This window comes from Lolium perenne, chromosome 1, assembly GCF_019359855.2.
Source record: "Lolium perenne isolate Kyuss_39 chromosome 1, Kyuss_2.0, whole genome shotgun sequence".
Taxonomy (NCBI): Eukaryota; Viridiplantae; Streptophyta; class Magnoliopsida; order Poales; family Poaceae; genus Lolium; species Lolium perenne.
Genome location: NC_067244.2, coordinates 186,553,915 through 186,626,003, shown reverse-complemented (window position 1 = coordinate 186,626,003; position 72,089 = coordinate 186,553,915). Strand labels below are relative to the sequence as shown.

General features: G+C 41.5%; 4 protein-coding genes and 1 long non-coding RNA gene across 5 annotated transcripts; all 5 read left to right on the top strand.

Moving 5' to 3' along the window:
- The first annotated feature begins 30,743 nt into the window (after positions 1–30,743).
- Positions 30,744–40,304, top strand: LOC127335632 (probable transmembrane GTPase FZO-like, chloroplastic). Its single transcript, XM_051362355.2, has 11 exons — positions 30,744–31,330; positions 31,770–32,332; positions 32,453–32,521; positions 33,168–33,365; positions 33,850–33,981; positions 34,527–34,613; positions 34,716–35,159; positions 35,696–35,863; positions 36,527–36,757; positions 39,532–39,647; positions 39,749–40,304. Exons 1-11 carry the CDS (start codon positions 30,877–30,879, stop codon positions 40,029–40,031), a joined length of 2,745 nt encoding a protein of 914 aa, XP_051218315.2. The 5' UTR covers positions 30,744–30,876; the 3' UTR covers positions 40,032–40,304.
- A 139-nt stretch (positions 40,305–40,443) lies between these two features.
- On the top strand, positions 40,444–42,400 carry LOC139831122 (uncharacterized). Its single transcript, XR_011745723.1, has 3 exons — positions 40,444–40,686; positions 41,459–41,647; positions 42,032–42,400. It is a non-coding gene; the product is annotated as an uncharacterized lncRNA (long non-coding RNA).
- Positions 42,401–54,980: 12,580 nt separating this feature from the next.
- LOC139833456 (uncharacterized) lies at positions 54,981–56,388 on the top strand. The gene is made up of 3 exons (XM_071823749.1): positions 54,981–55,098; positions 55,526–55,621; positions 55,748–56,388. The coding sequence occupies exons 1-3, from the start codon at positions 55,068–55,070 to the stop codon at positions 56,386–56,388; spliced, it is 768 nt and encodes a 255-aa protein (XP_071679850.1). The 5' UTR covers positions 54,981–55,067.
- A 10,201-nt stretch (positions 56,389–66,589) lies between these two features.
- Positions 66,590–67,207, top strand: LOC139833453 (uncharacterized). The gene has a single exon (XM_071823747.1). The coding sequence runs from the start codon at positions 66,590–66,592 to the stop codon at positions 67,205–67,207; it is 618 nt and encodes a 205-aa protein (XP_071679848.1).
- A 755-nt stretch (positions 67,208–67,962) lies between these two features.
- On the top strand, positions 67,963–68,580 carry LOC139833451 (uncharacterized). The gene has a single exon (XM_071823746.1). It carries the CDS (start codon positions 67,963–67,965, stop codon positions 68,578–68,580), a length of 618 nt encoding a protein of 205 aa, XP_071679847.1.
- Positions 68,581–72,089: the final 3,509 nt, after the last annotated feature.

The following is a 72,089-nucleotide window of genomic DNA, read 5'->3' as shown; positions in this document are numbered from 1 at the left end:
CTCTGTTATAAATAGTGCGGTTCATAAAAGTGAAAAGAAACCTATAGAACCTGAAGAGCAAATAAAAGTTGAACCTGCTATTGCAATTGTTAAAGATCTTGTGACTAAAAATGTGGAAGATGGTCATATTATTTTCTGTGAATATGCTTCTAATATTGTTTCACATCCTAATAAGTCTAGGAAAGCTAGTGTTCCTATGCTATCTGTTAGAATTGGTGATCATTGTTATTATGGTTTATGCGATATTGGTGCAAGTATTAGTGCTATTCCTTATGAGCTTTACACGGAGATTATGCACGAAATTGGTTCTTGTGAACTTGAAGATATTGATGTGGTTATTCGGCTGGCTAATAGAGAAACTATCTCTCCAATTGGTATTGTTCGAGATGTGGAAGTTCTATGTGGTAAGATTAAATATCCTGCTGACTTTTTGGTACTTGGTTCTGCTGCTAGTAAATATTGTCCTATCATTTTTGGTAGACCTTTTCTAAATACTTGTGGAGCTGTTATAGATTGCAAGAAAGAGAAAATTTTGACTAAATTTGCTGGTGAATCTTATGAGTTTAATTTCTCTAAATTTGCCAAAACTCCTTATAAAGCTGATTCGCCTAATAATGATTTTAGAGTTGAACAGTGTGCATCTATTGCTCTTGCTCCTAATAATCCTTTGCAGCAACATTTGGAGAATAGTGAGAGTGAAGTTTTTAGGGAAGAAAGAAATGAGCTTGATGAAATTTTCCTTCGTCAACCTATTCTTAAGCATGATTTACCGGTAGAAGATCTGGGTACGACACCACCACCAAAGGAAGATCCTGTCTTTGATTTAAAACCATTGCCTGGTAATCTTAAATATGCTCATATTGATGATAAGAAAATATATCATGTTATTATTAGTTCTAAGCTTTCAGAGTTTGAAGAAGAAAGGTTATTGGAAATACTGAAGAAACACCGAGGAGCTATTGGCTATACTCTTGATGACTTGAAGGGGATTTCTCCCTCTATTTGCCAACATGCCATTAATATGGAAGATGATGCAAAACCTGTTGTTGAACATCAACGTCGTCTAATTCCTAAGATGAAGGATGTGGTAAGGAACGAGGTATTAAAACTTCTTGAAGCTGGTATTATATATCCTATTGCTGATAGTAGATGGGTTAGTCCTGTGCATTGTGTTCCTAAGAAAGGAGAATGACTGTTGTGCCTAATGATAATGATGAGCTCATACCTCAAAGAGTAGTTGTAGGGTATAGAATGTGCATTGATTATCGAAAAGTTAATAAGGTTACTAAGAAAGATCATTACCCTTTGCCTTTTATTGATCAAATGTTAGAAAGGTTATCTAAAAATACTCATTTTTGCTTTCTTGATGGTTATTCTGGGTTTTCACAAATTGCCGTTAAAACTAAGGATCAAGAGAAAACCACTTTCACTTGACCCTATGGAACTTATGCTTATAGACGTATGCCTTTTAGTTTATGTAATGCCCCTGCTACTTTTCAAAGATGCATGTCTGCTATTTTTCATGGCTTTTGCGAGAATATTGTAGAGGTATTCATGGATGATTTTTCTGTCTATGGGAATTCTTTTGATAATTGCTTGCGGAACCTTGATAAAGTTTTGCAGAGATGTGAAGAAACTAACCTTGTTCTTAATTGGGAGAAATGCCACTTTATGGTTAATGAAGGAATTGTATTGGGACATAAAATTTCCGAGAGAGGTATTGAAGTTGATAGAGCTAAAGTTGAAGCAATTGAAAAGATGCCCTATCCTAGGGATGTTAAAGGTATTCGTAGTGTTCTTGGTCACGCTGGGTTTTATAGGAGGTTTATTAAAGATTTCTCCAAGATATCAAAACCTCTTACTAATCTTCTTCAAAAAGATGTACCTTTTGTTTTTGATGATGATTGTAAGGAAGCTTTTGAAACTCTAAAGAAAGCCTTAACAACTGCTCCTATAGTTAAACCTCCTGATTGGAACTTACCTTTTGAAATTATGTGTGATGCTAGTGATTTTGCTGTAGGCGTTGTTCTTGGACAGCGAGTAGATAAAAAATTGAATGTTATTCATTATGCTAGTAAAACTCTTGATGCTGCTCAAAGAAATTATGCTACAACTGAAAAAGAATTGTTAGCTGTAGTCTTTGCTTGTGATAAGTTAGATCTTATATTGTTGATTCAAAAGTTACAATTCATACTGATCATGCTGCAATTAGATACCTAATGCAAAAGAAAGATGCTAAGGCAAGGCTTATTAGATGGGTGCTTCTGTTGCAAAATTTGATTTGCATATTGTAGATAGGAAAGGTGCTGATAATCCTGTTGCTGATAATTTGTCTAGATTGGAAAATATTGCTTATGATCCTGTTCCTGTTAATGATAGTTTTCCAAATGAACAATTGGCTGTAATAAAGGTGAGCTCGCGAGATAGCCCTTGGTATGCTGATTATGCTAACTTTATTGTTTCCAAGTACTTGCCTCCAACCTTTTCAGCCCAGCAAAGGAGGAAATTCTTTTATGACTTGAGGCATTATTTCTAGGATGACCCACACTTATACAAAGAAGGAGTGGATGGTATTCTGCGAAGATGTGTTCCCGAGTATGAACAACAGGAGATATTGAGTAAATGTCATGGTAGTGCTTATGGAGGACATCACGCCGGAGATAGAACCGCGCAAAAGGTTCTACAATCAGGTTTTTATTGGCCGACTCTCTTCAAAGATGCAAGGAAGTTTATTTTATCTTGCGATGAATGTCAAAGGGTTGGTAATATCTCCAGACGCAATGAAATGCCTATGAATTATACTCTTGTTATTGAACCATTTGATTGTTGGGGATTTGACTTCATGGGACCTTTTCCCTCTTCAGAAGGTAACACTCATATACTTGTTGCTGTTGATTATGTTACTAAATGGGTGGAAGCCATACCCACAAAAAGTGCTGATGGTGAGACCTCTTTAAGAATGCTTTTAGATATTATTTTTCCTAGATTTGGAGTTCCTAGATATATTATGACTGATGGAGGTTCTCATTTTATTCATGGTGGTTTTAGAAAAACTCTTGCTAAACATGGTATTAATCATAGAATTGCTTCCGCTTATCATCCTCAAACTAAAGGGCAAGTAGAACTATCAAATAGAGAGACTAAATCTATCTTGGAAAAGACTGTTAATAAATCTAGAAAGAATTGGGCTAGTAAATTGAAGGAAGCACTATGGGCTTATAGAACTGCTTATAAAAATCCCATGAGAATGTCACCTTATAAAATGTTTTATGGAAAAGCTTGTCATTTACCTTTAGAACTAGAGCACAAAGCTTATTGGGCTGTAAGAGAACTAAATAAAGATCCTAAACTAGCCGGTAAGAAGAGATTGCTACAATTGAGTTCTCTAGATGAATGGAGAAGTGAAGCTTATGAAAATGCTAAACTCTTTAAAGAGAAAGTTTAGAAATGGCATGATAGAAGAATTATCAAAAGAGAATTTAATATTGGGGATAAAGTCCTATTGTATCGGTCTCGTCTCAGATTCTTTGCAGGGAAATTACTCTCGAAATGGGAAGGACCATATGTCGTTGAGGAGGTGTATCGTTCAGGAGCAATTAAAATTAGCTCTCTCCAAGGCGATGCCACACAAGTGGTGAATGGACAAAGACTCAAGCATTATATTTCAGGTGATTCTTATAATGAAGATGTTGATGTTATTCGAGTGGAAACACCGGAGGCTTTCATCAAAGGTCAAATTGACAGTCCGCCAGAACTCGACTTTGAATAGGTAACAGTACTGGTAATAAAAAGTTCGCGATTTACTTTCCGAACAATGTTTTTGCTGTTTTTGGAAAATATGAAAAATTACGAGATCGAAACGGAGTGGAGGAGACGCACGAGGGCGTGCCCCCATAGGCCGGCACGGGCCCCAGCCTGGCCGCGCCGCCCTATGAGGTAGCCACCTCGTCGCCCCTCTCCGATTCTGGTTCGATCTGGTACTTTCCTTATGTCGTAAAAATTTCTGCTATATAATCCCCCGGACCCCTGGAGGTCCGTATATTGTTTTCTCGACGTGTTTTGTTTCGAGCTGTTTTCTGCCAGGTTCTGTTTCGGATCTAGAGCCATCATGTCTTCGTCGGAAACTCCGAAGGACAGCGTCTGCGAGGACGTCGTCAACCTGTACATGAATGAGCTGAAGATGCACCCCAAGGAGTTGCTACTCGTTGATGGAGAGTTGCAGATCAAAGATGTCCAGGGTCCTAAAGGAGAAGGAAGCTTGGAAGACAGGATGGAGAAGCTAGAACAAGATGTCTTCAACTACAAGAAGATGGCTGAGCGTGAAGTGGACATCTTCCACAAGATTGTGTCTGAACTTATCGATGCACACAAGAAGGAGACTGCAAGGTTGTGGGACGACATCCTCTCGCTTCACGACACCACCAACAAACTCCAAGCACAACTCTATGACGTTTAGAATCAGAACTGTGAGTATGAAAACAGGTTTAAACACATAAGCTACGCTGCTAGTTTCAGGATTCCCGAGACCAAGATGTCATTTGTTGATGGAGAGCCTCTTCCTTGAAAGTCTGATGATGAGAATTCATCACCACCACCGCCGAAGGAGTAATTCATCATCGGTATTGGCATCCCCTTGGTTTGTTCCAAGCTTGGGGGAGTGCCGCGGTATCACATCATCACTATCTTTTACTTTTTACTATCAAGTAGTGTCATATCATGAGTAGGGAAGTTATCATATAAGATGAGTTGCAGTGTGGAAGTATCTCTCCCTTAGTTGGTTGTCTATGTATCCCTTGGTGTGAGTCATCGTTATGGAATATTAATGAGAAGTCTTATCATTTACATATTGCACATCTTATTTTAGTTTGTGATGGCGTGTATTTCACACGTTCGTTGGGCAACCCCAAGAGGAAGGTATGATGCGCACAGCAGCAAGTTTTCCCTCAGAAAGAAACCAAGGTTTATCGAACCAGGAGGAGCCAAGAAGCACGTTGAAGGTTGATGGCGGCGGGATGTAGTGCGGCGCAACACCAGGGATTCCGGCGCCAACGTGGAACCTGCACAACACAACCAAAGTACTTTGCCCCAACGAAACAGTGAGGTTGTCAATCTCACCGGCTTGCTGTAACAAAGAGTTAACCGTATTGTGTGGAAGATGATTGTTTGCAGAAAACAGTAGAACAAGTATTGTAGTAGATTGTATTTCAGTAAAGAGAATTGGACCGGGGTCCACAGTTCACTAGAGGTGTCTCTCCCATAAGACGAACAGCATGTTGGGTGAACAAATTACAGTTGGGCAATTGACAAATAAAGAGAGCATGACAATGCACATACATATCATGATGAGTATAGTGAGATTTAATTGGGCATTACGACAAAGTACATAGACCGTCATCCAACTGCATCTATGCCTAAAAAGTCCACCTTCAGGTTATCATCCGAACCCCTTCCAGTATTAAGTTGCAAACAACAGACAATTGCATTAAGTATGGTGCGTAATGTAACTAGTGACTACATCCTTGAACATAGCACTAATGTTTTATCCCTAGTGGCAACAGCACAACACAACCTTAGAACTTTCATCACTTGTCCAGGTGTCAATGCAGGCATGAACCCACTATCGAGCATAAGTACTCCCTCTTGGAGTTACAAGCATCTACTTGGCCAGAGCATCTACTAGTAACGGAGAGCATGCAAGATCATAAACAACACATAAGTATAACTTTGATAATCAACATAACAAGTATTCTCTATTCATCGGATCCCAACAAACGCAACATATAGAATTACAGATAGATGATCTTGATCATGTTAGGCAGCTCACAAGATCCGACAATGATAGCACAATGGGGAGAAGACAACCATCTAGCTACTGCTATGGACCCATAGTCCAGGGGTAGACTACTCACACATCACACCGGAGGCGACCATGGCGGCGTAGAGTCCTCCGGGAGATGATTCCCCTCTCCGGCAGGGTGCCGGAGGCGATCTCCTGGATCCCCCGAGATGGGATCGGCGGCGGCGGCGTCTCTGGAAGGTTTTCCGTATCGTGGCTCTCGGTGCGGGGGTTTCGTCACGGAGACTTTTTATAGGCGGAAGGGCAGGTCAAGAGGCGGCACGGGGCCCCACACTACAGACGGCGTGGCCAAGGGGGCCGCGCCGCCTATGGTGTGGCCCCTCCGTGGCCCCTCTTCGTCTCTCCTTCGGACTTGGAAGCTTCGTGAGAAAATAGGCCCCCGGGCTTTGATTTCGTCCAATTCCGAGAATATTTCCTTACTAGGATTTCTGAAACCAAAAACAAAGCAGAAACAAAGAATCGGCACTTCGGTATCTTGTTAATAGGTTAGTTCCGAGAAAATGCACGAATATGACATAAAGTGTGCATAAAACATGTAGATAACATCAATAATGTGGCATGGAACATAAGAAATTATCGATACGTCGGAGACGTATCAGCATCCCCAAGCTTAGTTACGCTCGTCCGAAGCGAGTAAAACGATAACACGTATAATTTCTGGAGTGACATGCCATCATAATCTTGATCATACTATTTGTAAAGCATATGTAGTGAATGCAGCGATCGAAACAATGTATATGACATGAGTAAACAAGTGAATCATATAGCAAAGACTTTTCATGAATAGCACTTCAAAACAAGCATCAATAAGTCTTGCATAAGAGTTAACTCATAAAGCAATAATTCAAAGTAGAGATATTGAAGCAACACAAAAGAAGATTAAGTTTCAGCGGTTGCTTTCAACTTGTAACATGTATATCTCATGGATATTGTCAACATAGAGTAATATAATAAGTGCAATAAGCAAGTATGTAGGAATCAATGCACAGTTCACACAAGTGTTTGCTTCTTGAGGTGGAGAGAAATAGCTGAACCGACTCAACATTGAAAGTAAAAGAATGGTCCTCCATAGAGGAAAAGCATCGATTGCTATATTTGTGCTAGAGCTTTGATTTTGAAAACATGAAACAATTTTGTCAACGGTAGTAATAAAGCATATGCATCATGTAAATTATATCTTATAAGTTGCAAGCCTCATGCATAGCGTACTAATAGTGCCCGCACCTTGTCCTAATTAGCTTGGACTACCGGGTCATCACAATGCATTGTTTTTACCAAGTGTCACAAAGGGGTACCTCTATGCCGCCTGTACAAAGGTCTAAGGAGAAAGCTCGCATTGGATTTCTCGCTATTGATTATTCTTCAACTTAGACATCCATACCGGGACAACATAGACAACAGATAATGGACTCCTCTTTTATGCATAAGCATATACCAACAATTAATAATTTTCTCATTTGAGATTTGAGGATTGTTGTCCAAAACTGAAACTTCCACCATGGAGCATGGCTTTAGTTAGCGGCCCGATGTTCTTCTCTAACATATGCATGCTTAACCATATGGTGGTAGATCTCTCTTGCTTCAGACAAGACGAACATGCATAGCAACTCACATGAAATTCAACAATGAAAAGTTGATGGCGTCCCCAGTGAACATGGTTATCGCACAACAAGCAACTTAATAAGAGATAAAGTGCATAATTACATATTCAATACCACAATAGTTTTTAAGCTATTTGTCCCATGAGCTATATATTGCAAAGGTGAATGATGGAATTTTAAAGGTAGCACTCAAGCAATTTACTTTGGAATGGCGGAAAATACCATGTAGTATAGGTAGGTATGGTGGACACAAATGCCATAGTGGTTGGCTCAAGTATTTTGGATGCATGAGAAGTATTCCCTCTCGATACAAGGTTTAGGCTAGCAAGGATTATTTGAAACAAACACAAGGATGAACCGGTGCAGCAAAACTCACATAAAAGACATATTGAAAACATTATAAGACTCTACACCGTCTTCCTTGTTGTTCAAACTCAAAACTAGAAATTATCTAGACCTTAGAGAAACCAAATATGCAAACCAAATTTTAGCATGCTCTATGTATTTCTTCATTAATGGGTGCAAAGCATATGATGCAAGAGCTTAATCATGAGCACAACAATTGCCAAGTATCACATTACCCAAGACATTTATAGCAATTACTACATGTATCATTTTCCAATTCCAACCATATAACAATTTAACGAAGGAGAAACTTCGCCATGAATACTATGAGTAGAAACCAAGGACATACTTGTCCATATGCTACAGCGGAGCGTGTCTCTCTCCCATAAAGTGAATGCTAGGATCCATTTTATTCAAACAAAACAAAAAACAAAAACAAACCGACGCTCCAAGAAAAAGCACATAAGATGTGATGGAATAAAAATATAGTTTCAGGGGAGGAACCTGATAATGTTGTCGATGAAGAAGGGGATGCCTTGGGCATCCCCAAGCTTAGACGCTTGAGTCTTCTTGATATATGCAGGGGTGAACCACCGGGTGCATCCCCAAGCTTAGAGCTTTCACTCTCCTTGATCATGTTGCATCATACTCCTCTCTTGATCCTTGAAAACTTCCTCCACACCAAACTCGAAACAACTCATTAGAAGGTTAGTGCACAATATAAATTGACATATTCAGAGGTGACACAATCATTCTTAACACTTCTGGACATTGCATAATGCTACTGGACATTAATGGATCAAAGAAATTCATCCAACATAGCGAAAGAGGCAATGCGAAATAAAAGGCAGAATCTGTCAAAACAGAACAGTTCGTATTGACGAATTTTAAAATGGCACCAGACTTGCTCAAATGAAAATGCTCAAATTGAATGAAAGTTGCGTACATATCTGAGGATCATGCACGTAAATTGGCTTAATTTTCTGAGCTACCTACAGGGAGGTGGACCCAGATTCGTGACAGCAAAGAAATCTGGAACTGTGCAGTAATCCAAATCTAGTACTTACTTTTCTATCAACGGCTTAACTTGGCACAACAAAACACAAAACTAAGATAAGGAGAGGTTGCTACAGTAGTAAACAACTTCCAAGACACAAAATAAAAACAAAGTACTGTAGGTAAAAACATGGGTTGTCTCCCATAAGCGCTTTTCTTTAACGCCTTTCAGCTAGGCGCGAAAGTGTGTATCAAGTATTATCAAGAGACGAAGTGTCAACATCATAATTTGTTCTCATAATAGAATCAAAAGGTACCTTCATTCTCTTTCTAGGGAAGTGTTCCATACCTTTCTTGAGAGGAAATTGATATTTTATATTACCTTCCTTCATATCAATGATAGCACCAACAGTTCGAAGAAAAGGTCTTCCCAATATAATGGGACAAGATGCATTGCATTCAATATCCAAGACAACAAAATCAACGGGGACAAGGTTATTGTTAACGGTAATGCGAACATTATCAACTTTCCCCAAAGGTTTCTTTGTAGAATGATCAGCAAGATTAACATCCAAATAACAATTTTTCGGTGGTGGCAAGTCAAGCATATTATAAATTTTCTTAGGCATAACGAGAATACTTGCACCAAGATCACATAAAGCATTACAATCAAAATCTTTAACCCTCATCTTAATGATGGGCTCCCAACCATCCTCTAGCTTTTTAGGAATAGAGGCTTCACGCTCTAGTTTCTCTTCTCTAGCTTTTATGAGAGCATTTGTAATATGTTGCGTGAAAGCCAAATTTATAGCACTAGCATTAGGACTTTTAGCAAGTTTTTGCAAGAACTTTATAACTTCAGAGATGTGGCAATCATCAAAATTCAAACCATTATAATCTAAAGCAATGGGATCATCATCCCCAATGTTGGAAAAAATTTCAGCAGCTTTATCACAGGCGGTTTCAGCTTTAGCAGTTTCAGTGCGCTTTTTCGCGCTTTGCATTAGAAGTGGAAACATTGCTAACACCAATTCTTTTATTAGTATGAGTAGGAGGTGCAGCAACATGTGTAGCATTAGCATTACTAGTGGTGGTAATAGTCCAAACTTTAGCTATATTCTTTTCTTTAGCTAGTTTTTCATTTTCTTCTCTATCCCACCTAGCACGCAGTTCAGCCATTAATCTTATATTCTCATTAATTCTAACTTGAATGGCATTTGCTGTAGTAGTAATTTTATTATGATGATTCTCATTAGGCAAAACTTTTGATTTCAAAAGATCAACATCAGCAGCAAGACTATCGACTTTAGAAGCAAGTATATCAATTTTCCCAAGCTTTTCTTCAACAGATTTGTTAAAAGCAGTTTGTGTACTAATAAATTCTTTAAGCATGGCTTCAAGTCCAGGGGTGAACTCCTATTATTGTTGTAAGAATTCCCATAAGAATTACCATAGCCGTTGCCATTATTATAAGGATATGGCCTATAGTTGTTACAAGAATTATTACGGTAAGCATTGTTGTTGAAATTATTATTTTTAATGAAGTTTACATCAACATGTTCTTCTTGTGCAACCAATGAAGCTAATGGAACATTATTAGGATCAATATTAGTCCTATCATTCACAAGCATAGACATAATAGCATCAATCTTATCACTCAAGGAAGAGGTTTCTTCGACAGAATTTACCTTCTTACCTTGTGGAGCTCTTTCCGTGTGCCATTCAGAGTAGTTGATCATCATATTATCAAGAAGCTTTGTTGCTTCACCAAGAGTGATGGACATAAAGGTACCTCCAGCAGCTGAATCCAATAAATTCCGTGAAGAAAAATTTAGTCCTGCATAGAAGGTTTGGATGATCATCCAAGTAGTCAGTCCATGGGTTGGGCAATTTTTAACCAGAGATTTCATTCTTTCCCAAGCTTGAGAAACATGTTCAGTATCTAATTGTTTAAAATTCATTATTCTACTCCTCAAAGATATAATTTTAGCAGGGGGATAATATCTACCAATAAAAGCATCCTTGCATTTAGTCCATGAATCAATACTATTCTTAGGCAGAGATAGCAACCAATCTTTAGCTCTTCCTCTTAATGAGAAAGGGAACAATTTTAATTTAATAATATCACCATCTACATCTTTATATTTTTGCATTTCACATAGTTCAACAAAATTATTAAGATGGGCAGCAGCATCATCGTAACTAACACGAGAAAATTGCTCTCGCATAACAAGATTCAAGAAAGCAGGTTTAATTTCAAAGAATTCTGCTGTAGTAGCAGGTGGAGCAATAGGTGTGCATAAGAAATCATTATTATTTGTGGTTGTGAAGTCACACAACTTAGTGTTTTCAGCGTTGGCCATTTTAGCAACAGTAAATAAAACAAACTAGATAAAGTAAATGCAAGTAAACTAATTTTTTTGTGTTTTTGATATAGCAAACAAGATAGCAAGTAAAGTAAAACTAGCAACTAATTTTTTTTGTATTTTGATTTAGTGCAGCAAACAAAGTAGTAAATAAAACTAAGCAAGACAAAAACAAAGTAAAGAGATTGAGAAGTGGAGACTCCCCTTGCAGCGTGTCTTGATCTCCCCGGCAACGGCGCCAGAAATTTAGCTTGATGGCGTGTATTTCACACGTTCGTTGGGCAACCCCAAGAGGAAGGTATGATGCGCACAGTAGCAAGTTTTCCCTCAGAAAGAAACCAAGGTTTATCGAACCAGGAGGAGCCAAGAAGCACGTTGAAGGTTGATGGCGGCGGGATGTAGTGCAGCGCAACACCAGGGACTCCGGCGCCAACGTGGAACCTGCACAACACAACCAAAGTACTTTGCCCCAACGAAACAGTGAGGTTGTCAATCTCACCGGCTTGCTGTAACAAAGAGTTAACCGTATTGTGTGGAAGATGATTGTTTGCGAGAAAACGATTAGAACAAGTATTGCAAAGTAGATTGTATTTCAAGAAAGAGAATTGGACCGGGGTCCACAGGTTCACTAGAGGTGTCTCTCCCATAAGACGAACAGCATGTTGGGTGAACAAATTACAGTTGGGCAATTGACAAATAAAGAGAGCATGACAATGCACATACATATCATGATGAGTATAGTGAGATTTAATTGGGCATTACGACAAAGTACATAGACCGTCATCCAACTGCATCTATGCCTAAAAAGTCCACCTTCAGGTTATCATCCGAACCCCTTCCAAGTATTAAGTTGCAAACAACAGACAATTGCATTAAGTATGGTGCGTAATGTAACTAGTGACTACATCCTTGAACATAGCACTAATGTTTTATCCCTAGTGGCAACAACACAACACAACCTTAGAACTTTCTCACACTGTCCCGGTGTCAATGCAGGCATGAACCCACTATCGAGCATAAGTACTCCCTCTTGGAGTTACAAGCATCTACTTGGCCAGAGCATCTACTAGTAACGGAGAGCATGCAAGATCATAAACAACACATAAGTATAACTTTGATAATCAACATAACAAGTATTCTCTATTCATCGGATCCCAACAAACGCAACATATAGAATTACAGATAGATGATCTTGATCATGTTAGGCAGCTCACAAGATCCGACAATGATAGCACAATGGGGAGAAGACAACCATCTAGCTACTGCTATGGACCCATAGTCCAGGGGTAGACTACTCACACATCACACCGGAGGCGACCATGGCGGCGTAGAGTCCTCCGGGAGATGATTCCCCTCTCCGGCAGGGTGCCGGAGGCGATCTCCTGGATCCCCCGAGATGGGATCGGCGGCGGCGGCGTCTCCGGGAAGGTTTTCCGTATCGTGGCTCTCGGTGCGGGGGTTTCGTCACGGAGACTTTTTATAGGCGGAAGGGCAGGTCAAGAGGCGGCACGGGGGCCCCACACTACAGGCCGGCGCGGCCAAGGGGGGGGCCGCGCCGCCCTATGGTGTGGCCCCTCCGTGGCCCCTCTTCGTCTCTCCTTCGGACTTCTGGAAGCTTCGTGAGAAAATAGGCCCCTGGGCTTTGATTTCGTCCAATTCCGAGAATATTTCCTTACTAGGATTTCTGAAACCAAAAACAGCAGAAAACAGCAACTGGCACTTCGGCATCTTGTTAATAGGTTAGTTCCAGAAAATGCACGAATATGACATAAAGTGTGCATAAAACATGTAGATAACATCAATAATGTGGCATGGAACATAAGAAATTATCGATACGTCGGAGACGTATCAGTTTGCAACCTCTATTATATGATTGATCTTGTTATTAGTATGGGTATCACTTTGGGAGCATTGAATAAATCTATTTGGTTTTGGCAAACTTAGCATTGTCAATAGCAACAACACTTTGAGGTTTAAGTAGAAAAGAGAAATACATGTAGATATGTTGTTTCATTGTCTTTCTTTCTTGTTAGCTCCTTAGCTTACTATTCTTAAGTTAAAATTGTTGTGCTTACAAGGAAGATGCATGATTGTTTCTATCACATGTATATTTGTTTGTTTCCCTCAACTCTTGTGCTTGCTAATTAACCTTGCTAGCCAAAGACCTGTACCGAGAGGGAATGCTTCTCGTGCATCCAAACCTTAACCCAAACCTATGCCATTTGTGTCCACCATACCTACCCACTACATGGTATTTCCTGCCATTCCAAGTAAATACTTCGTGTGCTACCTTTAAAAAATTCAAAATTTACTATCTCTTATTTGTGTCAATGTTTTATAGCTCATGAGGAAGTATGTGGTGTTTTATCTTTCAATCTTGTTGGGCAACTTTCACCAATGGACTAGTGGCTTCATCCGCTTATCCAATAATTTTGCAAAAAGAGCTGGCAATGGGGTTCCCAGCCCCGATTAATTAACCATCATAATTTTACAAATAGACACTCCTCCACGGTATGTGATTGTTGGACGGCACCCGAGGATTCGGTTAGCCATGGCTTGAGAAAGCAAAGGAGGGGAGGAGCGTCATCTAAATAAAACTAAATAAAAAGGGCACTCCTTCATGGTATGAGATTGTTGGCAGGCACCCGAGGATTCGGTTAGCCATGGTTTGTGAAAGCAAAGGTTGGAAGGAGTGTCAACTAAAAATAAAACTTTATGGGAGCCGCTCTTCGAGAGTTTGTCTGGCAAAGGGGTTAGAGTACCCGCTACCATTCGTTGACAACAACAAACACCTCTCAAAATGTTACTTTTACTCTCTTTATATGATTTCAAAACTGAAAAAGCTCTAGCACATGATTTAATCCCTGCTTCCCTCTGCGAAGGGCCTGTCTTTTACTTTATGTTGAGTCAGTAAACCTATTTCTCTCCATCTTAAGCAAGCATTTGAGTTGTTGTGATCAAACCATCTATATTGTGATTAACTTCATCATGTCTTTTACTCCTCCTTGTTTAGTACAAGTTTTATCCGAATGGATATAGCTTTGAAAGTTATCAATGATTATGAGGAGATTATTATGATTGAGTATTCAAGTTGTGCCATATAAGTTTTAACATAATCTGTTAACTGTTCTCTGACCAAGAACGAAGTTTGCCATTACCAATTATGATTTCTTATGCACCTTTATTTGTGATTACCTTCTACTTGTTTCAAGTTGAATTATATGAGGAAGTTGTTTACTAGAATGTCTTGTGTGAATGAATATGATGCTTCTTGTCCGTATTTTGTTTATCGACTCTTCACTCCATAAACATGTGGTCCTGTTTACCAAGTTCAGTTTCGCTTGGGGTCAAGCGAAGTCTAAGCTTGGGGGGAGTTGATACGTCCAATTTGCATCACTATTTTATATCATAATTTGATGTTATTCATTGATATATTTCATATTTGGAGATGATACTTATGTTATTTCATCTATTTTGCATGTTTCATGATTATTGGAGGATCGCGCACCGGAGTCAGGATTCTGCTGGAAAAAGCGCCGTCAGAATGCAATATTTCGGAAGATCAACAATTGACGGAATTTATATGAAAAATCCTATTTTTCCAGAAGACGAAGGGAGCCAGAAGGAGGAGCCGAGGAGGGCCGCCATGGGCCCACCTCACAGGCCGGCGTGGGCCAAGGCCTGGCCGCGCCGCCTTGTGGGGAGGGGGCCCACAGCCCCCTCTGGCCTCCTCTCCTTTGCGTATTTCTTCGTCCCGAAAACCTAAGCTCCAGGGGGGCAGTCGCGAAGAGTCACAGCCGCCTCTGCGGGGCGGAGAACACCAGAGAGAAAAGAGCTCTCCGGCAGGCTGAGATCCGCCGGGGAAATTCCCTCCCGGAGGGGGAAATCGACGCCATCTTCACCGTCATCGAGCTGGACATCATCTCCATCACCATCGTCATCATCTCCATCATCATCACCGCCGTCTCCACCGCTGCACCTCGTCACCGCTGTAACAATTTGGGTTGGATCTTGATTGTTTGATAGGGGAAACTCTCCTGGTATTGATTTCTACTTGTTATTGATGCTATTGAGTGAAACCATTGAACCAAGGTTTATGTTCAGATTGTTATTCATCATCATATCACCTCTGGTCATGTTCCATATGATGTCTCGTGAGTAGTTCGTTTAGTTCTTGAGGACATGGGTGAAGTCTAAATGTTAGTAGTGAAGTATGGTTGAGTAATATTCAATGTTATGATATTTAAGTTGTGGTGTTATTCTTCTAGTGGTGTCATGTGAACGTCGACTACATGATACTTCACCTTTATGGGCCTATGGGAATACATCTTGTACTCGTTTGCTAATTGCGGGGTTGCCGGAGTGACAGAAACCTAAACCCCCGTTGGTATATCGATGCAGGAGGGATAGCAGGATCTCAGAGTTTAAGGCTGTGGTTAGATTTATCTTAATTACTTTCTTGTAGTTGCGGATGCTTGCAAGGGGTATAATCACAAGTATGTATTAGTCCTAGGAAGGGCGGTGCATTAGCATAGGTTCACCCACACAACACTTATCAAAACAATGAAGATTAATTAGCCATATGTAGCGAAAGCACTAGACTAAAATCCCGTGTGTCCTCAAGAACATTTGGTCATTATAAGTAAACAAACCGGCTTGTCCTTTGTGCTAAAAAGGATTGGGCCACTCGCTGCAATTGTTACTCTCGCACTTTACTTACTCGTACTTTGTTCAACTGCTCCATCAAAACCCCCTGAATACTTGTCTGTGAGCATTTACAGTGAATCCTTCATCGAAACTGCTTGTCAACACCTTCTGCTCCTCGTTGGGATCGACATTCTTACTTATCGAAAATACTACGATACACCCCCTATACTTGTGGGTCATCAATGGTCCCGATGAAGATATTGATGAGGATGGGTTGACGTCTAAGGAAGCCGAAAGAGCCGATATCTTCAAGAAGGTAACTAGACAGGATATTCGGATACCATTGTTCTGTGATGTTAGTCTTGCGGATGGGGCCTTGGTTGACGGTTGCAATAGTTTACTTCTTGGAGCTAGGCCAATTTCACACCGGGATGTGGATCACAAGACGTGGGCTAACGGTCGGGACCTTGTTGGAATTTAAGGTACGGATCAAAGAGTTCTCGATTAAGCATCATCGCCCTTACACCATTGTTCAATCGGACATGACGAAACGCTACACGGTTAAATGTGAAGGGGGTCGGTGCCCATGGGTTGTCCGTGCAAGACCTTTGAAGGGAGGGCCCGCTTGGGACATAACAAGTTGATACGGGGACTTGGCCCGATCTTTCACGGTGCACCTCCTTGATCCATAGGATCCGATAAGTCTCCCAACCACGTGAGCGATACACGCAGCCTGAAGATGGGGAACGCCAATCCGGCGAGCAACTCGACGAAGAACGCCGAACCTCAAGCAGAATAGACATGCCAAGAAGCTCGACTACCCTTGACAGATTCAAGGACCTCCGAGAACACACGATCACTCTTGACAACTCAAGAACTCTCTTGTCTTTATTGGATAACCGGACGAACGTCCAAGACATCGTCACGCACGCCGATCCCATAGGAACGGTGATAGTATGAACTCGAGGTTCTACATATTCTGATTTCAATCTAGTCTGCCTAAACCCTAGCCGTCCCACCTCCTTATATGAGGGGGAGGGTGTCCGGCCAACCCCTATTTGGTTGGGGTGCCCACTTATGGGCCTAACCCTAATTCGACTTGGACAGGCCCAAGTCAAATAGACTCTACTAAAACCCTAATTTGGCCCACCACATGACCTAGCTACATTATTCCTTAATAACAATGCTACGATACAAGACTGGTACAACCTTAGACTAATCATCATATCAACGGATGTCCTAGTGTACCAGGCTGGCTGGATATCCTCATCATTCTCCCCTTCTTCAAGAAGCGTTGTCCTCAACGCGTGTGGGCCTGCTAGAAAAAGGGTGACGTCAGATAAGAACATCGCCGATCTTCATCCTCAAGCCTCGCCAGTCTTCCACACCTCATCCTCCCTCTCGAATAGCTTGTCTTGATCTTGGCGCCCCTTTGGTCTTCGATGCTAGCAACCTGATTGAAGACACAAGCATCCTCCCAAATGGAACTGAAGCGCGCCATACATATCACCCAAAACAAACAGAACAAACTCATGTCTGCCCTGGATCCAAATAAGCTGAACACACCCGAGTACGCACTCTCTTGGATCACCAATGTCTTCCTCCTTTAAAGAAATTTTTCCATACACTCCACGACGCACAAGCAGCAGCAGCAATAACAAAAGCAGCAGCAGCCGCCTGCCTGGACGCCGCCGCTGCTGATCGATCGGCCAGGGGCCCGGTCCAACCGGCCTAGGCGCCGGTGCATCCGGCCTACAACCCGGTTGACCGGTCGAGACACCGGCCGACCCGTCCCGACGCGCAGTAGTCGCCCCGGTTGGCGTCAGACCCGCCCGGCCTTGCAGCCGGTCTAGCCGGCCTGGGCGCCGGACCCGCCGGTCTGCTGGCCGGTCGGCCGGCCGCGTAACCGGTCCGGCCGGTTGGCCGGGTCGTGGTGCCGGCCGTCGGACGAATCTGTCCGTCCTCCTCGCGATTTTTCCTGCCGCGACAGAGAATTTCGGTGAAATCCTGTCGTGGCAGAGCTCTGATAGCGCTCCTCCTTCCTCTCCCTTGCTTCCGCCTCCTCCTCCGCATGAACGAAGGTTCCTCGATCTTCACCAACAGTATGGCGGCGACGTACCCAATGGTATGCACTCCAAATCGAGAAAAAGATGACGAACAACAAACAAACCGCACCGTGATCAACCTAGCGCTCTGATACCAAAATGATACGGGGACTTGGCCCGATCTTTCATGGTGCACCTCCTTGATCCATAGGATCTGATAAGTCTCCCAACCACGTAAGCGAGACACGCAGCCTGAAGATGTGGAACGCCAATCCGGTGAGCAACTCGACGAAGAACGCCGAACCTCAAGCAGAATAGACACGCCAAGAAGCTCGACTACCCTTGACATATTCAAGGACCTCCAAGAACACACGATCACTCTTGACAACTCAAGAACTCTCTTGTCTTTATTGGATAACCGGACGAACGTCCAAGACGCCGTCACGCATGCCGATCCCATAGGAACGGTGATAGTATGAACTCGAGGTTCTACATATTCTGATTTCAATCTAGTCTGCTTAACCCTAGCCGCCCCACCTCCTTATATGAGGGGGAGGGTGGCCAGCCAACCCCTATTGGGTTGGGGCGCCCACTTATGGGCCTAACCCTAATTCGACTTGGGCAGGCCCAAGTCAAATAGACTCTACTAAAATCCTAATTTGGCCCACCACATGACCTGGCTACATTATTCCCTAATAACAATGCTACGATACAAGACTGGTTTCTTGCCGCCCTTCTTGAATTTGCCCTTAGACTTGCCCTGTTTCTTGAAACTGGTGGTCTTGTTGACCATCAACACTTGGTGCTCTTTCTTTATCTCAATCTCAGTAGATTTCAGCATGGAGAAGAGTTCAGGTAACTCTTTGTTCATGTTCTGCATATTGTAGTTCATCACAAAGTTCTTGTAACTAGGTGGCAGTGATTGAAGGACACGATTAATCCCCAGTCTGTTATGAATCACTATCCCCAAGTCACTGAGTTTCTTCGCATGCCCAGTCATGATGAGAATGTGCTCACTAACGGAGCTGCCCTCTTCCATCACGCAACTGAAGAAGTGTTTCGATGCTTCATAGCATTCCACAGCCGCATGAGTTTCAAAGATAGCTTTCAGCTCATTGACCAACTCATGCGGATCGTGGTGCTCAAAACGTTTTTGAAGATCGGCTTCCAGACTGCATAGGATGGCACACTGAACTTGAGAGTACCGAGTTTTTCGAGTCTCGTAAACATTCTTTACTTCATCGGATTCAGTTTCTGCAGGTGGGGCACCTAGCGGTGCATCGAGCACATATTGCAGGTTTCCACCAGCGAGGAAAATCCTCACATGACGGAACCAGTCGGTGAAGTTGCTACCATTGCTCTTAAGCTTTTCTTTATCTAGGAACTGGTTAAAATTGATTGATGGGGACGCCATAATCTACAACATATATTTGCAATAGTTTAGACTAAGTTTATGACAAATTGAGTTCAAATTTTAATTCAACAAAATTAAAAACTAGGTGAACTCCCACTCAAAACAATATCCCTCGCATTGTCTTAGCGATCACACGAACCAAATCCACCACACCAAGTCCGATCATCACGAGACAAGATGTAACTTCAATGGTGAACACTCAAAGTGTTCATCATATCAATCATATGATTCATGCTCTACCTTTCGGTATCCCGTGTTCCGAGACCATGTTTGTACATGCTAGGCTCGTCAAGGCAACCTTAGTATCCGCGTGTGCAAATCTCGCTTGCACCCGTTGTATGCACATGTTGAATCTATCACACCCGATCATCACGTGATGCTTCGAAACGACAAGTCTTGGCAACGGTGCTACTAAGGATGAACACTTTATTATCTTGATATTTAGTGAGAGGGATCATCTTATAATGCTACCATCGCGATCTAAGCAAAATAAGATGCATAAAAGGATTAACATCACATGCAATTCATATGTGATATGATATGACCCCTTTGTCTTTGCGCCTTTGATCTTCATCTCCAAAGCACGGACATGATCTCCATCATCGTCGGCGTAGCGTCAAGGTCAATGGCGCCGTCTTCATGATTGTTCTCCCATGTAGCAACTATTACAACTTCTTTGAAATACTACTCAACATGAAATTTAAAGACAACCATAAGGCTCCTGCTGGTTGCCACAATACAATAATGATCATCTCATACATATTCATCATCACATTATGGCCATATCACATCACCAAACCCTGCAAAAACAAGTTAGACGTCTCTAATTTGGTTTGCATATTTTACGTGGTTTAGGGTTTTCGAGTAAGATCCAATCTACCTACGAACATGAACCACAATGGTGATACTAGTGTTGTCAACAGAAGAGTAAATTGAATCTTCACTATAGTAGGAGACACAGACACCCGCAAAGCCACTTATGCAATACTAGTTGCATGTCGAGCGTGGAGCAAATCTCATGAACGCGGTCATGTAAAATTAGCCCGAGCCGCTTCATCCCACTATGCCACAAAGATGCAAAGTACTCAAACTAAAGACAACAAAGCATCAACGCCCACAAAACAATTGTGTTCTACTCGTGCAACCAATCTATGCATATATACGGCTCTGATACCACTGTAGGGATTCGTAGCATAGAAAAAAAATTCCTACCGCGAGAACGAAATCCAAGCCAAGATGCAATCTAGAAGATGGTAGCAACGAGGGGATCACGAGACTAAACCTTGAAGATTTCCATAGCCTACGAGATTAGATCTCGTTGTTGCAGAAGATGATCACTTGCCGCTTTCGAAAGCGCGTAGAAGATCTTGATGGTGCCACAATCGGGCAGCACCTCCATACTCGGTCACACGTTCGGTGTTGATGAAGACGACGTCCTTCTCCCTGTTCCAGCGGGCAGCGGAAGTAGTAGATCCTCCTCGGAATCCCGGCAGCACGACGGCGTGGTGGCGGTGGTGATGGAGATCTCCGGCAGAGCTTCGCTAAAGCGTATGCGGGAGAGGTGGTGGAGGAGGGCGGCTAGGGTTTGGGGAGAGGGGGGCGCCGGCCACTATGGGGTGCGGCCAACTAGGGCTTGGTGTGGCCGGCCCCCTCCCCTTGTCCCTCTTTTTATAGGTGGAACCCCCAAGAGTTGGTCTACAAGTCTTCGAATAAGACCCCAACCCAAAACCTTCCATGTGGTGGGAAACCTACCCAAGGTGGGATTCCCACTCAAGGTGGGATTCCCACGTTTCCTTGGAGGGGGGTGGCTGGCCACCAAGGTGGAGTTCACCTTGGACTCCTCCCCCTTAGGGTTGGCCGGCCATTCTAGGTGGAGTCCCTCCGGGACTCCGCCTTCCATAGTGATTTCTTCCGGACTTTTCTAGAACCTTCTAGAACCTTCCATAAATGCACCGGATCGTTTTCAAACTTATAAAATGACTTCCTATATATGAATCTTATTCTCCGGACCATTCCAGAACTCCTCGTGATGTCCTGGATCCCATCCGAGACTCCGAACAAAACTTCGAACTCCATTCCATATTCCATATCTACTAATACGACATCAAACCTTAAGTGTGTCACCCTACGGTTCGCGAACTATGTAGACATGGTTGAGACCTCTCTCCGACCAATAACCAATAGCGGGATCTGGAGATCCATAATGGCTCCCACATATTCAACGATGACTTAGTGATCGAATGAACCATTCACATACGATACCGATTCCCTTTGTCACGCGATATTTTACTTGTCCGAGGTTTGATCATCGGTATCTTTATACCTTCTTCAACCTCGTCTCCTGACAAGTACTCTTTACTCGTACCGTGGTATGTGGTCTCTTATGAACCATTCATATGCTTGCAAGCTAATTAGAGGACATTCCACCGAGAGGGCCCAGAGTATATCCGTCATTGGGATGGACAAATCCCACTGTTGATCCATATGCCTCAACTCATACTTTCCGGATACTTAATCCCACCTTTATAACCACCCATTTACACAGTGGCGTTTGATGTAATCAAAGTACCCTTCCGGTATAAGTGATTTACATGATCTCATGGTCGAAAGGACTAGGTAACTATGTATCGAAAGCTTATAGCAAATGAACTAAATGACGTGATCTTATGCTACGCTTAATTGGGTGTGTCCATTACATCATTCACATAATGATATAACCTTGTTATTAATAACATCCCAATGTTCATGATCATGAAACTATGATCATCTATTAATCAACAAGCTAGTTATACAAGAGGCTTACTAGGGACTCCTTGTTGTTTACATAACACACATGTATCAATGTTTCGGTTAATACAATTATAGCATGGTATATAAACATTTATCATAAACACAAAGATATATAATAACCACTTTATAATTGCCTCTTGGGCATATCTCCAACACTAAATCTCCCCCAAGCTTGAGGAATGTCTTCTTTTTTACCTTGAGCAAAGTGAATAATTTCTTTAACCATAGAATGCATGTATTTTACTAGCGGGAAAATATTTATTACAAAACAAATTGATGCATGCTTCCTTATTAGTAATAGATTGAGGTGCTAAATAATTATACCACACTTTTGCTTCACCTCCCAACGAGAAAGGAAAACAATTTCAAGAAGTAATAGTGCTTTTGGATCTAAGTATTCCAAACACATTTGCTAGCTCAGAAAGATTTATTAAATGTTCCCAAGGAAGTTCATACTCTCTACCATTAAACGTAATAGTTTCAGCTCTCTGTTTTCTCAAGCTTAACATTAAATTCGTAGTCTTTATATTTAATGTAAATCATAGGTTCTTCAGTTTTTCTGGCATAAGGAAATAAATCATCTAAGAAAGAACTCAAGCTAGCTTCAAATTCATCCAAATCATCTAGCTCGGCATTCGTAAAAGCTTCAGTAAAAATATCATCTTCTTTAGCATGATATTTTAGGACTCAAAAATTTATTTTTATTATAAAGTTCATCATGTTCAAATTCAGATTCCATATGTTCATCAGACATAGACTTAGATAAATCAGGCATACCTTCTTTATCCTTATCAACATCTAACAAATCTCTTTCATTACTAGTTGACATAATAGATAATGGTGAACCAGTTTGAGCAATAAATTTATTTTTACTAGCAGGAGTAGTAGCAGCATTAGGCGAAAAATGTGGTCTAGAAGGCAGATTCGTACCTCTCCTTGTAGTAGATGGCACAATGATCTTCTTAGCATCTTCCTTATCCTTTCTCATGATGAGAAATAAATAAGTGCAGCAAGTAAATGATAACAAGTTGTCTTACCAATAAATCTAGGTTCCCCGACAATGGCGCTAGAAAATATCTTGATGCCCACAAGTATAGAGTATCGCTAAAATCTTTGATGAGAAGTATTACCCAAATTTATAGTTCGACTAAAGGGAAACACAAAAATACCAATAAGACCTTAGCAATTGAGACATCACTCTCGATCACACATGTATATCAATAAACTTAAAAGCAAGTGGTGATTTTATAGCAGTTGATTCAAGGCAGTAAAACAAAATAGTAAATAAAAGCAACACATTTCTAGTTTTCACCAGAATAAGTAATGTGAAACTTTCAGTGGCTAAAAGCGTAGGTATGAGGCAACAATGGGGTAATGTATGGACGATATTGATCATGTAATGTAATCCAACTAACATAACATTCATCTCTAATTCAGTTGTGTGTAGATGTGTGATCCAAATATAGTTATGCGTACTAACTAAGAGAATTTACATAACATCTTTTGTCATGCTTGCCCATTTTACCGGGGACAACTTGAAACTACAAGCAATTAAGGCCTACCCTTTCGAATAGACCGGAACAAAGCATTAAGATTCATGAACACACATAATCATCGAACTATCACATCTTCCCCTTGTTTTTCCCTTGCGTCACCTTAGGGATTTGCAGGGTCAACATAATAACAAGTAATAGACCTTGTAGATAAATACCAACTTCATATACTACCTCCATCCCAAGGCTTAATGCCTATATTTTTTCAGAAAGTCAAACGAAGTAAACTTTGACAAAACTTAAGAATAATTTATGAACAAATATGATATTTTGTAGATACCATATGAAAATAGATTTGATTATCTATCTAATGATATTGATTTTGTACTTTTCATGTTAATGATTTTTGATAAAAACTTAGTCAAACTTATCATAGTTTGACTTTCAGAAAAATATAGGCCTTAAGACTTGGGATGGAGGTAGTATAGGATAAAGCAATATGAGTTCAGTACTGAAATCATGTCACTCGGGGCCCTAGTAACAAGCATTAAACATAGCAAAGGTGTACCAACACTCATACAAGAATATCTTCAAGACAAACACCTCAAATCCCGATACATATGGAGGATTACATGATCAATCTCATCCAAAACCCATCCACCTCTTAAGCCTACAGAGAACTACACACTCATGGTGATGGGGAGTGAGTCCATGATGGTTGATGGTTGATGATGATGTCGGTGGCGGTGATGATGAAGAAGCCCTCGAAATCCCTCTCTCTAGGTTGGAGAGCAGGATCAATCTGTCCTCCGAAATGAAGGTCGTTGTCTCGGCGGCGTTCTGTTTTGCCAAACGTCGTGTCCTTCCAGGGATAGGTTTTTAGGGTATATAAAGCAACACGTGAAGGGGGGGGCGTGACAGCGACCGAGGGCCAAACGGGCCTAGGTGACGCATCCAAAGAAGTAGGGCGCGCCATCTGGCCTCGTTTGGGCCTTGTGGCTCCTCTATCATGATCCAAAGCTCCAAGTCATTCCTTTTCATGAAAAACTTTCGTGGTATTTTCCCCCAATTTAATTTACTGCGAAAAGTTAATAAAAATGAGACTTTGCTAAAAAAAACAACATCAGATTCAACAATTTTTATCCAAATATGGTGAGATTCCGAAGCAAATCATTGAGCAAGATGCTTAGAAAAATAGATACATTTGAGATCTATCAGTCAGTAGTTCAACAACGGCCAAGCCACATGAACTTCATTGGCGCTCCGGCCGCCGCGCACGAGCCATTGCTAGTATACTAGAGAGCCAAACAAGCACCAAGAGAAGAAAAGTTAGTAGCAACTTGGGAGTAATGCATTTGTTCTTAGGTGTATATGCTCTTTATTTTAAAATGTATCTTTAGTATATTTTAAAATGTTAAAAAATTCAAACGAAAAATTTACGTGTACATCTTTACATCTTGCGTGCACACAAAGTCTTTTTCATGAAAAATTGACTTATTGCTTAGGCTGTGTAACATACAAATATGGTGCTAAAACATTCTTTTGTGAGATATTTATCAACACTAGCACAATACCCATGCGTTGCTATGGGTAGGGATGTAAATGGTACGGATAATTTTCGCTCCGAATTCGCATCCGTATCCGTTTTTGAGGATATGGTATGCATTTTTAGAAATCCGCCGGATATGGATACAGATGCGGATAGTGATCAAGAGGATATCCGGCGGATACGGTAGAGGATATGGTATTGATACTATCCGACGGATAAGGATTATCCGCCATTTTTTGCGGATTATCCGAGATCCACAAAGAGGATAATCCGAGAAAATTAGCCCAACCCTAAATATTTAGACAATATAGTTAGTTCATCAGCCAAAATATGTATGCTATTAGGACGCAATTTGCTTTGTTGTACGAATACGTGTGTACATTTAACTATAGTCTATAATTACAAACGTATTTTACATAAAAAAACATACTTTTATTTTTTATGTGTATATTTTCTTAATAATCCGCTTCCGATCCGAGTCCGGTCCGAATCCGCTCCATATCCGTAATCCGATATAATCCGCATCTGAATCCGCATCCGACCATTATCCGCTTCGATCCGAATCTGTTACAAAAATATGGTAAAGGATATGGTAAGAGCAATATCCGATCCGATCCGATCCGTTTACATCCCTAGCTATGGGTAGACTAAGTGTTGAAGTTAATGCATTTCAGTTTATTATTATTAAATTTAAATGATCAATAGAAAAATAACTCTCCTATATATATACTTTTAAACTAAAACATGTTCATGTTAAATTGCTTCATCGAGCTCTATTATCTCACATTTTACTTGATTTCCATCTTCTTTGTAATTAGTTGGTTTTTCTCCGTCATCAGAATTGTAGTACCAATACCTTGATGCATGATTGGGTTTATGTTCTTTGCAAACAAACGTGGCTTGTTGGAGAAAAGGCACCACCGGAATTTTACCGATAGGGATGCTTCACCATTTACGCCGGACCGACTTCATTTTCCCTATGATTAGATTTTCTTCGGTGAGGAGGTTGGAGTATCGGTCATAACTGAACACGAGTATTTACAAGTCTTTCTAAACGTGAAACAAACTAAAAGTAATACTCCGTCCGGTTCAAAAATATTGTAGTGTGTTTGGAGTAGCGCACCGAACAAATTGATTTGGCTAGCAAGCCAAGTTAAAATTGTAGTGGGACTTGGCCCGCGAACAAATACGTGGCTGGAATAGGCCCAGCCTGCATCCGGGCGTCCGACGCCCAAGTATCGTTAAGAATTTTATTTTATTCGATCGAGGCCCATCGTGCGTCCAGATTAACTTTTTTTTTTTTGCGAACGTCCAGATTAACCCGCGGATCGCTACCGTTTTTGTTTTTGATGGCAACGACGTACGACGTACCGGTCACATAGCAATTTAATAGTAAAGATATCCTGTGCATCCAGTGCCTTGGTGTATCCTGTGCATCCGCTCGTTGTCGGCCCTTTGATTGAAATCACACGCACCACATCAGAACTGTGACAAATTTACATTTAGACGCCCGCCTCAACAGTCAACACCCGAAGTCAAAAAATCTTGCGAGGCCCCCCGTGCTACCGTTCCTACTAGATGGAACAGATTTTTTTTTTTGAGAGCTAGATGGAACAGATTGATTCCATGCCCATGACCAGATCGCTAATTTAGGAGGACGCAGGCTCACTGATCGACGATCAAATCGCACAAACGTGGCGGCTGGTGGCCACCTACACAACATGGCGTGTATCGGAGGCGGCGGCGCCGGAAAACCGTAGACAACATAACCGGCCGGATCGGGCGGCAGCGACGCCGGAAAACCATAGACAGCATAACAGCAGCGGCCGACAGCGACGCCGAAAAACCGTAGACAGCATAACCGCAGCGGCCGACGGTGCCGCCATGGAACCGTAACACATAACGGCAGCGGCCGGCGGGAATCGGCAACCACGACGACCACACGACGCACGCATCACCGGTGTCGAACAAACATGGCTCCTGAAGGGCCCGTAACATGCATGAAACCTCACGTTTTATGTACAACTGATCAAAACTATAGTAATTAAGTGTGCATACGATCCAATCTTTTGGTATGTCGCCGGGGGTTCTTTGCTTCTTGCCGGCAACCACCGGGACGTGTGTTGTGTGGCAACCGCCGGCCGCCACAGGTCAGGCCAAGTTCTTCTTTTCCTCGAGCGATCTATTCTATGCAACGCCAGGAGGGGGTTATCGAAAGATTTTTTTGGCTTAAGTGTCCAGGCGGGCGTCTCATTGTAAATTAGTTATGGTTGTAACACGGTGCATGCGATTTTCATCTAAGGGTTCAGGACGGACGGATACACGGATACACAAAAACACCGGATGCATAAGATACGTTGCCTTTATTTTACATCGAACACTAAAAAAGATTTTTCACGAAACTATACGAACGCACAAAGATTGTCGAGATGTATGTGCGAGTTTTTCTATTGAAAATTTTCCGCGTTTTTCATAGAGTTTATGTTCATATTTTGAATCGAAATGAAACGACTAGTATGACCAGCCGGCAGAAACCACCCGCTTGCAGCCGTGCTCCCCTACCCTATCCAACCAAATCCGCGACAAACTCAGTCCGCCACCTCCCACTCCTCACCTCCGCTGTCCACGCGCGCGGGCACTCCCATCCCTCTCGCTCCCCATGTTCGTCGCCTCCACCGCCACCGCCACCGCCACCGCCTCCACCATCCGCCTCTTCTTGCCGCGCCCGGCCGCCGCCTGCCACCCCCTCCTCCTCCCACGCCGTCGCCCCCGCCACCGCTGCGCCGTCGATGCCAGCAGCGCCGCCAAGGAGCCGCCCAGGACGCTGTTCCCCGGCGGGTTCAAGCGGCCGCTGCTTTCCGTTACTAGTAGATGCTCTGGCCAAGTAGATGCTTGTAACTCCAAGAGGGAGTACTTATGCTCGATAGTGGGTTCATGCCTGCATTGACACCGGGACGATGTGATGAAAGTTCTAAGGTTGTGTTGTCTTGTTGCCACTAGGGATAAAACATTGATGCTATGTCTAAGGATGTAGTTGTTGATTACATTACGCACCATACTTAATGCAATTGTCTGTTGCTTTGCAACTTAATACTGGAGGGGGTTCGGATGATAACCTGAAGGTGGACTTTTTAGGCATAGATGCAGTTGGATGGCGGTCTATGTACTTTGTCGTAATGCCCAATTAAATCTCACTATACTCATCATGATATGTATGTGCATGGTCATGCTCTCTTTATTTGTCAATTGCCCAACTGTAATTTGTTCACCCAACATGCTGTTTGTCTTATGGGAGAGACACCTCTAGTGAACTGTGGACCCCGGTCCAATTCTCTTTACTGAAATACAATCTACTGCAATACTTGTTCTCTTTTTCGCAAACAATCATCTTCCACATAATACGGTTAATCCTTTGTTACAGCAAGCCGGTGAGATTGACAACCTCACTGTTTCGTTGGGGCAAAGTACTTTGGTTGTGTTGTGCAGGTTCCACGTTGGCGCCGGAATCCCTGGTGTTGCGCCGCACTACATCCCGCCGCCATCAACCTTCAACGTGCTTCTTGGCTCCTCCTGGTTCGATAAACCTTGGTTTCTTTCTGAGGGAAAACTTGCTGCTGTACGCATCATACCTTCCTCTTGGGGTTCCCAACGAACGTGTGAGTTACACGCCATCAGCAGTGCCGCCTGCGACGCTTCCTCCGGCTCCTCCTTCACCTCCGGCTTCTCCTTGCTGCCGCCTCCGCGCCTCCCTTGCTGCCGCCGGCTGCCGCTGCCGCTGCCGCCACGCCTCGTGTTGACGGGCGTCGCCGGCTCCTCCTTCACCTCCCGTTTGGGAACGGTGTACGGCGCCGACCGGTAAGACGAGGACGGCGTCGATCGCGCCGGTCCTGAGGAAGAAGAGTGCGAGGAGGACGAGTACGTCGTCCTCCTCGGCTGCCATTGAGGAGACGGCGGCGGCGACGACGGCATCTCCAGCCTTGGAGCGCCGTTGCGGATGCCGCGGATGACGTTGTCGAGGGTGCGCCCCGGAACGCCCCAGAACAGGGCGCGGCCGTCCTTGTTCCAGCTGTTGGGGCCGCCGACGAGGTTCTCGGTGCTGTGCATCTCGACGTCGTACTTGGCCTTGAAGTACGTGGCCCACCAGGCGTCGTTGCCCTTGGCCGCCCATGTCGGATCTGCCCGCTCCTTGGCGGTGAGTTGAGCCCGCCGGGCCTTGATGGCGTCCCTCCATTGATCCGTGTCCGGCTTCGGCGGCGGCGGGATGCCAATACCGTTCACGGCCATCTTCCAGCCGCCGCTGCTTGGCAGCCGCATGTCCGGCGGGACTGGATACCGGGCGTGGTACAGCGCCCACGCCTGCGCCACGGTGAGGCTGCCGCGGCCGAAGCCGTTCGCCGCGGCGATCTTGCGGGAGGACGAGGTCGACATTTTTTTGGAGCGGCGAGGAGAAGATCTGGGAGGGGGGAGGCGGCGGCGATTGTGATGAGCGGCGAGAACTGCAGGGCGTCTTAAAACAGCGGCGGAAGCGGGTGGTTGCACGCAATAACTCAGGCGCGGACGGTCACGCGGCAATGCACGACGAGACGCGTCCCTGCGTCGCCTGGGAAAACAGGGGCGCCATTAACGTCGCTTGACCAAAGGTAGGCGACGGGGTTTTAGCCTTCCGTGCCGCTGACGGGTCAGCCCCGCCACTCCCCGCCTCGCTTTTCGTTGTGTCCGGCGTGCCCGGTGCGTCCCCTGTGGGACGGGGACGGGCTCGGGGCGCCGGACACCGTATGGGGGCGCGCCGGACAAAAATGGGCTTTGGGGGACGCGGCTGGAACGGTTTTTTTGTCCGGCGCGCCCCAAATCCCTTTGGGGAACGCTTTGCTGGAGACAAGGTTCAAAAAAGCGCTAGGCGCTAAGCGAGCGGTGAGGCACTGCTTAGAGGAACTGCTGCTTAAGCGAGCTTAAGCGCCGCTTAAGCGCTCAGGCTAAAATCATACGAACATGAAACAGGGAAGTCAAGATGGGCACATATACCCCTATAATATGCTGTAAATTTGTATCCTAAGCATGTAATGCTACATTTCTGAGGAATACGGGGATTAATACCTTGGTTAGCCTCGGTTTTGCTCCAATTTCTTATAAACACACAAGCAGCTAAGCAAACAATGTAACAAACACAAACAAGCAGCTAAGCTTTACTGGAGTAGCAAGCAACTAAGGAGTAGAGGAGTAGCAAGCAGCTAAGCAAGACCTAATCACCATTAATGCGTCGAGCAAGGAGCAGAGCAACACAGGCAACACACCAACACTCGCATAGAGGAGATTCTAGCACAAAACACGACCAGATTCCTGTCTCGCTTAATCGAACGCTTAGCCCAAAAACGAAGCGGAAGACAACCGCTCAGCACTTAAGCGTACCTAGGCGTACGCTTTTTTGAACCATGGCTGGAGATGCTCTAAGTCCACGCATGTTGGAGATCATGCAACCATCCACTCCGTTTACCAGCACTGTCGTGGACGCCATGCCGAGAAGTCCACAAACCACGGCTAGCCACCGCGGGCCAAAGCATATACATCCGAAAGCCGAATTAAATTTCCGCATTTTTCATAGAGTTTATGTTCATATTCTTTGCATTTGAATCCAAATCAAACGACTAGAAACCACCCGCTTGCGGCCGTGCTCCCCTACCCTATCCAACAAATCCGCGACAAACTCAGTCCGCCACCTCCCACTCCTCACCTCCGCTGTCCACGCGCGCGGGCACTCCCATCCCTCTCGCTCCCCATGTTCGCCGCTTCCACCGCCACCGCCACCGCCACCGCCTCCGCCTCCACCATCCGCCTCTTCTTGCCGCGCCCGGCCGCCGCCTGCCACCCCCTCCTCCTCCCACGCCGTCGCCCCCGCCACCGCTGCGCCGTCGATGCCAGCAGCGCCCCCAAGGAGCCGCCCAGGACGCTGTTCCCCGGCGGGTTCAAGCGGCCGGAGATCCAGGTCCCGGCGCTCGTCCTCCGCGTTCGCGTCGACGAGGCGCTCGGCTCCGGTGACGCGGTGGCCGCCGCCGTGGCGCGCGGCGTGGGGATCGTCGTGCTCGAGGCCGGGGAGGAGGGCGGCGGGCGCGCGTACGAGGCCGCGCGCGCGCTCAAGGCGGCTGTCGGGGACCGCGCGTACCTGCTGATCGCGGAGCGCGTCGACGTCGCCTCGGCGGTCGGGGCCAGCGGCGTCGTGCTAGCCGACGATGGTTGGTCATTCAATTCTCCTCACCTCGTCTTGCTTATTAGCTACTTGCTTTTGTGGACGGACAGTTTGTTGTTCAGAACTTTTCTTTAGATAATGGAAGCTTTATAAACCCCTGCCTCTGGAATCTGAATCAAGAAAATGCATACATAGTCCAATTTATTACTACAACGTTAATTACAAATTGCCAAACATTGTGCCTATCCAGAAGAGGGATAGGCCAACAAAGATGTCATAAAAAGTAATGTGTCAACCCTGGTAATCCTAGTATTCCACTCTGAGTTTCTTTGCGCCAAGCTCCATCAGCTCCCTGCGCCTAAACTTACATGTTGCACCACTTCAGTTTATTTTCTCATCATTTTAATTTATTATACCATAAACAACATTGCAGAAATATACAATTTTCTTAAGAAGTTATTGTCTCTTTTTTTTTTTTGATGCAGGCATTCCTGCTATTGTTGCAAGGAGTATGATGATGAAATCCAACTCCGACTCCATATATCTCCCTCTTGTCGCCAGAACTATACGGTCTTCGGACTCTGCAAGAAGCGCTACAAGTTCTGAAGGGGCTGATTTTCTTATCGTAAATACCGGGACCGACGACTTCTCGGCTGTTTTTGATGATGCTGGTGCTCAACATGTGAAGATTCCCGTTTTCTTCACTCTAAATGATGTACAAACTGAAGACTCTTATTCTGATACAACATCCAAGCTGCTCCAGTCTGGTGCATCTGGCGTTGTTCTGTCTTTGGCTGGCATCCAACATCTCGCTGAAAATATCATAGAAAGGGATTTCATTAAAGTGGGTGCCGCTGATAGTGTACCAGAAGTCACCTACTCTTCTCTCAGTACGCTGGAAGAAGCAAATAATGTAATGGTCCTAACTCGTGAGAAGACAAAAGTTGCTGGATTTACAAAACTAGATGAAAAAGTGATGCAGCTAATAGCGATGGAAAAACCTATTCTCAGTGAAGCTGTTGCTGTTATCCGCAAGGCAGCACCAATGGTGATCATCTAATGTTACACATTTGGTAGTTGAAGATCCCTGGAATGAACTCAGTATATTTCATATCATCGTCTCTAGAATAAGTTTCACTTGATTATAATATTTGATACGTTGTCACAGATGGAAGAGGCTGAACTTCTAGTTGATGCTGCTTCCCGCCTGAGTGAGCCATTTTTGTTGGTTATTGTGGTAATTTTGTGTTTACATTATATATTGATTATGACATCATCCATGACTTCATATATTGATAATTTGTTTTCCACTGCTGAGACACATCAGAAATGTTTATTTTTGTTTACATAAACCATGGATGATGTGTCGTGATTATTTGACAAGTCATACTATGCATTTTCCATGAAGAAGCAATGAACATGTTTTTCCCACAAAGGATTACCTGTGTATTGTTTTAGAGCCGTCAAAATGTATGACCACATCGAATCAACCGTTAGCGCTTTTTTGTTTTGTTTTGTTTTTTTCTTTTCTCATGAAAGGTGGCTCAACTATTTACATCCTTATGGTTAGGCATTTGCATAAACCAACACAAAGCTCATTAGATTTCTGTTTCTGGTACTATAAGACATAATCAGATTGTCATCTAATCATAGTGGTGACATCACAGGTTCTGTTCTAGAGTTGCACAAGCTGACTTGTTGATCTTATTTGTTGTCATGCAAAACCATTTTATTTGAATTGAGAAGCGAGTGTACCTTCTTATTCGCTACAAATAAAATTGACTGTTTTCTCCATAATCTTGAAGTCATTTATCTTTTCTTATGTGCTGGCTTGTTTATTAATCTTATAAACACTAATCCGGATTTCCTGCAATGCATCTCAGGGAGAATTTAACTCGGGAAAATCAACTTTCATAAATGCTCTACTTGGAAGGAAGTATCTTCAGGAAGGAGTTGTGCCCACGACAAATGAGATCACACTGCTGTCCTATTCAGAGGTTGATTCTGAAAGCATAGAACGATGCGAGAGGCACCCAGATGGTCAATTCACATGCTATTTATCGGCTCCAATTTTAAAGGAGGTAAACACAAACTGAACTGCAACCGCTGATACTCTTGCTTATCTCAGAGGAGTATTCTATGCAATTTTATTCTAAAATTCTTCAACCTTGTTTCCTCCAATCCATTCACTAGAGGCTCTAGCCTTTATCCAATACTGTGTTGGCTAAATAAACTAGATACATCTGGATAGGGAAATAGTGGATATCCTCTTTACATCTACTGGAAAGTTATAGTGATGAATTAACAGGAACAAAGCTCTTTCTCCTACAGCATGCTGTAGTTCTCACAAAACACGCCCTATTTGTTAGTTGTATCGAATTCGCTGCAGTTCAGCAATTGATACATTTTAACTAAGGTGCCAAAAGCAGTGTTCCACCTTATCTCCTCTTAGTGCTCTATGTCACATGGCTGGCTATTCTTGTTTCTTTAGCAGTGCAATTTCCTTGTTTCTTTACTTCATAACCTTGTTCATCCAATCTTCATTCTTATTGTACTATTGAACAGATGAACCTAGTCGATACACCAGGAACAAATGTTATTCTCCAGAGGCAACAGCGACTCACTGAAGAATACGTTCCACGAGCTGACTTAATACTCTTTGTCCTATCATCAGATAGACCATTGACTGAGAGTGAGGTAAGAAAGATTATTTTTTCTAATATTTGAACATAGTTCAAATTTCTTGTTTTGTATCTTATGAGAAAGAAATTCTTGAGAATGTTTGCTTCTCCCTCCATCTAAAAATAAGTGACTCAACTTTTTTAGATACGGATACCTCAACAAAATCGAGTCACTTATTTTAAGACGGAGGGAGTAGAAAAAACTGAAATATGCAAACAGGCACCAATACTGACCGATCCAAATATAATATCTACAAAACTAATTGCTTCGGCTTTCATGCAGCTGAGCTAAGTTAAAAAGTTGTTCCTGCAACTGCCAGTCGTTCAGTTCTAATATAGGTTTTGTGTCACTCTTCACTTCAAACTAATTGCATCACATATCTACTAGCCAGACCTCTATCCCCATGAAATCAAAAATGAAAAGGACGATCCATGTCATTGGAGATGCTGGATCTGGGTTTACAAAATCGTCTTATTCTGAAATTTTGATTTATCTTTTCGAGGATGTATTGTGTTTTTGTACCTCCTAATAAAACTAAAGTGTTTGTTCTGAAATTCTAGGTCGGATTTCTCCAGTATGTCCAGCAGTGGAAGAAGAAAGTTGTATTTGTTCTAAACAAATTGGACCTCTATCGGAACAGTGATGAGGTTTGATACTTATATCTTCAGTGTTAAAACATCTCAGCATAACAGTCTTTTCATAGTTGCCATTTCGCTGATCTTGTGGCTTTGCTTCTCAATCCATTGTAGCTTGAAGAGGCCAGCTTCTTTATCAAGGAAAATGCTAAAAAATTGCTCAATACCGAGGATGTAACACTGTTTCCTGTATCTTCACGTTCTGCTCTGGAAGTCAAACTTTCATATTCAAAGAACAATGGTAGAGAGCATTATGGGGAAGTTTTTTCAAGTGATCCTAGATGGAGAAGCAGCAAGTTCTATGATCTTGAGCGTTACCTATTGAGCTTTTTAGATGGATCAACAGATAATGGAAAGGAAAGGGTCCGACTGAAACTTGAAACACCAATTGGAATTGCAGATCGTTTGCTAACTTCATGTCAAAGACTTGTAAAACTAGAATATGAAAAGGCTATTGATGACTTGACATCCATCAGAGATCTTGTTTCTGGTGCAAACAACTATGCTGAGAAAATTGAAGCTGACAGCAATTCGTGGCAGAAGCAGATTTCATCTCTCGTAGGTGTTTCAAATATGACTAATTTTGCTTTACCCTTAATTGTTTTGGGAGTTCTGTGGTGATATACTCATCACTTTGGAAAACAAAGGCATACTGCTCTTAGTTTTCTTGGTTGCTGTAAAATAATAGCATAAATACTAATTTGATGATGCTTTCGTACTTTTTGCTTATATAATTTCATCTCTCCAGAACATTTCTACAAACACATGCCTTGTATTTCCCCTTAGTAGGCGCCATGTTGTGTGTGCGTGTGTGTGCCCACACACCTAGCTGTACTCGGTATTTCCTAACTTCATGTCAGGAATTGTTGTGAAAATGGGATCATGAGTGGTAGTTTAGTCATTTTCTCATGCCATTGCCTTGAACAGAGACCTTAGTTTTCTTATTATGTGGTTGATATGCGTAAATGTGCAGTGATAATTTATATTCGTGTTGTTTACCTAGCATTGACATTTGGTGATAGCAAAACTTTGCATCCTTAATATGTTTTCTTCCTGCTGATTGAGAATTTGTTTCTGTTTCTTGGTTCATGCAGATCGAGAGAGCAAAAAGTCGAGCTATAACCCTCATGGAATCTACGCTTCAGTTGTCAAATGTTGACCTTATTTTTACATACATGCTTACAGGAGAAAAAGGCCCTTCCGCCAAAGCCACATCATTTGTTCAAAATGATATTCTGAGTCCTGCCCTTGATGATGCAGTCGTACGTTTAGCATTCAACTACATTTATCATATCCAAAGTGGATGAAGTTATTTCTTAGAACTTAAATGTTTCGCCAGATCTACTCGTGTGCTGTTCATTCCTGAATTTTCTCCAACTTTGCTGTAAAAAACCAGACAAGGAACTATTCTAGCGCCCATTTTGCTGCGTATTGCTTCCGAGCCAGCTATAACATACTGGCTGCAACATATTAGCTGAACATTCCTAATTAGAGGAATCAACATACAGCTGGAACTTGGAACTAACCATAAAAACTAGCCAAGTTGAAAAGATGGAAACTGGCTTTTCAGTACATTTTGAGTTTGTTTGCCGCATATCTTTTGCTCACTGGCTTGACTAGTGAAAGTTTGACTTGTTACTTCCAGCAATATTAGCTGGGCTCAGAATATCATTGTCTAGACAATCTGCAAGTCACACAATTATGTTTCTTGTAGACATGGATTTTGCATGTTCATCTAATTTGTCAAAGCTTTTCAAATGAGTTGATTTCATTTGGTGTCACAATATTTGCAGCGATTTGTTAAATGTATTAAACCTTGTAATATTTTGTTCATCATTCTTCTTTTAGGAACATGTTTTTATTATTTACTTCAGGATGCTTATTTATTCATGTGATGAGCATAAATATTTCTTTCTCTTTTATAGGATTTACTGAGCGAATATTCAACATGGTTGAGTTCTAGCAATACCCGTGAAGCAAATTTGTATCTGGAATGTTTCCATGAAAGATGGGATTCATTGATTACTCAGGAAGAAAGGCTCCCATCAGATCCAAATGGGCTTGTTAATGAGGGAGAGAAACTCAGCATCAAGGCACTGAATGGTTTCAGTGCTAGTGCCGCTGCTAAGGTTTTCGAAGAAGAAATTCGTGCAGTGGTATGTGTACTAATGTTTATAGTTTGTCCCTTTCTTCGTGTACACTTTATTTTCAATCCATAAACATTACAGTAAGTTTGTCTAAACGAAGAGTTTTAATAAGAAACAAAAAACAAAACACAACTTTCACTCCCTCAAACTTCAGCACAGGTATTTTGTGCTAAGATAGTAGCTAAAGCTTCTAAAATATGCTAGTGTGGGTTTATCTATTGTCTTACATAGACAAAAGGAGACTAGTTTTAAGAGCATCTCCACTCGTTGGGCCTCCCACGCCCAAATCCGGCGATATTGTCGTCCGGATTGGAGGAAAATTTGGCGTGGGGAGGGCCAGTTTCCCAGCCGCGATCCCGGGCCTAGCCGTTGATCTAGTTTTCGAAAACGTAAACTTGACGAAATACGGCAAAAACTTGACGAATTTCGGCAAAAACGACTGAATTTAGACTAACTTTAATGATATTTACTATATAGAGGGCGATGTTCATACATAGAGGCCGAATTCGACTAGGAGAATACAACTCTAAATTTTAAAACACGGCGCTCTACAAGCCCAAACGGCGGTAGAACACCGTGTTGTCGCCGCCGTCGCCGCCATCGTCGTCGGAGCAGTCGTCGTCAAACTGCGGCGGCGCGGCCTGGCTGCTGCCCTGGCCGGCGTCTCCCCACCGGCGTGGGGATGGCGATGGCTTGTACCATTCGTCGTCGGAGGCTTCGAGGTCGATGACGGGGACGGCGACTCCGGATGGAGGTGTCGCAGGCCGGCGGTAGCGAGCGACGTCGTCGGCGGCGGTTGGAGCAGCGGCGCGGGCGGCGAGTTGACGCGCGGCGGCGCCGATCCAGCAGCCGCCGCTGCTGCTCCGCCTCCTCGCGCTCCCGGCCGCGCCTCGACCACTCCGGCGCGGCGTCCTCGGGGAGGGCGTTGTCGGCGGGCACCGTGTCCTTGAGCGACCTGGCGATCGCCTCCGCCACGGCGGCATCCTCCGCGCGCTTCGCCTCCTCCTCGGCGAGCTTGTTCGCGGCGTCGTTGTTGGCGGCCGCGGCGGGCTTCCTCTTCCGCCGCGCCGCGGGAGGAGGGTCGGTCGCGGATGACGAGGGCGCCGCCGTCGCGCCTCTCGCTCGGCGGTGGAGACGCCGGCTCCTTCTTGACGCGCGTCTGTGCCGACGGAGACGTCGCCTCCTTCACCGGCGCCAAGGACGGCCTCGACGCCGATCCGGAAGACGACGAGCTGGCAGCCATGCGCCATGGCTGCCAGATGTTTCCCCGACGGCGGTTGGCCGATGCCCTCGATAGAGGGGGCATCGTCAGCACCGGGTAGTTGCCGCCCTCGATGTGCTCGAGGACGTTCGCCAGCGTCCTATCCGGCACGCTCCACCAACGTCGGCGGCCCGCGGCGTTGTTGCGCGGAGGCGGAGGCGGCGGGCCGTCGTAGGAGGCGAGCTCCTGCTCCCACCGCTGCAGGAAGTGCGAGTTCCACGCCGTGTAGTTGTCGGGGTGGTGGCGTGGCTCGGCGCGTTCCTCGTCCGACATCATCTGTCGAGCCTCCTCGATGGCGACGTCGAGGGCGTGGCCCCGGGGCGGCGGCGGGATTGGTACGCCGCCAGCACTTAGCCGCCACCCCCCGCCGGGAGGCCTCGTGTCCGGCGGGCAGGGGTACCCCGCCTGGTGGAGGAGGTGCCCCTCCCACGCGTGGAGCGACCGGCGGGGGAAGCCGTTGTTGGCTGCGCCATCGTCGTCGTAGAACGCCATGGATCGGGAGATTGGAGGGAGAGTGGAGCGGGGACACGCGTCGCGGCGAGTGGAGCGGGGTATATATGCGCGGCTGGTGCCGGCGAGTAAATGCCGGTGGAATGCGACGCGTCCGCGGCGACCTGACCGGCGGCCTTTAGTGCGCGCGGAAGACAATGCGCGCGGAAGACGATGCGCGTGTCGCTGACCGGTCGGGTCCACCTCTGCGGCGAAGACGAAGCGAAAAGCGCGGGAGAAATATCTCGGCGTTTCGCGCGCTTTCGCTTCATCCGGAGTCCCCGAGCGCTCCCCGGTAGGCCGGGGTTGGCGTGGGCTCGCCGGATGGATGAAAGCCCAAATCCGGCGAAAAACAAGGAACCGGGGGCGCGGCTGGGCCATTTTTCGCCGTCCGGATGAAAAAAAGGCACGCCGGGGGTCTGTTCGTGGGGACGAGTGGGGATGCTCTAATGCACATGCTGTGTAATTGGTTATCAAATCGTCTGTTCTTAGGAATATATGTAAAAGGAAACTTTACATTAGAGTGGCCTTTAAAGAATCAGTAATTACTCAGCTTCTATGGTTTAGTGGATTATGTGAGTACATACGAGTATTCTGAATGATCAGATGTAACTAGATGTGGTACCTGTCTGTATACCGCAAAAAAAAGGGTCAAGTGTAATGCACCTCCCTCATTAAATCCAGCATGCGGAATTTTATGTTGGTGACTCGGCCCTGTTTTGACTATGCACACGGATCAAGGAGATTACATGTTTGAGGAAGGCGCATGGGAGATTACTGAACTATCGTACTTAATTTTCCTTTGGAAGATAGGAGAATGCTTTGAGTGGGTTGTTGCAAGTAAATGTCCCAAGAGAAGAAAGAAGGAGTAGCATATGAAAAACATTTGCACCTTATATCTTGCAAACAATTCTTAAAAGCACTTCAAAGTTCTAACTGCTGGTTGCTCTATTATGAGTTTAGTCTTCGGCGTGCCTACTTTAGAGGCTGTCTCTAATTTTTTTTGTACTTATATTTTCATGGCTTCCTGAAGGCTACAGGAACTTTTGGGGGGCTTGGTGTCGCTGGACTGTCAGCATCTCTTTTAACCTCTGTTCTGACAACTACACTCGAAGATCTACTTGCTCTTGCTCTTTGCTCAGCTGGCGGGTAATTTTTGATTGATACTAATTATAAACCACACTTTTGGAAAATATGTTTGGAGTGCATGGGATGAGCTCATACTTAACTAAATGTGTATTTTTTTTCAGGTTTTTTGCAATATCTAACTTCCCTGGTCGACGGAAACTTGCGGTAGAGAAGGTCAGCAAGGCTGCCGATGAACTATCTCGTAAAGTTGATGAAGCTATTCAGAAGGATATATCTCAGAGTGCTAGTAAGCTTGTCCAATTTGTCGACGTTGCCAGTAAACCATACCAGGATGCGTGCCAGCGAAAAATAGATTGGCTGCAGAGTGTTCAGAGTGAGTTGTCCGCTGTTGAGCGTAAGCTCCAAAGTTTGAAAGTCGACATCCAAAATCTCCATGAATTATAACATCATTACGTTTTGTTGACGTTTTCTTGATTTGTTTGCACTTACACGCGCTCATCATTTTTTCGGTGCTGTACTGCGATGATGCTGGTGTAGACCAGTTGTTGTAGGATAGATATATGTGTAGTATATATGTGTTGTACTTGTACCTTCCAACCAAATGACAGAAGTTCAGTGAAGCCCAGAGGGCCTGCACATGAGCTGTGTAAATTGTAATGGACCACATCGGTGCCCTCCTGCTCTATGGAAATGTTAGAATCAGTGTGTTAATGTGTATTGCTGATTCATATATTAACTCAGGATTCTTCCAGCATTTTTTTTCTTGACAGTGCAGAACTCTTCCAGCTGGATGCATCTACACACCCAAATCTGGCGGCTGTTATATGTCGTTCAGATTTTTTAATACAGGTGAATCGATTCCCTTTAAACATGACACACAAACAAACTTGTACGGATTATAAAACAGATGTCAAATAGTACTGAACTTGTTCTTTCTCCAGGATTGGAAAAGGGCAGCTTGTTGGGAACAGATGTCGAACACTGAGCTTATTCTTTCTCAAGGATTGGAAAAAGGGCCTTAAAGTTGAGACATTCAGGGTGACGGAGGATTTATTTATCTCAAGCACAGATTAATTAACAAGCAGTTGAATTTTTCATGGTACTGGAACATAGTGGGGTGCCTAGTTCCTAAGTATAAATTCCATCTACTTGCCCTTGTTTATAAAAATGTCACCAAAGCATGTCTTCTAGTCTAATTAGCCTTTTCTTCCTTACATCATCATCATCTAGCATAAACTTTTCCCGCTTAAATTAACGCTACAAATTGTAGCCCGCAATGTGCGATGGCTCAAGGAGAAGCTGCTGTGCACGGTTGCGGTGCTGGATAGCTGGACACGTTCAAAGAACGGCGCGCAGAAAGGTTCCCGCCATTGTTTAAATCAGCTCAAAAGGCCCTTAAGCTGACATCACAACCATCATTCGGCCGGAGGCTGAACTGGTGAACATGCGGTGTTTCAACTTTGAAGGGATAGCCGGGGCAGGTGACTAGCTAGTTAGGCTTCGCTTTGGATTTTTGGGGGACAAACTAGTTTCCTAGCTAACGAAGATATAGTACTTTTTCATGGTGCTCAGCCGTCCATATAGCTAGGCTTTGTCTACATGTTACACAGGCTGTGGTTTTGAGCCCCGAGTCAGTTAAACGGCTGCCTGCATCTTGATTTTGCACCATATAATGATCTTTCCTTCCTCAGATGGATGTCATTTTCCCATTCATTTATTACAGTAACACCATTGAAGTGATTCTTAATTTGCAATACATAAGACCCAAACTATCTAACTACGACCTCGTGTCGTGACCGCCACCTACTTTTAACTTTTCTCAAGATTAAGTGAAGAACTGCATCATAAACAAAAGTTCTTCCGTGCCACAGGTGTCAAAAGGGAGAATGGACATCACGGCGCTCAATTGTCAAAGGAACCTAGTGATTCAGCACCAAATATCAGGGGATAGGGAGGCCCTTCCCCGATGTCATCTCTCCTAAGCAACATTGTCCAGCCATTTTCTCAGCCCCAAAGAGTTATGAACGTACATTCTCTTTTGCTTAAGAAGGCAAAAGCAGGCAAGTGCTCGAACATGCTTTCATTTAAGATATGCAAAAGCATGAATAGGTAGCTACTCGGTACCACCAAATAACCCTAGATACCCCTAACACATGCAAATTAAGGTTATGTTGGTCATCACTGGTATATGGGCTTATGCTACAAAAATTGATTATTAAGCATATAGGCAACTACATGATCGTCCGTCCAAATTATGCTTCGTGTGTCACTAACGTCAAGGATATATATTATTAAAAAAGGTCAAGGAAATATATGCTTTGCGGAATCTAGTTTAACAAAAAATCTTTTAGCTCGATAGCCATGGTAGGTGGGTGAGAAGTTCATAAAAACGAAGTTGTGCTTAAGTGCATAAAGACAACCATGTGAAGTTATGTGTGGTGCAGGTTTAGAAGATCCACCATCAAGATGATTACTGGAATATTGCTTCACTTCGAGGGTGAAAATCCGTGATGTCTTCATTACTGCTCGTACCCAGCAACGACAATCTTGTGTTCTGAAGGCGTTTCTTTGTTCGATGTTCTGGCCTTGATTGGTTGGACCTAGCACCCAATATGAAAAATCGTGGTCTTATTTAGTCGTAGGTGTTTAGTTGTCAAATTGTCGTCTATCTCATTACTCTGTTTATTGTTAATTTAGCCTCCTTGCTGTGTATATACTTTAATCATATATACCATGATTGTGTGTATCCAACGATATAGAGGCCGGGAGGTTTTACCTTTCTTATAAAATAGAATATAAGTGATTTCCTAGAATATTTTGTCATGTGTTACTGAATCATTATCGAAAAAATGGGTTACTGAATAGTGTCCACAAGTATAATGACAAATGTTCACCACAAGATCTATCGCAACAGATGTTCACCAGCGATTTTCTTCTTATCTACAATCAAAAGGTAAAGGTACACATCAGTAGAAATGGACTGATATAGGGAAATCTTTTCTCGGCAAGAGGCCAAAACAGAGCACCAGCCAACCATTGCGTATATGCATCGCCATCAAGAAGCTGGGGAAAAGACAATCCCATGTAAAAGGTTGCTGGAGAGCTTTTGTGCTCCTCGGCTAACGAATTGTGAACCACCAATTCTGGTGGTCCGATTAGTGGCTGCGAGGATAAAGAATAAGGACATTTACAATAGGAAATCCTTTATATTATTGGAATATGTTTTCTTCATTGATGCTTAAGGGATATAATGCAGCCACAGCATGAAGTATGAGTACTATTTAAGGAAACCGTAAGACTATCGCTTTTGTAGTTGCAGGCATGTGAGTGTTTGTTTTTATCGGATAGTCAAAATAATATTAGCTTCTGTTTGGGATTGAGACGAGAGTCTAATTCCCCAAAGTGCTTGGCTATATTGATCACAAAATTTTGTTATTACTATTTTACAACGTATGAAATGAATGGCGAGCAAGGCAATCAGGAACAACTGCACCAAACCATTTTATGCACTATGAAGTGTGTATGGTGGGGAGAGATGTTCAGAAAAGAAGTGGTGCAATGCTGGCCCCTCTTGAATTTTTCCATGGTGCTCGGTATACTTCGTCCATCAAAGCCTCTTAAAGTGTGCACACTGTTTTGTCCAAAAAAAAAAAACAGCTGACTAGACAATTGTGTTCTTAGTTTTTGATCAATATGCAAATGGCTGTGAGCTGAGGTTGACATGGACTAAAGGGGAAAAAAAACATGTTGAGAGTTGAGGTGGCACGTTGTATCGTTAGACTAATAATCTCCACTGAGGAAACTCAGGGCTAGTATGTCTCCTGCCTTTTTCTCTCTATATTGTCTGCTACTGTCACTGGTCATCGATCACAACGTCTCATTCTAAGGCAAGCGTTTCTACCTGTAAACAGTAAACTTATATATGAATTTGTGAGTAGTAATTTCTGGCTCCCGAGACCGGAGCTCAAGTGCTCCTTTTGTTTTTATAAAAATTAATTTTTCATACAAGTCTTAAAAATTGAAAATAATTCTGGATTTACTCAATGATGTATAATGCAAACATGAAAACTCCCAATTTGAAATACTTTGTATTTGAGCTATACATAAATGAAAACGTATGGGTCTAAGCATAGGTAATGGTGTGTTTATTTTCAGAACTCCAAATTTATCACATTTTATCATTCTTGTGTAGCCCAGGCTTTAAAGAATTCCACTTTGCAATTTTGCATGCTTCTAGGATATATCATTGACTACATTTGTTTTTTTAATAAAACCTTTGAATATGATTTTTGAATTTTTTGAAATAAAGAAAGCACTAGAGCTCAGGAGCCAATAGACTTTTCAGACATATACATACTGTGCTTATGTTATCAGACCTCTGCAAATAGAATAAAAATCCATGAAATTTTGGTAGTAGAACTTACATTAGTAGCACTGTACATAGAACATAAGAGGGTGGGAGCACGGGATACTTCATTATGTTGATCGATGGCTCATACATATTTTATCTGAAATCAGCACATACAGAATAAAATTCACTACCTTTTACATACCCGTGCTTAGCAAAGTGACCAAATATCTAACTATTTTTCTAAGGCTAGTTTTCTGTTCAGAAAAACCAACATTTGTGTCCCTCAACTATTGTGAAAAGACTAGTTTTAGTCCTCAACAGAAATACCGGACACTCTTGTACAATGAGATGGCAGTGGTTTCACACACATGTTATAGCAGTATACACAACTTACCTAAATAATCGAAACCAGCGATGTACTTTTTTCGAAACCTTGCCCAATTTAATAAATTAAGGAAAAGACAATGAAACATATTAGGAAGATGTCGAAAATAAGATTTTGTTCAGAAAATGTTAATTATGAGACCTAGGCTTTATAAAATGTCAATGTGCCCCGAAAAATGAAAGTAAATAAAATTTAGTGGAAAAATCGAAATTTGGTGATATTAGGAATATTTCATTAAGGTGAATTAAAATATAACCAAAATTAGAAAGTAGAAATATATGAATCATTCGAGTTTTATTGAATGACATGGTTTTAAGAATATTTTGTAGTGGACATTATAAAACTAATTTAATATTGAGTAGGTTTTGAAGAATATTTATCCTATGTCTTCAATTTCTGGTTTCTAACTTTTACCTTGCATATCAATATTGTTTCTGTAAATATTTTTTATCTTATTATTTTTCTATTTATTTATTGAGTAATCAAGGCCTTTCTTAAAAATCCTTCTTTAGTTTCTTCAAAAAGAAATTATTATTTTTTGCCATGTATGTGTACCTAATCATCGACACATAATAATCAAAATTTTCAAGGGAGCAAGGCGACTATCTTGGAATTATTAACAATTGAGGAATAAAAAATAGTAACATTTACTAGAACTGAGGAACACACATTATAACAGGGTGAATAGAGAGAAATAAAGATTAATTCTTATGTGGGACTTTATGGGGAGAAATTAAGGGGCATACATCGATAATATTAAATATTTAATCTTTATGCTGCAAAATTTATTCTGGTACATATGTCTTGAATAGAATAAATGTTGGTTTTATTTGTTGTCGATCTGAATTTTGAGTTACAAATTACTTTTTTACAGAAATTTGTTGAAGATTTCTACCGTGTTTTTATGGAGTCCCCTGTCTCAAAATGCAGGGAAGGTTTGACTTCGCTCGAACTTTCATGTAACATTTTAACTAGTAATATTTTAACTATATCAATTGGGAATATATAATTTGCATTATTGCATAATGTTGTACTTGTTCCTGAAATGAGCGAACAGTCGCACTAAAATTTGTCTAAATAAATGCAAATTAACTATAAGTAATATGGACCGGAAGGAGTAGTTAAAATTGTACATCATTGACTTGAAAAAATCAAGGCCATTTGCATTCGGAGATGAAGGGAGGATTACGGTATCTCCAAGGTTTTATAAACAATGGTTCTGCTAATTCATAGTCGACCGAGAATTAGCTTAGCTTTCAGTCGATTTTTAACCATATGGTTGCGCTTTGTGCTAGCCTAAGTTGCACTATAAGTTGTAACGGGGTTGCAACTGAGAAAAAAATTCGGGCCGTTAAATTTCTTCGTGATTAGTTCTAGTCATGAGTTGCAACAAAGATTTGAGCCTTTAGATTGCTTCATGATTCATGCTACTAGCAAGTTGCAATATTGGTTGCAATTGAGATTCAACGGACATCACTTAGAATTAGTCACACCCTATAAATAAAGAATACTATCTCCATCCCAAAGCTTAAGGTTTATATTTTTTTTCCAGAAAATCAAACTGTGTTAAGTTTGACTAAATTTTTATTAAAAATCATTAACATAAAAATTACAAAATCAATATTATTAGATAGATAACGAAATATATTTTCATATGATACCTATAAAATATCATATTTGTTCATAAATTCTTCTGAAATTTTGGTCAAATTTTACTTTGTTTGACTTTCTGACAAAAATATAAGTTTTAAGCCTTGGATGGAGGTAGCTAATTAAATGGCTGACTTCACGTAATACGCTGCTAGTGCATCCCTCCCGAATTCCCGATGCTCCCTCCACTGTAATCGAAATCGAATCGGAGTCGGAGACCCAGGCGGCTCACCGTCACCGTCAGCAATACTACCCGGAAGAATCTTGCCTTGCCCGTGCTTGCAACACTGCCGGACGGGGCCTATATAAGCTGGTGGCGCGGGCTCTGTTCTTCCCCACAAAACACACATTGACACATTGTCCGCGTCATCTCCTAAATCAAATTCGTTCACTCTGTTCTTGTGGTGGAAGGGTTACTCTGCAGTCACCCTCTCCTCCGCATCCTCCGTACTGCAGCACCGATCAAATCCACTCGCCTAGTTCCCTCCAAATCTTTATATACACCAAGCTTCACCTCCACTGCTCCACACTCGATCTGCGTATCTGCATTCACGATGACTAACTCCGCACTCGACTCACCAGCCGGTGGTACCTGGGGTTCTCTGTGCGGTGTGCAAGAACCCGTGAAATCTCGGCATGTGTCCGTGGTGCCGGCCAATGCCAAGAAGCCGGCGTACGGACTGAAGAGGAACCTGGAGATGTGCACCGAGGCGCTCGGTTGCGAGACCGGTGGCGTCGACACGACCATTTACGACACCGATGATGCCGCGGCGAGGAAGAGGTATGCCATGGCGGAACGCGACGAGGACGAGGAGGAAACGGAGATGGAGCGGAGGGTGCGCGTTCTGCCACCGCCGCTGACGACGCTGGCGGTTGGCGCCACCCGCATGCGCATGGTCCACGAGCGGCACGACGGGCGGCTGGAGGTGTACGCGGTGCGCGCGTCGGCGATGGAGGCCGAGCGGAGCGGCGGCCGTCTCCGCCTCCGCTTCCTCCCCTGCTCCGGCTGCAGGTGCAATGCCGCCGTGTGCAGCCAGCAAGAAGCGCAAGAAACCGAAGAGTACGAGACCGAGGAGGTTGATGAGCCGGAGGAAGCGTACGGGAACGCGAAGTACGTGCGCGGTGGGCGGTGCGTGGAGGCGGAAGATGTCGCGGCGGCGGCAAGGTGCGGCGAGAAATGGGAGCCGGAGCAGGCTGCCGCGTTCTGGGTGGCCATTACCTGAACTAAAACGGATTCGTTTTTTACAGACAATTACTGATTGGTTTCCTGGCTGGCTTAATTTAGCTTTCAACATCGATTTCAAACTAGCACCTAGCAGTCACTACTCACTCCGCCGAGCTTGAATTGGCGAGTTCATAGCTTAAAAATCGCGATTCACACATGTTTCTACAATGCTCCAACATGATGCAAATGCACATCTTATTTGCGATGTACACTCTCATCATGTTGCAATGACTCTGGAGCAGTGGAGCCTGGGGTTCTTCAACCGGCTCGTGTTGCCAATGTGATCCATTTTTATTGTATGTGTTATTCACATATCTTTCAGACATTACTTTTTGATGTTGTATGGGGTCGATTTTTTCCAACTTTGTTGCAGTGAAATGGGGAGTAGTTGCATAAAAAGAATTGTGCAAGGATGTGTTCGAAATGTTGGATTTTTTTTTCAAAACTTCACAGGCAACGGGAAAGATTGACAGAAGTGACGCCGCACACACATAAAAAAAGTTGCCGCCTAGGTATTTATGTGGCGACGGTGAGACGTGCCATATTTCTCACTAAAGATCTGATGGTGGTGGAGGCAGCTTATTTTGCCTGATTTCCCCCACATCAGCAGATTAACGCTTAGCATGTTCCAAATAAATTTTGTGTCATGTCTAGAGCAATAGAGCGGTGCGGGCAAGGTTTTATGAGTCCTCCCACTCTGGCTCATGTGTCATATTTATTCGAAATATAGTAAAGTGGGCCGGGCTAGTGGTGTTCTCGATGGTTTTGTATCTTATGAAGGTTACACCTACCTTTTCAGTCTTCGATGTAAAAAAAAAGCCGTAGTGACAAAATTTTGTTTAGAACAGAGTTTGCTTGGGTATAACTTAACCAAAATATTATAGTACAAACTTCCATGCAAATTGATAGTAAAGATTAAATGTACAGTGAAAGAAAAAAGTTTGAGTTTGAGCTGTAGTTAAGTCCTCTAACTTTTAGACATGTTTTTTGCCATTATGTTGGTAACAAACAAAATCATGCGGGTACCACAGTATTATACATTATTACAAAAAAAACCCCGGAACCGAGTAAGTTAGTACATGGCCATTAAAAAAGGAAAATAATAGCAGATATATAAATGTAAAATCCATAGATTATCTTCTCTCAGACGAAAAACATACAAACGTGAAACTTTACGAAAAAACATAGCTTTAATAATAAAATGTTTGCTTTTCCATCAGATCGTTTGCTACACGAATGTCTAAAATGACTGCGAGGATGCAGTTTCACCCTAGGTTGGGAAAAATCCTCACTTTGAATACTGAAATGTAGTCTATTGTGTTCGTAAAAATGGTTGGACCATATTTGCTACAAAAAATCATGAAAATGTCCGACCCACATTTGCTAAAATTATTCATGAAAATGTCTAACTAATTTTGTTTGTAAATTAGAGCAGGTGAATTCATATGATCGTATCTTTATAGGATTTTTAGCGCTATAGTTATGTGTTGCCAATTTCCATCTAAATTCGATGTATCATGCAAATCTGCAATCCACCGATTTGTTTTTTGAAATATGGTTTCCTGCTATATATATTGTTTATTTGTTTTGCTAATTCTCAGGTGAGTAAGAATTAGCTTAGTTCTTAGTCTAGACCATAAGATTGTGTCGTGATTCGTGCTAGCAATGAAATACAACATAGGTCGCAGCTGGGATTTTTTCAGTTGCACATGAGGTTGCAACTAAGGTTTGACTATCATGATATCCTCTTAGTGGAAATTAACTTACTTCTTAGTCGACCAAAAATTATTCACACCCATTGTTTATTGCATCAGAGCTTTAGAAGGAACAAATCTCTCCCTGACATTTTGTACAAAATAGAATACTAGCAAGACTATTGGAGATGTATTCTTCACGCTGTATGCCGTCAAATGCACTCATTTAAGTCTAGTTGGTATTTCACAACATCCTTTTGTTCTCATTTGTCTAAATTTATACAAAAGAAGTACCGCACATTTTGCTGGTACAGTTTGCTTCTTTTTTAAGTTGGCACATACTGTGATGGTGTTGGGTATCTAATCATCTAGCCTTTCGGTGCCGTCTATAGCATAGTCAAATGACTCAAATGCATGTAGAATCTTGGAGTACATGCTGGCTAAACATTCTCACATTCACGGTTTTACCATGAATGGCTCCGATTGTTTTGCTAATAGGGGCAAAATAGTGGCTCGTATTTTAAAATGGCAAGCAGTTCAGCGAAAGTGCAGCATGCATATGTGACTTCCATGCTAATTGAATTTCATATATTCGTGAATTTCATGGAAATACATTTATTGTCTCCACGGAAAAAAAATCATTGTTTCACCTTAAATTTTAAACACTGATTTTTCTACTTTTAAACAACGCACACAACACTGATCTTCTTATCTGAACATTTTTGTGACAGCTTATAAAACACTTGTTTCTAAGATTTTCTTTATAGAAAAACTAGTTTGGAAAAATCACTTTATTTTTTCCTTTCACCATCATGCTTCAAGCTGGACATGAGAAATTCCATCTACCTGAGAACAAATATGCAGATGGACAGCATATGTGTGACAAATTTGACCAAATTATATGCATGTACGTACATGAGTGTGTAGATATGTGCAATAAGTTTTTTATGTGTTGGTTTTGTACTAGCACACAATCCATCCTGTCATATTAGTTGTCGCTGGTTCATTACAACTTTGTACTGAATGAAGGACAACTAATATGGAACGGATGGATCGAGTACAAATTTTCCGCGGACTGGTTCTTTTATGATATTATAGAGTTTTAGCCCATTTAAACTCGTAGGATTTTTTGCTTAGCTCTGCCAGAATCATACATGTTACTACATTAATGTATTTGCAGGGATCAGATGCCAATCCTATTTATCCTCCAGGACTGGCAAAGGTTGCGTTTAAGTTCAGACATTCCAGTGAGTGAGGGCAATGTACTATACCACCAGCGTTAAGGTTCATTGGAACTCCATTTACATTAAGTAACAAGCAGTTGAATTTTCATGGTACCAAAATTAGTACCAAGTGGGGGTGCCTTTTGCTGAATGCATAATGTTCCACCTTTTGTCATTGTTTATGTATATTTCGCTAAAGCATGTCTCCGGACCTTTGAATTTGGTGTCATTCGTGCATCAGCACCTTGCACTTTTCCAGTTTTACTCTTTTTTGAAACACATAGACTTCTCTATGTTTAAGGGTTAATCACGGCGTATGATGTCAAATGACCTAATCAGAATCAGCGAGTGCACATGCAAAGCACATCGAGCAGAAAGGTTCCGGCCATTTTCTTTTAGCTCGGGTTAGAACTAAAGGCTAGCTCTTAAGTTGACATCATTCAGGCGCCGGAGGTGGAGGTGTTAGGTGACTAGGCTTGATCACTTTGTTTCGGAAGGTTGGGACAGTACAACAACATTTACCCAGACATTGGTGTAGCACTAGCCGTCTAGGGTTGTACAACTTGTTTCCGGTGTTCTGAGCTCCAAATCAGTGAGCTGATGCATGCATGCATGTGTTCCTACGTGGAGCCGTGGAGGATTTATCTTTGTAAATGTAAAGGTGACAACATAATCTATTCTCCGATTGATTGCTATCAACTTTGCTGATTTGTGTAAAAAATATACACATTGGTTGATTCAGCAGTCACCAGAATCCAACACCGTATCTGAAATTTGACGGCCCGTTTCCGGCCAGTTTCTCACGAGCAAAACTGACCAAGATAAAGGTTTTGGGTATTGGATTTTACTTAGGGTCCATGTAGGACCTATAAAAGGAATACTATTTTATTTTTCTAAAAGGGAGGATGCTCTCTTTTTTTTTACTGCCAGTGACTTCAGGAATTCAAATACTAGATGATATTGCGTTAAAAAATACACGTACTTTGATCAAAGCGAACCTAGGGACTAAATTTAACTTTTTTTTAGAACACCAACTACATGTATCTTTAGAAAGAAGGGCATGGAGACGTCGTAATTGAAGTTAAGATCATTGTCGAGCTAATTACACCTATAGTCCTACAACTTGTCCATCATGTGAAGGTTTAGTCCTACTACTTGCAAAGTGTGAAGTCATGGTCCTACAACTTGAAAATCATGTGAAGATTTGGTCCCCAATCAATCAAAATCTGACATGTGGCATAACAGTTTTTGCAGAAGCACCCCTAATATTTTTACCTGGCACATTGGACCCTTGACGTCTTCTTACATGTGGGTCCCACCTGTCAATGCGTATCCGAAAAAATTAATAAATTACGCAACTACAGAGGTTCGAACTCACGATCTCGGGTTTCCAGTAAACCACAGCAGCCACTAGATCCTGCAGCTCGTTGTGATGTACATGAGGACGTTAACTTATTTTATCTAAGATAGCTAGATAGAAAAGTAAGAGAAAACAAATAAAATTTTATTTGCTGGGACGAGGTTTCGTACTTGCAAGATACAGACGAACTGCCTCCTAACCATACTTTTCTTGATGTTCTACTTAAGGACGTTATAGCTTTATACATTTGTTTAGTGTTTTTTTGCTATTTCTCGCCAGGATGACACTTACACATATTTTGAATTTCAAAAAAATTGAAATAAAAAATTTGCACGTACATCTTCGGGTGCTATGCGTTCACAAAGTTATTTCATAAAAAAATGACTTTTCTAAAAAAGATAAAATTCAGTGTTAGAAATAATACATTTCACAAGATAATTTTTCGCATATGACAGGTGGTCTAAAAACTACACAAAAATTACAAGCCGCTTGAATGGAGAAGACATGTTTTTATACAAAGTAGTAAGTAGTATAAAACAGTAGAAAAATAAAACCTTTAGAAAACTATTATTTACCACATGTATATTAAAACTCAATTTACTATGTATTAATATTTAAAGACAAAACACTCTATCATATAACATAGTATATATGTTGAATTGTATTTGTAATCTAATGTATATTTATCAAATGAAATATAATACTAATGTTTTCACAAATTTTACTTGTCCATGTTTCTCCTATATTTTACTTCACGAGTTGTAGTAAAAATAGAATACACAACTATAAACACCTAGAATACATTTAGACAATATATCAAAGACGGTGATGATTTCTCGGTTGATTTAAAAATAATTTATACTAGGTAGTTATCAATGTGTCTAGTAAAGTTCACAAGTGACATATTCTCATGTATTTTACGTACATATATAATTCTTTTCCAAAAAACTGTCCTTAGCGTCGACTTAAAAATAGTTATTTCTCCATCATCCCAATAATAAGGGAACTTATAAAAAAATACTCTGAGGCCAGAGAAAATATATCTATTCATGAAATCTAGGCTTGCAATAACGAATCGTGCACTATAAAGTTTTACAAACATGTTCTAGATCTAGCTAAATGGGGGTGTACATTACTTAATTCTTCATGGACAGCTCCGAAGCTAGGGAAAAATACATCTATTTATGGCGTTTGCAATAACAAATCAGTACTATGAAGTTTCTAAAAACAAATGTTTAGTTGCGAAAATTGTATACACTAAACTAGTTTAGAACAAAGGACCATGCATTTGTATTTCACAGTCGACCCAAGAATCATTTAACGGAATAGTTTATTTTTTATATTCTTAAATTAGCTAGCATGGTTAAAAGCCCTCAAGAATAATGAAAACATGCATCCATCTTTTATATATATATATATATATATATATATAGGTCTGCTATTCTCGAACCGGTTCGAGAATAACTATTCTCGAACCCTTTCTGAACTTCCTAACTTATCGCATGCGAACTTCCCGTGAGTCTTCATATTTTCGCGTCCCACGTCCCGCTCGCGTCCCGCTCCCGCGCGCGTGTGAACTTCCTACGAGACAGCGAATCGTTACGTGTCCCACCTCCCGCTCGCTACCCACCTCCTCCGTGCTCGCTCCCCACCCCTCCCTGCTCGCTCCCGAGCTCTTCCATGCCGATTCCCTCCCTGCTTGCTCCCGAGATCTTCCCTGGCGTTTTCCTCCCTGCTCGCTCCCGAGCTCCTCCCTGGCGATTTCCTCCCTTGCTCGCTCCCGAGCTCCTCCCTTTTACTCGATGCGTTTCTTAGAACTTCGGCGACGGTGGCGGCTCATCTCCGTGCTCGTGTCCGACGCTCCATCGACGAATTTGTTCTCCACTGGTGCATCGCAGATCGTCGATGTCTGCGGCACAGTTTCTTCTATGCTATCCGGACATTGCTCTTATCTTTTTTATCTTGATCTGCAGATTTGTTTTTTCAGATGGCCGTCGCACAGCTTCGGCGTTCTTCTACGTGAAATCCTCGAGGTTGATGGCTCCGCCGTTATATTCTCGCGTTTTGTTTGTCTTCGGTAATGGTATTGGGTCTCTCTCCCCTGTAGGATTTTTGTTTTGATAGGTTTGCTTTGATCCTTATCCACGAATTTTGTTTTCACAGATCTATGTTCTTTTGCTTAGTTCGGTATTTGCCTATGCTTGTGTAGTTATGTTTTCCTCAGTTGATGCAGTGATGACGCGGTGGTGTTCATGCTTACACTTTGATGTAGTAACAGAATCCAGATAATGCTTGTTATCTGTGGGTTTTTTCGTAGCTTACAAGTCTCTGCTCTGTTTTTCATTACCAGCAGTTCATGTTTGTTGGTGTTATAACAAATGAACTTCTTTAATTTTATGATGTGAACTACCGGAATGCATGAACTTTGTCAATTGCATGTTTGATTTTCATCTTTCAGATAAGTTGTGGCCTCTATTTTCACATGTAAATCCACATCGAGCATGTATGTATATCTCTGTTTGTAAGTTGTGAACTTCCCTTTAATGTACTATCCAATTTTGTTGTATTATTGTTTTTCCATTCATACGCATGTTTTTATCTTTTTTTATCTGAAAATGAACTGCTGTTACTTTATTACGTGAACTGCTGTCAGTTTACTTCTGGTATTCTTTTTCTTTAACTCCATGTATAAATTAACCAGTGTTAATTTATTTTATTCTTGTACCATTAAAGGGGGGGGGGGGGTTGGGGGGGGACCCCCCCCATACTAGGAAATGAATAGAAGGTTTTTTAATAAATGTTTAAAATATAGTGTAATACCTTTTTTAAGATTAGTGAACTCCTTTGCGTTTACAGAAGTGCACTTCGTAATTGTGGTGGGGAACTCCTACCCGCTATATTAGGAAATCAATTAATGTTTTTAAAATATACCCAAATACCTTTTTTCAATATGAGTGAACCCCTGACGTATTTTTCAAGTGAACTTCGTAATGGTTGTGGGGACAGTGCGGGTGTGACCCTCCCATCCTATATTTTTCCTTTTTTTTTAGATAAAGTGAATCGCAGTCGCAGTTAAATGTGAACTTCCTATTTGTTTCTATCTTACTGACAAAGGTAACGTTTCAGTGTTTTTTTTAATTGTTGCCTCCTTTTTTTTTTAATATAAATTTGGTGCAGTTATTTCTCAACTCCTCTTTTTACTCCTCTTGTCTGCGCTTCTCCTTCGCACTCCCCACTTCCCCACTCGCAGGCGGACATCCCGAAACTGCTACATCCTCTCTGCAATGGCGGCGGCGCTCTAGGTAACTGCTGCCCCCCCGATTCGTTTGCTATCCCCCGTCCCCTGTTGCTATTCCTTCGTCCTACTCGAAATCCACCATTTCCCCTTTGGTCTAAACCCTAGGTTCGCTGCAGTTTGCTCTTCCTCGCCGTCTTCGGTGGTTGCCGGCGATATTTCCCCGTTCGGCCGGCGGTTGGAACTCCGGCGCTACTCTGATTCTTCTTTGCGGTGGTTCTAGTTCGTCCCAGACGGGCTGGTCGGCTTCAATTTTTGGTTTGGGAGTCCGTTCCTCTTTTTATTTCTCTGTGAGTGATGGATAAGGATGCTTCGACTGGTGGTGGAGGTTTGTTTTTCGGATTTGTATTTTTACTACCCATAAATTCATGCTTTATTCTTGCGTTGTCAAAAATGAAATATCCATGTTTTTGTTCTGTCTTATGACTGGCCCTTTTTTTTTGTTCTAGGGTTTGCTTTTCTGTAGGCTTTTTTTCTGTGTTATAATTCCCCGTGGTCACCATTTTAGTGTTCTATCTATTTATCTGTGTTTCTGTATAGCACATGTTATGAATTACCTGTCATTTAATTGAACTCACTGTATTAATTATGTTCATTCTTCCTATGTATAATGTTTATTTTCATGTACAGGCTGTTTTTTTAAAAAAGTGAATCATGAAATTAACATTTTGCTGCACATAGGAAGTATAAGTCTGAACATGAATTTTTTTCCTATGTTTCTGACATTGAATTTTTTTGTTTTTTGTATTTTTTAGGGAAGGTATTTGATCATGTTGATGATTCTGGTGATGCTGTGTTTTCTGGTTTGGGGAATTTATCTTCTAATATGACAGATGATGCTGATGAGTCAGGTTAGGAACATACATATGTGAACCTCACTAACATTTTCTAGTGAACTTCCTTTTCCTGCAATCCATACAAGCTTTCTTGATTACATTTTTACTCTTTTTTTTGTGTTATTTGTTTGTGTTATGCAGCTGACAAGACTATAAGAGAATCTCTGGATTTGCTGAACCAGGATTTTGCTGCATATTCTGCTGACAGTTTACCGCGTTTCTTAGATCCCCCAGTATTTGACAGGACTCCTGCTGTTGAGAAGGGTAACATGGGTAGCCCTGTTTTTGATTATACTCCTCTGCGGCAAGTTCTTGAATCTGAAACAGTTGAAGCTACACCTGTAATGGAAGAAACCCAATCTCAGTCTGTGGCTGGTACTCAAATAGTTACTCAGGATTATATGGTTGAAGAACAGCTTGCGAAGGAAAAGGAGAGACAAGCTGCTAAATTAGCTCAGCACCAGGAGAAATTGACTACATATTACCGGAAATACCCTGCGAAAGCAAAGTCTGTTAAGGGTAATGCTGTTGTCAATGATGTTCCTCCTAAAGTGAGGAAAGAAAGGGTTGTTTGCAGGAAGATAAAAGAGAATTCACCTCTGGGGAAAGCTGCTGCTGCTGCTGCTGCTGCCCAGCCCAGAGATCCTTTGCAGCAGACATACGCCCCAGGTGGCACTCAAGAAGATGTTGCTGCTGACAAGGTTTATTTCTTTTATGTTCTTATTTTGTTTATTCTGTTAAATTCCTTTTTTGTTCACTTTTACATATGTGTACCATTGTGAACTTCTCTATTTTTTTAAAAAAATCTCTTGCTTACATCCGGGCTACAAATCTGTGCGGCGCAGCCTAGGTATTCTTTATCTTTGTCCGGTCCACTTGTTGCTTCGGAGCGAGTTTCATCTCTGAAATCACGTCTGGGTCACCGTAAACGTAAGATTGATGTCGATGAGACATATGTCCCAGATTCCATCAAGATGGTGTTGTCTTTGGCAAGGTTATTTTTGTTTGTTCATTTTTACATAATTCTTCCACTGTGAACTTCTTTGTTTATTGAATCTGAACTCTTCCCTTTTTATGCATCTCATTTTATGTAGTGCAATGCTAAAAAGAGTCGTACAGAATTGGTTAGCGATGAATCAGACTTTGAAGCTCCTGCCAAGGTTAGTGTAGTGTGAACTTCCTCTTCTCATTAATTTTTTTGTGGGTTTTAAATGTTTTGTTTTTTTATGCTTTTTTCTATACCAGGGGAAGAAAGTTGGTAGGAAGCCAGGTCCTTCTAAACCTGTTGTTTTGGAAGGTGATTCGAAGAAAGTTCTGAAAAGGCCGACAAAGAAAACCATGGCTAGGAAGAGGAAGGCAGATGAAGATCTTGATGGTGAGAAGACACGTTTTCAGCAAACTATTCGCTGTTCTCTCGGTGAAGTTCGTTCGACTGCAGCAATGTTAAAACAGCAACACAGATTGAAGGTTGAGCAAGCTGGTTTTGGCTGTGTTTTTCAGTGGGTCCTGGAGGGTAACATATCGCGTGTTCTCATGTGTTATTTGATGAAGACTATTGACACTTCTACCATGAAGTTGGCTTGTGGATCTGGCAGAGTTCTAGAGGTTAATAGAGACACTGTTCATCAGGTGTTTGGTTTTCCTATAGGAGGCGATACTCCTATCTTTGCTGAGAATCTGGACATGACGAGTCATTGGCTCTTGTGAAACAAGAGATTGGGATCGAAAGCAATGCTAGTATTGAGCCTAAAGATCTGCGTCAATTGTTATCTGATCTTGTTGAAGACCCCGAGAAGGAAGATTTGGCTGTTAAGGTCTTCTTTGCCATTCTTTTTAGCAAGCTCATATGTCCTGGTTCAGCTACCCGTGTCGGTAGGGAAGCTGCAATGCTTGTGAACATGGATTATGATAAGATGGCAAAGATGGATTATTGCCGACTTGTTGTTGATGAGTTGAAGCGAGCTGCTACTAAATATCAAGACCCCGATATCCCTCAGGCTGGGTTAGAAGGGTGTCTTTGTTATCCCCAACTGTTATGTATCTTGACATCTTTCTACCACCACATTCTGTCATGCATACTCAAACTCCTCGCGCAAACTTTCTGCATGAGAAACCTCTGAAGGCTATTTACAAAATGGACATTCAAAAGAATGGTGGACCAGACTTGATGAAGTACAAGTTTGGCAGAATTGTGGTTAGTTTTTTCAAACTGTAACCCTTTTTTTATGTGGCATCTGATCTTCATACTACGTCGCAAGTGAACTTCCTTATGTCTTTTTTTGAATGTTTTATGTGGCATATCAGGTTTACTTTTTATATCCAAGTGAACTTACATAGTTTTGTATATATTTTTTACTTTTTATGTATCATCTGAACTTCATATTTTCTGCTAAGTGAACTCCTGTATTACAATGCAGTGGAAAGGCCGCAACCAAATCGCTTATTCATATCGGTATCGTGTTGAAGATTTAATTGTTAATCTTAATGAGGGCACCCATTGTAGTGAGCACGATCTTGGTAATGCCAATGAACATCCTCTTTGGAGGTCATTGCGAGATTCCAATTTCGCAAATTGCTAATGTCAACACGAAAGACAATCACCGATCTGCTTCAACTAGTGCTTTGGGATGCCTTCTGCTGGTGTTATTGATCAGATTGGATCAACTGTTGCGTAAAGTTGAGCATCTCTCTCGTACGATTCCGACTACGGTGATCGTCTGAAACAATTTCAAGGTCGGCTTGTCGATGGTAATTTCCCAGTGTTGAAGCACTTTGGATGAGCGATCAAAGCGTGAAACATCGTTCCTTGATAGCTTGAGGGGGCTTTGTCTCTAATGCGCACAGGTTTTCTTGATTTTGGTATGAATCGGGACTCTTTGTGCAAGCGGTTTGAGAGCCGTGCAAATGTATCGAGGCAATAATAGTGTTGAAAGTAATGTTCGAAGAATATTTCTTCTTGTTGAAGATGTTGATGCGGGACTTGGTCGGTCAATTTCTTGAAGCTGAGGTATAATTAGTCATTCTTGAACTTATGTCCATCCCTTTTTATGTGAACTTCCTTTTTTATCTCTTGTTTTGTGTTATTACACATATGTGAACTTCTGTGTTTTTTCATGTGAACTTCCTTACCTTTTCTTTTTGTTATCCTCTTATTTTTTGCGGGGAAGATGCTAGGATTCTTTGAGGAAAATGCACCTCAAAATTCAGGAGATGGTGATCATGCACTGTGAATGATGGGTTTGTTCGTCGCCAACCCCTCAATGTCCTCCAGCTTTTGCTGGTGATCATGTTGAAGATGCAGTTTTTGAAAAATCACCTCCTTTAGCTGAGGTATTTTTTTTTTGTGTTTTGCAATTTATTTTTTTATTTTTTTTATAGTTGGGCTTTTGTTTTGTTTTTTGTTTGTGTATATGAACTACTCCATCTTCTACATCTGAACTTCTGTTTTTTTTTTTGTTTGGTAGGTAAATGAAAAGTGTGTTGAGAAGGATGGTCTTCCAGATGACAGTGATGACAATTCATCTGTTGATCGTTATTATGTCAAGCATAATTTTGTCCATCCGGCAACCCCAGTAACTCCTCCTTTAGATGACAGGTGATGGTAATTCTGGTGGTGCCTGTGACAAAGTTGCTGATCATTATTCTGAGTTAGACTCTGTTGGAAAGGGGAATTTATTTCCCGAGATAGTTGCACATTCTGATGGAGACAAAGATGCTGAACACCATGTTGAAGATTGTGCAGTTACAGGAAAAGGTTTCTCAATTCCTGAAGATCTTGTAACATGTCAGGATGGAAATGATGCGAAGGATGCTGCCCAACTACCTGGCATTGGTGCAGTTGTTTCCGAAACATGTGCTGAGGCTGCTGATGATGTTGGTGTATTACCAGCTGCTATGGATTGTAAGTCTGTTGTTGCGCATGGTCGTGAGGAAGTAGGTGTTGCTGCTGCACGGGGAGAACTGCCGGGTACTGAAGCCAATATAGAGCGCAGCACTGGTGCTGATGATGATGACAATAATGAGTTTCGGTGGAGATAACCATGGACGCGATGCCTCTGATTCGATTGAGCGATCGAGCTCATTCTTTGAAGAATCAACAGATGACTTGAGCGCTTCTATTGAAGAATCCCCGCAAGACTTAGGCAAGGATATCTGAATGGGGAACATACAGTTCTCCTACCCCACACACCCTCCCCTAATGCTAGCCCACCTTTTTATTCTTTATGTTTACTCCTCATATATCTCTATCTAAAACCTTTTTCCCTTTTTTTTTTGGTTTTTTATGGGGGGAGGGGTGTGGTGGGGTGCTTTTGTATATGTATTTTGTTTTTCGCTGTTTGGCATCATGTTCCATGTAAGACACTTTCTAATGCTATGTAATGCGGCATGAGTTCATGTCGTAGTTTTCATTTTCTGCATGTATATGACTGACCCGGGGGGGGGGGGAGTGATATCGTGTGTGTGTATTTTTTTGATGGTAGCCTTCATTGATGAACTGTGGGTCTTCTGGACATTCCAGTTTCTGCACCACGTTCTTGAATATGTGAACTTCTGGAATATCATCATCTGAACTTCCTTTTTTGTTCTTACATTTTGTCTGTATTTCCTTATTTTTTGCAGACCCCAGTTTATGTTCGACGCCTCCACTGTCTCTTCAACCTATGATGATTAAAATCAAAGAAGTATATGAAAGCGTTTGCAAGTTGAGGAAAGATCCCATAAGAAGGTTCTATCTGTTTTTTAGGCTTTTTTCTTTTTTGTTTTGTTTTGTTTTTTATTTTTTATTAAATTTTTGTTTTGTCCTCTAATTTTTGTGTTTTTTTCTGCAGTAATAAGACCCTTTTCAGGAATGATCAATGTGATTGCACGATCGGACAAATTGCTGAAGCTTTTAAACCCAACGGTTTTCTTTGTTCTCTAACTGTTTCTGTTGGAACATACTTGCTTGGTCGAAGTACAAGAATTACGATAAAATGGTGGTACCATACAATTGTTACGTAAGTTATTTCTCCGTTCTTTTTATCATTTTTTAGTTTTTTTTGTTAATGTAGGTGCTTATTTTTTCCTCCTTTATGTTTTAACCTTCTTTTGTGTTTCATTGTCATGTTTGCGAGAGCGAGATATTTGAAAGAAATCTGAGTTCTCGGCTTGTTCGTAATATTTTCAGCGTCGATGCTCCGGAACGTTTGGACCACAAGAAAGTGGTACTGACTGTTGTCTTTTTTCTTCTTTTCTATACATCTGAACTTCACTAATTATTGCATGTGGACTTCCTACCTTTTTTTCCCTCCCCTGTTGTACATGTTACTAAAATAACTCAGTAGTAAAGTTAAATGTGATTTCTTATTTGAGGAAATAGTCTACCTTTCATACTTCTAACCTGTCCTTTTTTATTTTTATCATTTTAATGGCAGATTCTTTTTGGTACCTTTGATCCTCCTGATCCATGTGCACCACACGTTCCTGGTCACTTCTGTGTTGTTGCTTTGAACCTTGAGAAAGAGCGTTTTGAATTGCTTGATTCGTTACGCGATATAAATGATCCAGATGGTAAGAAGCTGTTACATACAATGGCATACGGTATCAAGAAGTTATGGTCGTTAGCGAGAATTCAAAGGGTGATCATTTTCATCCAAAATCCATCGACCACTTCAAGCTTCACTATGTTAATTCTCCAAGGACGAACAAGCTGCGTAAGCGTTTTTCCCCTTTCTCTTGTTTTGCTCTTTATTACGTATACATTGACTACGGGTTTTTTTTTAACTAATACAATTGTTTTCTTTTATTCTTATTCTTTGTTGTGTGTTTTTTTTGCAGCCATGATTGCGGGTTCTTCATGCTACGGATCCTCCGAGTCTTATGATGGGGAAAGCATGTGCTTGTTCGATCAAAAAGATATTCTAAACATCGGGATGACCATGTTATATAGCTGGGTGACAGGTGGAGATTTCAATATCGACCTGAAAGATGTTTTAGGTGTTGATCCTGGTATGATTTTTACTTTTTCCGCAAAATATATCGCTGGCTATGCTCTATAACACATGTTTTTTGGACTGCACTGTTTTTGTTTCTTTTTGTTTTTTTGATTCAGAAGTGAACTTCCTGGTTTTGTATACTTTTCATGCAGGTCCATCTCTTGGTATCAAGGAAGATAATTTCTCACTTTTCGAGACTCAGTCATTCACACCAGAAGTTCAGATTATCCCTGAAGAGAATTTTGATAGTCTTGTAAGCAAGTCAAAGAAGATTATCCAGAGGCTGCATTCCAATACCGAGAAAATCTTCTAGGAATAAGGTTCACGACACTTTGCGAGAGAAGGGGAAGGCTGATGTAGTTTTGCTCGACGACGATGATGATTACGATGACTTTGTCACTCAGCTTGGTAAGAAGCTTCTTTGCGAAGCCCATTACAAAGGATGTTCGGCGCTGTTCTCCGACTAGCGGTGATGATTTTGAAACTCGAAGCCCGAGCAGTCTAGTGCTAAAAATCTGGTTCTTTCGAATAAAAGGCCTACTAAATTGTCCAATAAGTTCAGGGAAGAAGTCCCAAACTTTGTACCATATGTGTTTCCTCATTTATCCAAGGCCAAGCAGATGATGGAGTTAATTCTAAGCAAGGAGTACATCAAAGCTCATGGAAGGTATGTTTTTCGTTTACTACTTAGTTAGTTTTTTTTGTGGCATATGAACTTCATATCTTTGTCTTTGAGTGAACTTCCCTAGGTCTTTTTTTTTGTGTTTAGGAGAGTTTCATTTTTTTATATGCTAAGTGAACTTCCCTAGTCTTATATATATATATATTTTCTTTTTTTTAATGTGTGTGCAGTGTCCCCCTGGTGAAGTTCTGCAATGATTTTGATGATCCTGTTTTAGTTGATGCCAAGTACATGTATAAACTGTTTGGCCGCTGTGAAATGTTGGAATCCGACATGATGGATCGTATCATCAATTACTGGAAGGATGATCCAGGGATGAAATATATTTTTGAATCTGGCTCTCGTGTTTTGATGTCACCTCATACTATCCCTGTAGGTTTTTTCAAACATTGAAAATTAATTTTTTCAGATATACCTTTGTATGCATATACTTACTTTGTATAGTTTTCCTTTTTTTTGGTTGTGTTTTTCCTTTTGTGTGTTTGTGCAGTACTTGCTTGATTTTGCGCCATTCAAGCTAAGGGACAGCAATGGTAATCCATTACCGAGACAACCTTTTGATGTGATGTCTGCTGCTAAAATGTTCAAGCGTTATGTTCGGCCTAATGAAAATTTCTTTGAAAGCAAAGTTGGTATGCTTTTTAATCTGAACCTCTTCATATTCTTTGTAGTGAACTTCCTTTGTTTTTTTTGTTTTCACGTGCGTACTTCCTTTTTGTTAATTTTTCGGTTGTTCTTTGAGCAGATCATCATCCCTCATTTCATGCATGATCATCACTCTGTTTATGTTATGAACAAGTACACTGGTACGTTGGACATCTTTGACACTATGAGGTATACTGGTCTGGCACATACTTCAAGGAGTCGGCACCATGAGGATCGTGTTGAGATTGTACGTGATTTTCTTTTCATCATTTATTTATTTACTTTTTCACTGCTATCATTTTTACTATTTTTATGTGAACTCATTTGTTAATATAATGTGAACTTCCCAGCTTTTTCTTTTATGTGTACTACGCAACCATTCAAACTTTTTTTGTCTGTCTTGATATGTTTTTACAATATGAACTTCCTAGCTATTTTTTATATTTATTTAAACTGCTGAAACCATCTGACTGTGTGTGTTAATTTGATATGTTAGTACACTGTGAACTTCCCAGCTTTTTATATGTTTTTTAAACTGCTGAAACTATCTGTAGTGTGTGTGAACTGATATGTCAGTACTATGTGAACTTCCCAGCTTTTTCTTCCTTTTTTGTTTTTAAACTGCTGAAACCATTCACTTTTTGTTTTTTTTTTTGTTTTTGCAGATTAATAGGATGGTGGCCTTGTTAAAACAGGTGTATGGTGTTGCAGAATTTAACAAATATAATGGTAATATACGGTGGGATGTTGTTCTTTGACGGTGTTCATATCCAAAGACTCCGGCACAAGGGGCTAATGAGTGTGGCTTCTATGCTCTAAGAATTTGTGCTACATACGGTGGTGATAAGATTGCTGATAATATAAAAAACCAGGATGTAAGTGTAGTGCTGTGTTTTTTTGGCTGTATAGCTCTTTTGTCTTTTTTTTACTGTTTTTCATATGTTTTTTTGCATTCTGATTGTCTACCAGCGGCGTGTTGAGGATTGGAAAGCTGAGTACATGTATCGGCTCTATTTCATCCCAAGAATGAAATTACGGCGGAGCGATGGCCTAGTATGTTGAAAGATCTCATGCTGCTTATTGGTCTAGGTTCGCAGACAACCCAGCAATCATTGGGATCTGCATGATGATGACCTGATTCAATTTTTTCGCAATTAGTAGTTGATAGGATATTCAACATTTTTATTTTTGTTGTTTTATTGAACTGAACTTCTCATTATGTGATTGAATTCAGGATACAGATGTAATTAGTGAGGATATGTTCTTTCTTTTTTCAAAACAGCAAGCTGTCCAAAATCTGTGCTGTATTTTTTGTTATTAGTGAACTTCTCTGTCATCACAGTGTGAACTTCTTTTTTTTTTTGCCAGTTATGTGTGTAAAAGTATTCCCATATCCATTCGTTTTTCTCAATGCAAACTGTACTATTTTTATTCCTGTATATTCAGAAATGATTTTTCATGTAGGAACTTCTGTGAACATAAACTTGCTAATCTTTTTTCATTTATAAGCGAACTTCGTACTCACTCTATGTGAACTTCTTCATAAGCATTCTTATTACATCAACAATCTTGAAACACAACCATAATTGTTCTCGGGGTCTTGATACAAAACATAAGGTTCAATAAAGTAAACTGGTACATAATTTTATTTTCATAGTAAGTTTTTCAGACTCGGTTGCTAAGACGTGTCACGAAGCAATGAGTTCTCTTGTTCCGTCGTAGAAGCAGAACATGCAGATATCTCCATCTTTTATTTCTGCACCCATGACTACATCTGGCCAATTTGTTGTCATCACTGCATTTCCAGTTGCAACTTTGTTTATCCTTACCCGTGTACCAACCCAGGCATTTGTGTTGGAGGTTATTGGAATTGTTGTTGGCTCCGTTAGATAATTCTTTAGGTGTTCTTCAGTGTATTCCTTATCGAAAGTCTGCACGAAACACATGAAAGTGAATATCATAGCCATGTTCAGTGTATTCTGTAAGTGAACTTCACAGTTTCTTTTATCTGGACTTCAGTAAACATTTAAATATCGGAAGACTGTAATAAAGTTAGTAATACATGTTGGTTCAGCCAAAACATCATATGTAATACAGGTAGTGTACGAAAATAAAGTTTTGTAAGTTGGCGTTTTTGGTATTACCATTTTGCCTCTCGTGATGTTGTTCGTTGTCTTCCCCATCTTGCATACATAATATGGGATTGTTGGCTTGTAGTCAAGTACTTGCCTTTTGAGATGATCCAGATTTTCCTTGGTCATTTCAACTTCATTTCCGAAGTGATAGTGCTTGTCAAAGATTTCAAATCCATGAATAGTTGGACCTGCATAAAAAATAAGCACATTTTTAGTTCCATAAAGTATTTTTTGAAGCATTTCTATCTTTTTTTACCTCTTTTACAGGTCTCTTCATCGCTTTCGCTGTCGCTGAGGATGACGTACGATGGACCAGCAGCCATTTCTGTCACAAGATTCCAGCATAAAACATTTTTTGTACTAACAGGACCTCTGCACTTTTTTGAACTGAACTTCCACTTCTAGTCTGCATTTTCTGTTGTCTACATTTTAAACTCCAACTTCTTTTATTATATATTTTTTAAGTTTCCCAATCACAGTATACTAATGCCGGCTGGATACATGTTTGTAGATTTTAAAACCCTCCAACTTATTTATTTTTTGTATATTGTTTTCCATTTCTTTTCACAAGTGAGCTTCTCGGGAGTTCTTAACTGAACTCCTCTTCTTGTTCATTAGTGTCTATTCCCCCCTCCCCCACCCTCTGCCTAACATGTTTTTATTTGATTTTTTTGATAGATCTATCGTATGCAAACCATTTTTTAAGTAATCTGTAAGGTATTTATTTTGTTAAATTGTTAGATCTTGTTTTTTATACTAGTCTAGATTCAAAACCACGGCCATGAAGGATGAAAGAGAGGAAGATCGACGGCGATTCAATGAGTAGATGGGATGGGGATGGGTTAGACGCACCTTCTTTTTGTTAGGTAATCCCTTCGCTTTTCGATCTTTGGATTACTTTTACGTAGATCTTGCTAGACTTCTCTTCTTCTTCTTTTCTCTGTTCTTTGTTCTCCCTTTGCTCTTCCTTCGACTCCTTCTCCGTGGGATGTTTCTTCCGGCGGAACACCGAGCGATGGTTGAGTTTTGTTTTGCGCCGAGTGGTGGTTTTTAGTGGGTTGGGCGTGGTTTGGTGGGTGGGGGGTGGTTGGTTGGTGTGGAACAGCTTTTTATTTTTTCAGTGTTTTTACTCTGTGCGAACGTTTGCACTGTTATCACGTGAACTTCTTTTTGTACTCTTTTTATGCTTTTTTGTTTTGTGCTTGCACGTGAACTCACAACTGGCCCCGGATATATAAGATCCTTTTTTGTTTGTTATGCCGCAGGATTTTTTTTGTTTTTTTGTGGTTATCTCTCGGCTGTTTCTGTTTTGTTTGATTGGATATGTATTGGTTTGTTCCCTGAATTTGTGGATCACGACGTCTGTTGTTACATTTCTGGAACTATAAATACATGTCTTTTTTCTTCTGTGTTTCGGTGCATATCAATCACCGATTCTTCTCCCTTTCTTTTTTCTTTTTCTGTGTGTTTTCTCTGTTTCACCGATTGCATGGCAAACCCTCCTTTTTCCCACGAGTACACATTCCCCTGCCATAGCACAACCACTATGAAGGTTTTGTACACAAATGCAGCAGCTAGTGTTGAGGAGTGGATCACCAATGCTGAAGCTTCCCTAGGTTCTTCTGCTAGGAAGATTGTTGGTCTTGATGTTGAGTATGATAAACTCAGTGGAACCTATTTCAATCCGAAGAAAGCTGCTGTGATCCAGCTATGTGTTGGCACTGATGTTCTTGTGTACCACATATGCCATGCTGATGAGAGGAGTGAAAAGTTGTATGATTTCTTTTATGGCTATAGGTACACTTTTGCTGGGTTTTGCGTCGCAGAAGACCGCACCATTCTGTCACGGTCAAAGTACTATGTTCATAATGTTAAGGATATCCAGGCAATATGGAGAGATCCGGACAACAGGAAGAGAACTCAAGGTCTGAAGGATGTTGCTGGAGCTATTATAGATCCAATCTATTTTGAGATGAAGGATGGTTTTGGAAGGGCAGAGCACAGGATGTGGGCTGATCCGCCGCCTCTACCGCCTAAGCATTTGGAATATGCTGCAAGGGATGCATATGCCACGTATGAGGTTTTTCGGAGGCTGGATGTGTTTGAGAGGGGCTTCTTCTCCTTATTCAAACATCCCGAGAAGAAGCGTGGCAGGGATTGGTGAAGATTTTAGTTTTGTAGGGACATTTTTATTTTTATTTTTTCTATGATCAGATTGTAATCGTTTACTTTACCTACATTTTTCTTTAGGTTTTATGTTTAAGAGAACTCCTTAGTTGGTTAGATCTGAACTTCGCAGTCATAATTTTCTATTTTCACTTTGTGTTTCCCTTCCCTTTTATTCATTTTATAATACAATGAAGATGTCCCTATTTTACTGTTTTTGCAATCCTATATGTTGTCTGTTCATTTTTTTAACAATTCAGTACCTTTCACGTATGAATAGTATGTGAGAACTTCGCTTGTTTGATATCTGAACTCCTTTTTCTTGCATGTGTGTTCTGTTTAATTTTTATACGAACTTTTTTTCACACCGTCATACATAGTGAACTTCGCGGATAATCGGTTGTGAACTTCCTCTGTTTTTTTAAATCAACATTTTACGTGAACAAGCGCCTAGCGGTTGAATTACCGGATAAGGTCCTTTTTGTTTTTGTTATCCCATGAATTTGTTTTCTTGTTATCTCCATCGGCTGTTCTATTTATTTGTTTTGGATATATCTTTGTTTGTTTCCTGAATTCGTGGATCACGACGTGTTTGTTACATCTCAATCTATAAATACAGGTCTTTTCTTTTTCTGGCTCGGTGCACGTGAATTACCAATTGCTTCTTCTTTCTTTTCTTCTGTCCACCGATTTTGCATGGCAAACGCTCCTTTTTCCCACGAGTACACATTCCCCTGCCATGGCACAACCACTATGAAGGTTCTGTACACGAATTCAGCAGCTAGTGTTGAGGAGTGGATCACCAATGCTGAAGGTTCCCTCGATTCTTCTGCTAGGAAGATTGTTGGTCTTGATGTTGAGTATGACAAACTCAGTGGTACCTATTTCAATCCGAAGAAAGCTGCTGTGATCCAGCTTTGTGTTGGCACCGATGTTCTTGTGTACCACATATGCCATGCTGATGAGAGGAGTGAAAGTTTGGTTGAGTTTCTGCATGGCTTTAGGTACATTTTTGCTGGTTTTTGCACCACAGAAGACTGCAAAGTTCTCTCACGTTCAAATCTCTATGTTCATAATCTGAAGGATATCCAGGAAATATGGAGAGATCCGGACAAAAAGAAGAAACTTCAAGGCCTGAAGGATGTTGCTGGAGCTATTATAGATCCAATCTATTTTGAGATGAAGGATGGTTTTGGAAGGGCAGAGCACAGGATGTGGGCTAATCCGCCGCCTCTACCGCCTAAGCATTTGGAATATGCTGCACGGGATGCATATGCAACGTACGAGGTTTATCGAAGGCTGGATTTGTTTGAGAGGGGCTTCTTCTCCTTATTCAAACATCCCGAGAAGAAGCGTGGCAGGGATTGGTGAAGATTTTAGTTTTGTAGGGACATTTTTCTTTTTATTTTTTCTATGATCAGATTGTAATCGTTTACTTTACCTACATTTTTCTTTAGGTTTTATGTTTAAGAGAACTCCTTAGTTGGTTAGATCTGAACTTCGCAGTCATAATTTTCTATTTCACTTTGTGTTTCCCTTCCCTTTTATTCATTTTATAATACAATGAAGATGTCCCTATTTTACTGTTTTTGCAATCCTATATGTTGTCTGTTCATTTTTTTAACAATTCAGTACCTTTCACGTATGAATAGTATGTGAGAACTTCGCAGCTGTTGATATCTGAACTCCTTTTTTCTTGCATGTGTGTTCCTGTTTAATTTTTATACGAACTTTTTTTTCACACCGTCATACATAGTGAACTTCGCGGATAATCGGCTGTGAACTTCCTACTGTTTTTTTTTAAATCAACATTTTACGTGAACAACTGCCTAGCAGTTGAATTACGATATATTTATTCTCACAACATCCTGTGTAGAGGTTTAAAATAAATGATATTTATGAAAATTCCTGTTCTTTACAATTTGGATCAGCAGTAGCATGAACAAATAGTGAACTTCAGCAGTATATTTATTCTACACAATGTAACCAACTACATATTTGTTTTCAGTATGAACTATTCTATTTTTTTTTTCCTTTTTTGTGTCTACCTCTTCCTGGTACTCCTTCTTATAGCTGCTGGTGTAGTTTGTGTTTTCTCCTTGTTCTTCTCCTTGCTTCTATCTTCCATTGTGTTGCTATCATTTTCTGTTGACTGCAGGTGTAATAGCTGTTCCTCAAGCTGCCTTCTTGCGCAAGTTCTAGAGTTGTGTCCCCTTATCTTATTGCATGTACCACAAGCTTTCACCCCTTTTGGTTTCATTGTCGCACCATCACTTCTTTGTCGTTCAACAATCTGTTGTTGTAGTATCTTTTCCCTGTTGGGGCATGTTGATGCGTAGTGTCCTAGCCTTAGGTTGCACACGCTGCATTTCCTTTGTCCTCCCGTTTTATTTAAGTTTTGCAGTTTGCTCTCCACATCTGGTGTTTTCTGTGTATCTTCTTGCTCAGTGATATCTTCATCCTCATCTTCTTGCTCATATTCTTCATCATCCATTTCATCTTCGAAGCATTCACCCTCATCTGTGTCCAGTTTTTCCTCTTCATCATTCTCTGGAATGTGCTGGCGAGCAAGCAAGTTTCTTATGCGGACCTTGATATTTGCTGAAGATGCTGTAGGCCCATACACCTTCTTATGTGTTTCCAAGAGTGTTTTAGCCAGCTGCCTTGCCTTGCAGGTTCTGGAATTGTGGCCATTAATTTTATTGCATGTTCCGCATAATCTTGTACCTTTCGGTCTCCCGTATTCGTCTAGTTCTGGTTCCGAACGGGCAGGTGCAGGGGGTTTGCATTTTCCATTCTTCCTTGCAGCATCTGTAGTCTTGCTTCCTTTTGTTATTGCAAGTAGTGGAGGCTGTATATCTGCATATGGATCATTGTCCTCAGTCTGAGGAATGTCGTTGTGCTCGCCAGTTTCTCGTGTTGTGTTTTCTTGGTTCGATGACTGCTCATTGTTCTCCATCTCTGCATCCTCATTATTCTCCATCTCTGCATCCTCATTATTCTCCGGCTCTGCATCCTCATTGTCCAGGTTTCTATTGGCATCTCTGAAGGCAGATAATGCTATTTGGAATTTTGCTTCCGAAGTGCATCCTTTGTTTATAATTTTAACTGCTTCACTATAAAGGATTGTTCGTCTGTATTCAATTGAAGTCCCATCGTCTGTTGTTGTCCTGTAGTCTCTGCGGTTGTAATCAGGGTTTGTCACTGCATCTTTGGTGTATCTCTGGAGTATATACTTGCTTGGTATCTCATCCAGGCGTAGGTGCTCAAAGACAGCTATGACATGGTGGCAGAACAACCCTGTGTGTGCATAAAGTTAACATTAGCTCGGTTAATTTTTTTATTTTTTTGTGCCAACAATTACTTTTTTATATATGCATATGTAGTGTAATACAACCAAAAGCAATTGCTGAAAGAGGCTTTTTTTTTACCTGTATGTTCCCACAGTTTACATTCGCATTCATAGCGGCTTTCAACTTCATCTGCTAGCACTCTGAACTCATGTCTTGACCAAGCGAATTCTTTACTCTGATTGTAGTGATGCACAAGGTAAATGTTGGGATCATCCTGGGAAGTCTTAATGCGGAAAGCTGTGCTGTGATATTGCCGCTCTCGGAAAACTGAGTACACTGCCCGTGTGTACTTATCCATCACCTGTGCCTCGAAGCCATACCTGGTGACTGTTTTCCTTGTGCCCTGCAATTTTGATTTTTGTCGGTGGAAAAGTCATTTGCTTTTGAACATGAAACATAAGATAACTTTTATATAGATATATGAACCCCAGAACTAAACAGATGTGAACTCCCATAACATGTGCATACTTTTTTTTCTCGAAAACAGATGACACTTTTTTGTGTACAGAAGAACCCCTGACCAAACAGTTGTGAACTTCCATAACATCTGCATAGTCTTTTTCCTTTTTTTTATGTTCTCATCCTATGTGTTTCCAAATTATTGAAGCATATTTTTTTTCATTAATATTAAAAAGGAAATCGATCACTCACCGTTGATGCATTTGCCTCTGCATTCTCTGCTTCATGCCTTGCCTGTATGCAGTTGTTAACTTGCTTAGCAAAAATGTGGAGGTTGTCTCGTTCAGTGACAAAACCCCTTTTCAGCACAAAGTTCATGCTCTCGCTTCTCTGTGTTGAAGTCATGCGTGCCTGAGAAAACTTCCTTCCGATGGTGATATCCACAATTTCCTTTCAGCCCATAAGTTAATCATGACATTTATATCATGCAGATTGTACTCTTCAATCAAAGCCTTCCACGCATCTTCAAACTCAGATGGCATTAGGGGATGGTTCAAAATTGCAGTCAGCTTATCCTTCAAGTCAGGGAATAGTTTATAAAGCTTCTTCAGCGGGTCCTTATGCTTGCTCATTATGTGCCATCTACAGAACTTATGTAGAGTCCGTTTGAAAATTTTAGGTATTGCTTTTGCCATTGCTGGGCATTGATCTGAACAATTATTAGGAAAAAACACATCAGGTATAATGCAAGCAAACTTCACAAAAACAAAACAAAGGTGAACTTGACAAATTAAATATCTTTGATTTTTTCGTGTTGCGGGGGTGTAAACATCTGAACTTCGTGTGTTTTTGTTATGAACTACAACTGAAGGTACAAACAGGAGTATAGATTCTGATTTTACGCAAACCTGTAAGTATGCAGATTGGTTGTTTACCGCCCATGCATTCAAGGAATCTGTGAATACCCATTTGAAGGACTCCTCGACTCGTTTCCCATCAACGCAACACCAAAGATTGTTGACTGCAAGTGGTTGTTTACGCCGACAAATACTTGCGCAAGGGGCAAGTGGTGCTTGATCGACTTGTAAGTAGTATCGAAAGTTATGCAATCTCCAAAATCTGCATATG

Bases quoted from the DNA above. Each gene is read 5' to 3' on its own strand.
- LOC139833456 (XM_071823749.1), top strand. From the start codon at position 55,068: ATGGATAAGGATGCTTCGACTGGTGGTGGAG. The intron at 55,099-55,525 runs GTTTGTTTTTCG...TGTATTTTTTAG, and splicing joins TGCTTCGACTGGTGGTGGAG to GGAAGGTATTTGATCATGTT. The intron at 55,622-55,747 runs GTTAGGAACATA...TGTGTTATGCAG, and splicing joins AGATGATGCTGATGAGTCAG to CTGACAAGACTATAAGAGAA.
- LOC139833453 (XM_071823747.1), top strand. From the start codon at position 66,590: ATGAAGGTTTTGTACACAAATGCAGCAGCTAGTGTTGAGGAGTGGATC.
- LOC127335632 (XM_051362355.2), top strand. From the start codon at position 30,877: ATGTTCGCCGCTTCCACCGCCACCGCCACCGCCACCGCCTCCGCCTCC. The intron at 35,160-35,695 runs GTAGGTGTTTCA...TGGTTCATGCAG, and splicing joins AGAAGCAGATTTCATCTCTC to ATCGAGAGAGCAAAAAGTCG. The intron at 35,864-36,526 runs GTACGTTTAGCA...TCTCTTTTATAG, and splicing joins CTGCCCTTGATGATGCAGTC to GATTTACTGAGCGAATATTC.
- LOC139833451 (XM_071823746.1), top strand. From the start codon at position 67,963: ATGAAGGTTCTGTACACGAATTCAGCAGCTAGTGTTGAGGAGTGGATC.